Raw genomic sequence first — 58,598 nt, 5'->3', positions numbered from 1 at the left:
ATTGACACTCAGAGATGCCACATACAGATTGTGTTTTTCTAGCTGTGTGTGCGTTTTAAGCCTGTTTTTGTCAGGGATCGTTTTTCTTCTCTACCATGTTGACACAAGTGTACACACAGCGACAACTGCGGGAGGTGAAAGGGGTTGTTTTCATCATACATCATGCCATCACCTAAATGTGAAAAGAAGACGCACACAGACACACACAGGGGGTTTGTGCAGCTATTCTTCTTAAGTTAACCATAACCAGTTCATTCCACAATTCAAATCTTAGTCCTAAACTTAACACAGATACGCAGAGATGAGCTTCTGCCTCATTAGGGCCAGGTTTTGATCACCATGAGGACTATACTACGGTGGCCCTGAGGTGCAAAACACAAACGCAAATCACAAAACACAACACAAATCAAAAAACACAAACGCAAATCAAAAACACAAAAACATTAACTCTAAACGGAAACACAAATCACACAACACAAAAGCAGAAAACACAAAAACATTAACTCACAACGCAAACACAAAAGCAGAAAACACAAAAACATTAACTCACAACACAAACACAAATGCAGAAAACACGAAAACATTAACTCACAACACAAACACAAATCACACAACTCAAACACAAAAGCAGAAAACACAAAAACATTAACTCCATCCATTTACGTGTTGTCTCCTTTTTTGTTTGCGTTTTTTGATGTGGTTTGCGTTGTGAGATAATGTGTTAAATGCTTTTGTGTTTGTGTTTTCTGCTTGGGACCGGATTCGAACTGGAGCTTTCTGTAGAGTGCACTTCTAACATGGAACGGCAGCTCTACTAAGTGAGCTAAAGTGAGCCTTTGTTTTTGTGTTTTCTGCCTTTGTGTTTGCGTTGTGAGTTTATGTTTTCGTGTTTTCTGCTTTTGTGTTTGCGTTGTGAGTTAATGTTTTCTGCTTTTGTGTTTGTGTTGTGTGATTTGTGTTTCCGTTTTGAGTTAATGTTTTCGTGTTTTCTGCTTTTGTGTTTGCGTTGTGAGTTAATGTTTTCTGCTTTTGTGTTTGTGTTGTGTGATTTGTGTTTCCATTTTGAGTTAATGTTTTTGTGTTTTTGATTTGCGTTTGTGTTTTTTGATTTGCGTTTGTGTTTTTTGATTTGCATTTGTGTTTTTGATTTGTGTTGTGTTTTGGGATTTGCGTTTGTGTTTTGCACCTCAGGACCACCGTACTATACTGGTCCTGACAAGATCAGTGTTTATGCCAAACAAGGTCCTAAATATGTTACAAATAAAGGCCCACACACACAGACACACACACACACTTATCCCCTGCAACATTTAAGGAGAGGAGGTGAGAGAGTTCACATTCCAGGTAGATAACACGGTCTGTGTCCTTGACTGAAATTCAAAGCCAATGGTTTCATTTTTTCCCAGTGTCTGAGTTTTAATGGGTTTAAAAAAAAAAAAAGAAAAAAAAAAGAGCCTCCTTTTCGATTCCAAGTTGTATCCCTATACCAACTCCCTGATCATTCAACATGTTTCTACTTGTGTCTGGTTTATGTCATAGGTCAAATCCAAAAATATACGAGCAACAGGAAGGTGGTGGGGCCCATGCAGGTGGCAGAAGTACAGACAAAGCTTTACCCTCACACTCAGTAGATTCTACCTCTAGTGCTAAGAAGCATGTCATCTGCAGCTCCAGAAACAATAACGATCTCGCACAGGCACTTCCATTACCCCACCCACCCACATACACACACACACACGCAACAGCCACACAAAAGCCCAAGGAAAAGAGGGAGGAGAAAAAAAGATGACCCTTGATAAGGCACAACCGCTGTGAAGCTTTCAAAGGCCCTTTCCATTTGTTCAGCTGCCTAAAGGAAAAGTACCAGACTCTGACTTTGCCACCAACCCCACATCTCAGCAAATTAGAGCAACTCAATTTGTGAAAACAAGCGGCGCATGACAATCCATACAGACAAATCGCTGTTTGTCCAAACCCTCTCATTAAGGGATTCACATTCTCATCATGAAAAAAAAAAAAGAAGAAGAAGGATTTCCAGGTGCTTTGATCTGAGACATGACCAGCAAAAGTTAGGCAACATTGCATGTGGTTGGAACTGCAAATTCTGTCTCGATCACACCTATATGAGGAGGACGAAAAATATATGGAAATATGCATAGACCACTATGGGGTTATTACTTCCGTATTAGATGTATGTAAAGACTTGTGAGAAAAACTTTACATTTTATTCTAGATTACATCAGAGTAAATAATCTAGACTCTCAGGTGTTTGTGTGACCTTTCCAGCGTTGCTCTTTATGCAAAGGTAACTGGCTACTAGCGATGTTGATGATGAATCATTCATCAGTTAATTGCCTATTTTACGACCCCCAGGTCTACCGTTAGGCCCTGATGTAACACCGTTAAGAATTTAAGTCACCTACCAACATGTCAGTTTCCTTTCGTTTTTATTACTATGGACCTCACATGCTGTGTAACCAGGGGAAAGTGGACATAGTATTCTGGTTTGCTAATTCATTTCCATTTGCAAAACCTCAACGTGCCTCCAAGCTTTCAAAGTTCCGATTCTTGTAGGTGAGCTCACGATCACTTGTATGTATTATGATTTAAACCAGCAGAGGGTGCACCTCAAACAAAACACTAACGTAATTTGCAAAAGACGACAAAGAAAACAAATGTAATGTGAGATAATTACAGTACCATTATTTTTCTAAAGCATCCAGCATTGAAACAGAGGACAGAAACAGAGCATTACTTAGCATTTCCACATGCTTTAGTTATTATGATTTGCTGATTTACGTGAATGTTACAACTTATACACTTATACAAATATTAATTGCTAAAAAATTTACTGTATTAAGCCATTCAACTAAATGAGTTGAATTGTAACTAGTGACAAGTTCATGTTCACAATATCACCCATGCACAGAATTTCCCAAAATCACAGCAAACCACCATCAACTTGTACACATTCCTTTCCATTCTTATCCTCTGCCCTTCCTCGTATTTCTACAACACAACACTCCGGTGACTCTCTGTGTGCCAACTGAACGTTTGATGGACAGGAAATAGCTGTATTGTGACAGCTTATCTAGGAGCCAGTGTGGCCTTGGAAACACTTAGTCACACAAAGGATTTGACGCATGTCTGCGTCCCCTCCCCGACGAGCACGTTTCATGTACGCCACTGGATATTTAAACTGACACTGAAAAAAAAAAAAGACCAACTTCCTCCACTGTCTCCAGGAGGGTGTGATGAATATGATTAGCTATAAGCCAAGTTTGTCACATGTAGACAAACTTAGCTGCTGGTTATTTTTGTGGCTTTACTTTTTATAGCATATTAAGTTAGATGCCAGATGGCGTGTAACCATTTCAGACTATAAATATCAGTATCAGGTTTGTATGGTCAATTTACAGATGGGTCCAACAGTTTACAGATTTAGTTGGTTTAGCTGCATGACTGATAATGGTGTGTTATCACATGGGTAAACACATTTATTAGAAGTTTTCAAACTACAATATTAAATACTTACAAAAAATTTACCGCAACAGAAGACAAGTGAACTTCTGTGTTATGTTAAGTGAGAAATGTTGACGAATCACATATTTTTACCTTTAGAATGAAAAGGTTGCAGGTTATCTTACTTGCACACACACACACACACAAACATTACAAGTCACTCACTCTGCCGCGGAGAACCCTTTGCACAAATATTAATTAGTAAAAGAACTCAACTGAGACAGAGGCAGCTTATTATGTCCTTCATAATAATTTGTAAGGACATTACTCACGCAGTATTTAACGTATTAAGCTTATTGAAGTTCATGTTTAAGCCAAATATTAAAACTTTCACTGAGTGTTTTTATGTTCTAGTTAAGGGATAATATTGTTTTAATTTCACTTGTTTATTTTTTTATAGGGACTTGCAAATGCTAAGCTCAAGATATCTTAAAACAGTATAAAGTCAATGCTAATGATAGACACAATGCAGTTACATTTTAAAAGCATCAGATAAGGTTAAACATCTATACCTAGGACACTACTACAGAGGCAAACCCCATTAAATGTATGCATTTGTAAGTGTATTCACAACATTGAATCCACGCGTCTATAGAATTTATCAGAAACAATACAAAAAAACTTAATCTATCTAATTGATAAGATTAATGTGACACCATGATTTAGATTTAGAATTTCTCACACCAGATGGCCTGTAAACATATTGACCAGTATGTCCAAGCTGTGCAGCAACTGACAAACCGCACGTGTGCCCTGTTTTCTACAAACTTTTTTCTTGGGACACGTGTGCATCGCTGCATTGATCCCTCCAACCGTGGCGACCGTTGGCTTGTTTGGGTTTGTTGTAGCCAAAGCCCCAGCGGCAGGAGGGGAGCAGGGGGCTCCTTTCATGAGCATGTGAATGTCAACAGCAGTCTCAGACACGGGAAAGAGAAAAAAAAACCTGCCCAAAGACCCATTAGCGAGCAGGGTCGAGAAAAATAAATGGCCGAAAAACACATTGCATAATAGGTTTGCGTAACAAGTCTCAAAAATTAATAGATTGAGCAGAGAAGCGAAATAATTGGGAAATCATGTTGAGGCCTTGCAGTATTGTGCTGTCGCCCAGACATGAGGGGCACACAGGAGGGGTCAGAGGATGCACCAACAGGAACACTACCCACTGTGACTTCATATTGTTCCAAACGAAACCAAATCGAGAATAAATTATTACGATTGCTGAAAACATACACTACCTTTCAAAAGTTTGGGGTCACCTATACAATTTTTTGTGTGTTTTACATTAAAAGTCACACCTTTATTCATCAAAAAGAGTCTCAAAATTATTAGAAAATATAGTCAAGACATTGACAAGATTAGAAATAATGATTTTTATTCCAAATAATAACTTTGCCCCTTTTTGTCAAAGAACCAGCAAAAACTGTTAGCTGTGCTAACATCATTGCACATGGGTTTTCAAGGGATTTCTAATCATCCGATACCCTTCTAACACGATTAGCAAACACGATGTACCATTAGAACACTGGAAATAGGCCTCTATACACCTATGTACATATTCCATTAAAAAACCAGACATTTGCAGCTAGAATAGTCATTCAACAGAAGAAGTGCTTTTCCTTCAGCCCATCATAAATTAGATACAAGATGTCTGTGTTGTAGTGTATGTAAACACTACTTATCCAAACTCAACTTACTTCTTAGAGATAAGAGAGAACCTGCTTGTTTCCTAGCCTTGATTTTTACAGCTTCACACCGTAATGACCTTTCTGAACTCTGAGAGACAAATGATTATCACCAATAATAATCATTATTATTGGTGCGCAGCGCACGTTGACTCACGTGCAAAACATAGGATTAATTATTACTTGTGACTGGTGCTGGCTGCTGCATTTGGTGTCTTTTGTGCAACTTAGGTAATGCTAATGTATGTTCAAAATTAAATACAAGCATAAACTCTAATAAACTCAACCTAATCTCTCTAACCCACTGGAAACTTAATTTTCTTACTCTGATTGACAGTGGGCTGCTTCAGTTGTTCCATGCAAGTCTGTGCTTGTGAACCAATGTTGTGCTTCTCGATTGTTATATTGATGACTGCGTTCTCACGTCGCTTGTGTTGAGTTTTTCCGTGACTCTGTGGCACTTCCATGTTAAAATTCAGCAAATTCACTTTGGCGTGTTCAGTTTTGTACATCAGCATATCAGGAATTCCTAATTACATGTCAACATGAAGCACATTTAAGGGTGAAAGGTAGGTGAACACAGCTGGATTAGAGCTGCAACTAAAAAGTATTTTCATAATCGATAAATGTGTCGATTATTTTCTCAATGAATCGATTAATCGTTTGGTGCATACGATGTCAGAAAACGTTAAAAATTATGATCAGTGTTTGTCAAACCTGGAAATAATGATGTCTTGTTTTGTCCATAAACCAAAATTATTCAGTTTAAATGATTTCTTTGTTATATGGAGCAATAAAATATTCACATTTCAGCTGAAACAATCAGAAATTTTGTTTGAATAATGAAAAATGCTTCAAATCGATTAATGGATTTTCAAAACAGTTGACAAACAATCGAGTAATTGTTTCAGCTCTAATATTTTTACTTGGACTGAAACAAATAATCTGCATATAATAATTTCAATCAGGAACAAACTGGTCAAACAAAAAAAATGCTCCCTATTTATGCCACCATGCTCTGTCATAAAAATTAATTCACAGTCCAAAACTGGAAACTTATTAATGAATGATTGATACACGGAACATTCTCGTGTATGATTTCTTGTTATCAAAGGCTTCACCCTAATTTTGTTCTTAGAACAGTATTTGTTAGACATGAGGCTATTCTTAGACGATTGTTGCTTTCATGGTCTCAACAACATCCATCTGGATAAACATGCATTTCTAAAAGGTGAAGGGTCTTTGTCAGGGTCTGTGGTCTTAGATGAAGACGCTGTTTTTGTCCATCAAACCACAGCATAAACACAGATGTGGTTGTTGTCCATGCAGAAAACAGTGGGTGACAACGCCATGCTTGTCTATCATCTGCAAATTTGAGCTTCAGACAGAGACTTTCTTCTTCATATGCAGCCAAGTTATCCCACTAATCATTCTAACTCAAGTAGACTTTTGACATTTCTGTTAACAGTTACATAATGGGAGCTTTTGTTGGACTGGTTTGCTCAACAGGAGGTATCCACAGTAACAGGTATGTTCCCATCTGAAGTTTATGTAAGCTCTATTTGTCTATTACGCTCAAGTTCAAGCTGTTGATTTCAACAGTGTTTGAACAGAGAGGACGGGAAGGCTGACCCTGGTTCACTTGCCTGTCACAGTTCAAAATGTACAGGGATTCAAAAATAATAGTAAGAACAACCCTGGGGTTCAGTTCATTAGATTATCTCTTCTTTGGGAACAGTTATGTGGGCAGATCGAGTATAACATCCACAAGGTAATGAGTTTGTAAAAGTGCATGTTTACTTAAAGTAACAATCATTTGGTTTTCGTAGTTTAAAATAAGTGGTGAGCAAAGAAGCCCTCTATTTGTAACCATCTGCAGTCTAATCCGTGGATGACGGTAAGGGCCAATTCCAATTCCTATCTTAACCCTCAATCTTAACCCTCAAGCTCAACCCTTAATCTTAACTGGCCTTAAAACCAAGTGTTGAGGGTTATTTTGTCACTTACAAATGGGACACCACTTAAATGCAGATACGTCTTCAGACTGTGGGGGGCAGAATAACCCGAAAGCTGTGTCCAGTCTGTCAACTCCAAAAAAGAAGAAGAACACATTTACGTCAGGATTATTTATTTATTATTTTATTTCAGTCAAGTTATTAGGTTGTCAGTTAGTTATAAGATGATACTCATACAAATACCACAACCCACGGAAAAATATAAATACTTAATTTGTATCGCACTCGCTTCGCTGCTTTCGTCGCCATCTTTCTCATGTGAAAACACCCTTGCTCCCAAGGGTGGTCTTGGAAAATCTCAATATTGAGGGCGATACAGCCCTTAAACTCGCCCCTCAACTTAATTTTTCTGAGAATCGGGACAGCATTTGCACTAGCGGGAGCGCACATTTTTGAGATTGAGGGTTAAAATTGAGGGTTAAGCAAGGAATTGGAATACACCCTAAATCTCACAGACTGGACCTTTAACTAGGACAGTCAGAACACGATCACAGTACTCTCTTCAGTTCAATTTCTAATTTTCCATCAACCTCCAAGACACACTGGGAAATTCACTGATGAGTTTGCTCAAGAACACGCACAATTATGCAGAGGGACTCTGTGATCGACTTGACATTTTGGCCTCTTGCGACATGGGAAAGGGCCCACACACACACACGCACACACACACGAGGCCACACTCCAGATCTGGTTATCTCTGAAGGTGTGGACATTTCTTCTGTTAAGGTTAAAGACTTGCCTCTTTCTGATGATTTGTGTGTTCTTTGACAAACAGATCATTCTAAATGTTCAATTCTGTGTGCATCTGTGTCTGTTGAGAAAAGGTACATGAATAATTATACTAGTGTTCCCCTGGATAATTTTAACTGGAAAATCTCAAATGTCATATTGTACCGACTAAAACTAAGACAAACAGAGAGACAAAGTACCCGGGAGAAATACCTTGATGGAAAAGGTCTTGAAAACAACGCAGGAAAACAGAATGTACTTCAAAATGACACTATGACAACAAAGTATTTTATTAATAAGAACATAAATACTCACCGTTTGTCATAGTTGAAAAGCTTACAAACCCTCCTGGCTATAGTCCCCCAGGGGTCAATTCCTGGACACCTTCTGTTTAGCCTATAACATACTGGCTTTGGGTCAATTCTGCATAAATCTAATGTTAACTATCATAGTTATGCAGATGACTCCCATATACCAGGCACTGTCCCCAGATGACTATACAGTCCAATGGTGTCATAATTCTATTATTTTTGCATATTATTCAATTTGTGTAATTTTTAACTGCGACACATTGAGTTGCCTCTGTGTATGAAATGTGCCATTCAAATAAATCTGCCTTGGCTTCAAAAGACAGCCAACCATCCAACCAGCACATATGACATTTACTATGACGCATGCTTAGTCCTTCTAGCTCATTCTGCATTTCACATTCCTCCTGCACTAATGTAAATCAGTATTAGAACACAACTAATACAACACTGGAGACAAGAGCAATGTACCTCCAGAAAAAGTCCTTGCACGTCAACCAAAGCACAGACTGTTCACAGCAACAGGATATTATGGTAGATTTGAGTTTACATAACACAGGTATCGAACTCGTGGACTGCGGGCCACATCCGGCCCACCACGCAATTATATTCGGCCCACAAGTTAATGTCTTTGTCCACTGACTCACTCTCAACTTCACCCTAACCTAATTACATATCTTTACAAATTTAGTCCTCCTTGCTAAATTTGAACAATGATTTTCATAACGTTGCTGAGCTTTAAGACTGTAACCGCAGTCCAATATGAAATTGATAACTGATAACTTAATGTCCTCAAAATGAGGGTCATATGACTAGAATCTCCTTTGTTGTTTTTCTTGTAGGTCAAATTAAATTTCAGTCACTAAAGTGAGTCGACTGATTCCACTATCTTTATTGAAAGAGGTTAACAGGCCAAAAGGAAGCAGATTACAGTCATGCACGTGAGGTCTTCTCAGGTTACTGCTTTACTGCCTCTAGGTCATTTCACTGCAAAGATAAACATTAAAATAACTTAATGACAGTAATACTATAACTATACAACTTTTTGTCCTATAAAGAGTTTTCTTTAGCAAATACGTTTTAAAATATACAAATAGCATTTTGGCACCACGGGAGGAGAGGGAGAGGTATGCAGCACCTGCGGTGGAATTAAACCCAGGTCACTTTGCCCCTTGGCACTAAACCTTTATAATAGAAATGTGTTAAGCTGTTCCTTTAAATTTATTGGCATGACATCAGCAGATCTCGCCTCAGCCTTCGTGCGCCATATCTGCAATTAAAACCAATGAAGCTCTCCAACACATTGTGTGGTGTCACTATGTCAATCCAAGCTTCAAATCTCTCCCCTCTCGCCAACTCCAGCAGTGAAATGAGCGTTCTATTTCAGCTAAGTAGGTCACCCAGCGCTCTGAGCTAGGTTTCCAGAAAGTTCGGACGTGCATCTCAGCCTGCCAATGGTCAGTCTCAGATGGTGCAAGAAGGCTCCTGACTCAGCAGATGCCATGTCATGATTGTCCACAATACATAGTATATAACAGATAGTAACCACACTGCTACTCTCATTCATGGACGGTTCATTTCAGAATAATATAAACTGCAGGATTAGGGAAGAGTCCGGTTTACTGAAGCACCTTCTGGTGACCTAAAATGGTCCCAAGAGCTAATAAATGTACCTGTGGATGGAAACTAAACCCAGTTACCCTGTGTTAGAAGTGTTTAATTATTGTCAGCTGAAGGAAACTCGCTCTCATGTGAGATGCTTTACTGCATATCTTGTTCTCAGAACACGAGACAAGTCATGCAACGTCAAAACACAAATTTCCGCTACTTGCACCATAGACACCATAGCTGGAACATGGTCATTTTTTTCCACAACGCACCCTAAAATATTGAAACACAACAGCAGATAATTAGTTAAAAAGTCACATGCAAAAAGCAGGTATGTAGAAAATTGACCGTTCATTACAAATGGATGTTGTCTTCCACCACTAGGGGGTGTCTTTGCTGTTTGTAAAATATGTGTTTGAATTGAAGTCTATGGGGAAATAAGGCCATTTCCCACTTATTTAGAGGAAAATAAAGTCAGAAAATGGTGCACATATACTCATGTGACACCAGAGTGACTGACAGCTGGTAGCGTCCAATAGGAGCATTATTTAGGTGATGCCTCTGAACTTCTAAATGCACAACATCAACATGGCACTGGCCAAATCACAATTCTGGAGGGTTCTGAACAAGAGTTTGGATTCTTATTGGAGACGCCATGACTTGTTGCCACTTGACGAAGCCAAGCCTCAAAGTTTTACCGTACATGAGAGCATCCTTTACTTCCTATTGAGTCAGTCCACCCTTCTATTAAGAGCAACGATCCTTGATGATTGGTTGCAAAAGTCAGTGCATTCCTGAACAAAATTCTCTGAAACTGTAATGATGTCGTTCTTTTTAAACGATCCTCACACAACAGATTAGAAAATAGGCATGTTAATTTCAAACTCTGTGACTTATTCACAATAGACTTCTGATCCATTTCGTCATTTTTGTGCATTATTGTTGTGATATTTGTTTAGGACGATACAGTTCATTCATGGAGTTCTTTTAGTTCACTCACAAACGTGACCTTTACGTAGGAATTTGACTTAAAGGGACCCTGCGTAGTATTTATGGGTTTATGACCCAAAATCCACTTTTGTATACATATTGTGCTCCTGCATTGTCTAGTCGCTGTATAATATTTTGTTTCATTTTCGTAGTGTTTCAAAAAGTCATGTAAAATAACATGGTCGCGGTTCGCTGTTGCATAGCCACTGTTAGCAGCGGGACGCCATGTTTCTACGGGAGCCTGTATAGACAAACCCGAGAGAACAAATCGAGCACCGAGACGAGGCTGAGAGCGGATCTTTTTACGCGTTTAGAATAGAGAACCACACGTATTTTACAGCTGATAAAGAAACACCAGTACCTGACCTTACGCCCGCACCACGGAGAAAGGCCACGAGGACGACATTTGACCGGCTGAGGATACAACCCCAGCCTCTGAGCAGGGTAAAACAGTACATAAGGCAGTACATTTATTTTACAGGTGTCACAGCAGTCACTAATGTCAGCAGGGGTTGGAAAACAATTCAACTTTTTTTATTAGTATTATTTGTTCAGTAAAATGACTTTTCAGCACAATAATAAAATTCACATGAAGATAGAGCAGGTTTTTTTTTCCCCGAGATTGTGATAACTAATTAGGGCCTTGTGAGGATGATTAGAACACTAAAGGGACAGGAATGGTTCTTCATGGGACCACCAGTGCTTGCCATTAGTTACCCAGACTGTGGCGAGCCACCATGGTCTAATTTGACCTGCTAGTTTCATAATAATCCAGAAAACGTTGGGGTTTTTCCACATATAACTTTATAAAATATACAAGTTTTAATATAACTTCCTGTGACCTAATAAATAGCCCCACACTGAAAATATAAGGTGTCCAAATGTGACTGTATGTGATGATCATCACAAGACATACCTTTCATCCAGTGCATGTTGGGATGGGCTTCAGCTTCCCATGGCCCTGCACAAAGTGAATGAATAGATGACAGTTAGACTGTACACCGAGTACTCTGTGAGCTGTGTTCCTCAACTGTCAATCATCTAAGTGTACCTCCTTAAAGGGAAATGATGTCTGTGTTGAGAGTTGAAAACTTTTGCAGATGTTGTTGAGCAAACACTGGCTTCCTTTTTCCACCCTGAGAACAGTAGGAGGAAGCAGAGGACATTAGATACAAAGCATGAGTCCATTGCATTTTCGTAAGTTGCGTGTTAAACTGGGCCGTACATGTCTGGAAGAAGAAAAGTGGATTTGTTCAATGGGCTGTTTTAATGATAGTTAATTTAGAGTTCCAATCGTTAGATGGAAAAACAAACATTGTCGTTCAACATGGGGATTGTTTTTCGGTCTGCAGCGATTGCGTGGAGAAAAAAAAATGGCACATGAGCAACACACAAACCACCTTCAGTCTCAACATGGTAGCTCATAAATCATAAACATGCATTTCTTCATTCTTCACCACCATAGGCAAACACTAGTACAGTCACAATGTCCACTGCAGCACCACACCCTGCACTGCTCACTACCACACAACAATCACACACCACACAAACAGTTTAGTCTATGGTGGTAGCAGGCTGTGCACTCTGGATAATATGCAAGAGGCCTGATCAAATTTAGAAAATAAATTCTACCCATTTATAAAATAAAAAAAATTTCCGAGTACACATTTCCAAATATATTAGAATATATCTGTACATACATCGCATATTTACACTTTTAAGACGTATCTCTTTCCTCCAATTACATTTCTAATGCAGCTCACCTATGCAAGGTCACCCTTCATTCTCTTTCACTGAGGTTGACCCCCTGATGTGTTTTCCTGTCCTAAACATGCAGAACACAACAGTAATGTGTATGAATTATAATTTAATTTTTAAAAAATTCTACAGCTTCACTACATTACAGCAGAAGTTAATGTTTGTTTCCATCGAAAACAAAGATCGCAATAACTCATGTTGCTATAACAACATTCATATGACTAAGTGACTTATATTAGCATCCAGATATCTTCTGCTTTTTTTTCATTTTGTGCATGTTCCTGTATATCTTGACAACTCAGGCAGTGTCTATGGAAAATATTTGACCTAAGCACAGCAAAAAGAGACATTGTAAACAGAATATAAGAACAAAGGATAGCTACCTACTTCTGGCAATGCTAGTGTCAGCAACACAGCTAACGTTTATAATGTCCAAGTGTTTGGCTCCTTTACTTTATGTTCAATTAAATGAGCTTATACATCACATTACATCACATATAACAAGACAAACTTACACATTTCCCACTACTTGTTTCATACAGCTGGGTTGTTCTGTCAGTTAGCAATGGCTTCAGCATGAAGTTAATTAACGTTAACAAGCATCAGCTGTTTACTTCCTGCAGGTCTGTGGGCGGGTCAAGTGGCCGATTGGCTGGATAGGCGTTCACTCAAACTATCATAACCAATAGATTTTAATGTGGGTGGGAGGGTAACCGGGAAGTTTTGGCAAAATCCTCCAGCTCTCTTCTTAGAGTGCATCCTTCACAGTAGGGTCCTACAGAGACTTCATAGCATTCTGAGAATGCATAAATAGAACAGGCTAGCAAGTGTGTGCCCCACTGAAATATAAGCATTCTGGTTGATTTCGTACATGTTTATGCTAACTAGCGACATCAGCTAACAAACTCAATTCAACTGAAGTTAACGTTTTTTTTAGTACAAATTATTAATGTCAACTGACGTGTGGTAGCCCATAGCCAAGCGGAAAGGGGACTTGGCTTGGGACTGAAGGGTTGTCGGTTTGACTCCCTGCTAGCAACATCCGTTGCTTGATGTAAAAATCTCTTATGAGGATCATCTGCTGTCATGACCACTTGAAAGGGAGAAGCTGAAAGAAAGTGTTTTATTTGAATGTCATATATTTATATACAGTTACTAGCTTTGTGGTAACTTTGCTGTCACTTACCTGGCAAAGCATGTATAATTAATGTGGGTGCTTCTGTTGGGCTGAGGATAAGTGCTCTGTATAAAGCAGAATTTGAAGGATCAAACTCAAATCACGTTTGGGCCACTGAGCATCAAGTGTGGTCAGTATAGCAGTCAAAATAAACAATATAAATAAAAAAATCTAAAATAATTTGGAATAAAGCAATTATTCAGTAGCGGTGGGCAATATGATCTTAAAATTCTCTATATTCGATTATGAAATTGCAATAAAAACATTAGTAGTCATAAAATAAGATATAAAGTCAAAATAAAAGTCCCTATATGTGTTTATATGAAACCATATGTAGTTCACAATAAAAATGTAACTACATCATAACTTGGTGGGCCACATGAAACTGATGGGAGGGAAGAATGTGGCTTTGACATTGGCTTGACCCGACTGGTTTAAACAGTCCTGTTCTAGGAAGTATTGTGAACGATATGACTAAGCGGTGACAGTAATTTCACCCCAATTTCTTTAATGTTGCGAGATTTCTATTTCTATTATTGAGACTCAGGAGAAGAGATACAGAGACACTTCCTGTTTTTATTTAAACCCTAAAAGAAGTGAAACAGAGTTCATAATGTAACTTGGTGTCAGTCCAGATACTGATAAGGATTGTGTTCATTCAATTATGTAGCTTATTGGAAGGGGTGTTTATTCATTCACATTCTTACTTTTTGTTTCTATGCTGAGAAAATATGTGAAAAGACAGGTAGATTTATATGTTCTCTGAGTTTAACCAGAGAACTTCAGAATTTACATATTTTGTTTGTCTGCAGTAGAAGAACTAGAAGAAACAGCAGGTGTCGCAGCAAATCAAAGAAAGATCCATCCACTTGTTTCTTTGATGAACTTCTTAGTTTTTACTGTGATTATTGCACAATTTGTACATCTTATACCATCATGCATTTCACATATGTGACAAAATGTTATACTATACTTAAATACTTAATTACAAATTAAATGAACCTGTCAGTGCCCCAAATAATGTGCAACATTTCCATACTATGTTTGACTTAATGTACCAGTTGTTTTTCGTTTTTTCACTTAGTTTCTGTTACCTGATGAATTATTTGGTTAGTTAAATATAAAAAAAAAAAAAAAGAAGTAGTAAATGAGTGCATTACTCTCTGATTGGTAGGTTAAAATTATGAGGAAAATATCGGGGGGATTATTGGGGTATAGGTTTGAACCCCAACACCTTCTAGCTGTGATACTATAGTAGTCACCTTCTCCTTGGATAATATCATAACATTAATCAACTTCACAGACGTGTGTATTTCATGAACACTATACTCACATTTATAACTGTTCTAGTACCTGTTACATAAACAAAAATGGCGTCAACCTGATTTGCAATGAAGTTCATGATCACCAAATTACTTTCCAGCCCTCATTCTATAAAGGTCCATAAGTGGGGGTAACTGGTGGAAACTGACTATACTACCCATTTTGTATTTGTATAAATCAAAATAAAAATTGCCTTTCACATGCACTTTTGGTACAATTTTGGTAGTTAGCAGCCAAAATGGAGAAATCCACCAGAGCTTTTTACATTTTGTGTTTAGGAACTTATGGTGCAATAAAGAACGACACCCTGTCTGGTATGGGAAGTGCACCGTGGTTCTATTAACTGTTGCAAAAGATATGACTAAAAGGTGTCACCCTGATGTGTCACTTCTCATGAAATGAGACAGAGGCCAAAGAGGCAAACAATCCAGCATATGCATGTAGTGTACAGTGTTATTGTTATACCATATATGTTCTCTGAGTTTAACCAGAGAATCTCCTAGTTTACACATTTTGTTTGTCTGCAGTAAATACAAGACCTAGGTTTTGCCCCAAATAATGTGCAATATTTCCATAATATGTTTAACTTTATGTTGTTTTCAGTTTGAGTTTTTCCATTTAGTTTCTATTACCTGACCAGTGGTTAATGAAGGCCACCGTAGTTCCATGAAATGCTTGGTAAAGGGAAGAGTGAGCGGAGGGAGCTGTTACATTCTTGAGTCTCACCATTTAATGTCACTCCGTCTTACATACTGGACCTTTTAAAGCACATCCTAATACGCTCAGATGTTTTCACTCCCACTTTCCCTTCACACCATAATTGCAGTGAATTGGGGGTGTGGAGTGACCGTCCAGGATGTAAACAAAGAACCTCAGTCAGTAAACACACAATCACTAAACAAACATCTCACATGATCTAAGATACAATGTGCAAGGGCCACACACTTCAGCCAATATAAATATGCATTTATAGGAGGTGCAACACTTAAACAGTAACCACAGCATGTCAGTGTAACATTTGAAACTGTAGTGCGTAACTTTTAAAGATAAATATCGGTTACATTTGGACCGCTCTCAAATGAGTTCACACAATGCTGATCAGCCATTTCCACACAACTCTCTCTGTGTTTCTCAGAGTCGGGATGTTTAGATTTTGTGTTGCTCGGCAACATTCCGGCACTGCACACGGAGTGTTCTTTTTTTTTTTTCCGACAGTTGGACAACACTTGGATTATGACTGAAAACACAAAGACGTGCCCAGCTAAAGTTCTTAGAAAATGTGGTTGTTCTGCAGTGTGATGGGATAAACACTTCCTGCCCCTGCCAGCATCTGCGATGCCACTGTATACACACATACTCAGTCAGGTCTGATAGTATTGCTTCACAGAGCCTGTTTTCGGATATTATTACAGATGGTGCAGACATCTCTACACCCTAGGACTGGTTATTGGGGGACCACTTGTTATTTATGTGTTTTGGGGCCCCAGAAGTGCCATTGAACCTTGATGGTTGTCATCTGCGATAGGCTGGGGGATCGGTCAAGGGTGTTCCCTGCCTTTCACGCTTTGTAAGCTGGGATTGGCACCAGCAGCCCCGTCCTGTGGAGGATAAAGCGGAGGACATTGACTGAATGAATGACTATGGCTATCATTGAAAATGTACCCAGTGGGATCCCTTTTCCTTGGGGGCCCCAAGCATTTTCCTGGTATGCCTGTCATGTTGGTGCTCCTCTGGGTGCAGGAGATGCTTCTTAAAGAACAGACACTCAGGAACAAGTACGGGCGCCACTCTTAAAGGAATGCTTCACCGATTGTGTTACGTGCCCACCAGTGGCACTTGGTCCTGTTAGCATAACTGTTAGCAAAGATGGCGGACACTGTTTACATTCTGGGAATGCAGTCCCGTCCCCCTATGGGTGGGTCTCAAAAGTGCGGAATTATCAGTTTCAAGCCTCGGACCAAGTGACCAAGTGGGCACATAACAAAAAAAACAATGAAGATATTTCTTGACTCAGGGAAAACTGAGGTTGGGAAGCACACTTTTTCAAAAATACTACCGCTATTCTAGTAATACAGAGCTAAATGCAAATCGGTGAAGTATTCCTTTAACGTACACAACTCTTCTTCCCAACACGCCTCACTTCAAGACGATTGCGCTCGCTCGTTTTACTCATGGAAAGAGGACCAGCCTGTTTCCCACTTCCACAGATAACCGGGATTAAAATCTTCTGAGTCAAAATCAACATTTCGGATGTTCCCAACTTCCATTTCGAGAACAAATTACGTCAATTTCACAGCTGTCTTTAAATATCTTGTAGACTTCAACAATGTGAATTGAGGATATCTGTATAAGTCAGTGTTTTTAAACAAGTGTGCCGTGGCACACTAGTGTGCCGTGAGAGATCGTCAGGTGTGCCGTGGGAAATTATCCAATTTCACCTAATTGGTCTAAAAACATTTTTTTTGAAAACAAATAATTAATTATCTGCAAATAATATGGATAAAAATATTCAAGACACTTTGATAAGAATGACTCAATTGATAATATAGGCTACAGAGTATAATTTTTTAAACATTTTTGTTTGGTGGTGTGCCCAGAGGTGGAAAAAGTACAAAATTATTGTACTCAAGTAAAAGTACCAATACTTTGATGAAATATTACTCAAGTAGAAGTAAAAGTAGTCATCTGAAAATGTACTGAAGTAGAAGTAAAAAGTAGTTCATTTGAAATGTACTTTAAGTAAAAGTTACTTAGTTACTGCGTGGGGTGTGAGGGTAGTAGAAATATGAGGGATCAGAAATCCAAAACCACTTAGGAGCTCACGCGCCCTGCGCGACACAGGATACTACATCACTTTTGGTGCTCGCCCTCTATGTTCACGCGCCAGTGCTGTTGATAATCACATCATCATTCGTCTGGTTATGGTGTATAATACAAAAAATATTAAAATATTATTTTTGTCTTCATTGTGCTAAATTTGTATTTTTACTCAGTAACGGATAGGATTTATAAAGTAACCAAGTACAATCCTGATTTTAAATTGTACTTAAAAAATACAAAATACACAAAAAAAGGATTCAATACAGTAACTTGACTGAATTTATTTAGTTACTTTCCACCTCTGGGTGTGCCTCAGGATTTTTTCAATGAAAAAAAAAGTACCTTGGCTCAAAAAAGGTTGAAAAACACTGGTCTAAACTATGACTAATAATAATAATAATTCCAGTTGAAATGATGAGTTACCTTGGATTGACTCAGACTAGTGCAAGGAAGCAGTTGGTGGGTGGGGGCGTACTTCTTTTTAAGTGTCTTTTCACTTGTAAAAGGCGGGGGGTGATCTTCAGACAGAAGGAGTACCCCCCCCCCTCCCCCCCCCAGCAGAGCGCGGCGGTGTAACACGACGCTCCTCGGGCTGCCATCATCATCACATGGCAGATGGAAAATTCCACTCCAGTCTCCATGCGTGTTAAATGGGAAGGGTCTCCAACTCCTGTTTTCATTGCTGCGCCTCCTCCCCAGCCTGCGAGCAACTGTGTGTGTGCCACGCTCGAGTAATAGGTAACTTATGCATCCATTCTTTTATTATTATTATCATCATCATCATTTGTTTTTTATTAGTATTATTAGTAGCAGTGGTGCTGATGGTCTTTAATGATCATTATTGCACAGTTTGCATCCGTGCATGTGTTGCTGGTTCATTTTGACCATCATAGTTGACATGATGCGGGAGCGCGGAGTTAAAAATCCAGATTATGTTGCTGCAGTCTGAGAAAATGATGCTAGGGGAAGTGGGGAAAAAAAGATTTAAACGGAACGAATTTTATTGTGTTTTCTTCGCTCTATGTAGAGAAAACGTGCGAAGTGAAGCTGCGGAGCAACAGTCGCTGACTGTGATGAGCTTCCTGTCGAGTGCACAGGGCGTCACTAGAACTAGATGTTTTTGTTTTTTACTATTATTTCTCCAACAAAATGAGGGGTTTTGTCTTCATTTATCTCACGTGTGAGACTCGGATAATGTGCACTCACCAGTTGATCACACGCACTGAAAGTCTCTGTTGTGTGTCCTGCCTGCTGCCCCACGTTTTTTTGCTCTTTTTGCGTTCCGTTTTTTTTTTTCCCCTCGTTCACTTCAAGAAAACACAAAGGACTGTTATTGTTTGCAGTTTGCATCCTCTGTCCTTCACTGTGTTTGCACTCGGCTCGGAAATGATAGAAACACGGCAGAAATGGTTGTATGTGAAGTGCTGAGTGGAGGAAAAGAAAAAACTGCGATCAATTATTAATATAAAAACTGAGTTATGTAAGTGGACATGCTGCGCGTGGCCTGCAGGGTTCATTGAGGACTAATAAATGTGTTGTGACTTGTAATCACAAGGACAGATTGTTGTCATGCGTTTATAGAAAATGTTCTTGATAATTAGCCTGTGGCACTACAGTCAGACTGGATTAATCACATTCACACATTCATCTAAAGTCCATCTCACATGTTGTCACTCTCCTCGTCACATTTGTTGTAAAGGGTTTTTGTGATCGCTCTTTCAAGACAGAGCCAATGGTAGTGAATCATGCAAGGCAACAATTGGAAGCGTCTCAGACATGTGTCATTGTCACTTTCTGTACAAACGCGGTGTCCAAGCATCAGAAAAACCAAGTGACAAACAGCAGAGTCCTGCTGTTCTCTCCACTGAAGACAGACTAGATTCAGACGAGAATATTTCAGCATGTTTGAGTAGTGAGTTCAGCTTCTTGCCATCGTCCAACCCAATGCTAAAAAAAAACCCTGGTTGCCACACAGTAAATGTACACTTAACCTAGTCTTAACTCGTCCATCTTACTTACATAAGCGTGGCAATTTAAGCTCCCTATGTCTTTGTTGTGTGTTACAGTGATTGTGACACACGTAAACACTGCACAAAAAGAAGTGTGCATGAATTGAAATGAGAAGGTTAGTGAAAGTAAGTGCCAGTTATTTTAAAGGGCTGCAAGTTAAGCTTATTTTCTGGGTCTCTGTTTAATTTTTTAATTATTTTCTCATCTATCTGATTACTTTCTTTGTCAATACAGTGTTTCACAAATCTATAAACCTTTAAATACTGACATTTGAGGAGCAAAGTTACCCCAACACATTTACATTTAATTGCTTAAAGTGATAAGTCGATTATCAAAAAAGTGATAAGTAGCGATTCACTAGTCAACAAGATTTTTTAATCGATTATAATGAATTTATTGGGTTTACCTCTACAGCCTCAGAAAGCTATGATAGTTCTCAAAGGGGACATATTATGCAAAATCTACTTTCTAATCATTTAAATCCTTATATTTGGGACTCTGGAGGTCCTGTCAGTCAGCAAAGTGTGAAAAAAGATGACCCACTCATGTTTTTGTGGTTCTCCTCAGTCTAAGTACAGGAGAAAAAACAAGCAATGTTGACTTCGCACTCGCTGGCACGTCACAATGCGTTAAATTCCTGGAATTGTTGTCTCTAGAGCTCCGCTTTGTCAGTAAAACACACAAGAGTGCTGGCAAAGGCAACGATATCCGAAAACAGTAAGTCCGCAAAAAGTTCTATTCTTGGCTCCACAGTGCAGCATAGAGTTCTACACAAACTTCCAGCCTCAGAGGATTTATCTGTCCAGTGGATACATGTTATATATGACGGCAATGTGCCTGCTAGAGCCTGCAAATGATCACTTTTCCAAATGCTAACTGTTGTTAGCTCCCAGTAGCCTCTGTGGCTGATTTCATTTCCTGTCCCTTAAGTTTAATTAAACTTTTTTTTAAGGTGGACCTAAAGAGATACTACTAAACCGAGCATTCTAAACAGGGGTGTTTTGGCAGGGTGATTGAACTGCTTTGGTGCTTCATCCTTATGGTATTTTGACCAAAGCATGTCACAGACATGTTCATTAGGACACCAGGGAACTAAGTTAACTTGGAGAAATAGGTTATAATATGTCCCTTTTAAATTGGTGACGTGCCCCTTCAGCATACGTACACTGTATTTTCTGATATAGCTCTCATCATGGTGATTCTTCTGGAACTTTATTGGACTACTGGTGGTGTTTGGCAGGGTGAGGCTTGGTCATGGATCCTTGGCCCCTCATTGGCTGTTAGATCTAAAATGACACATATAGGTCAGATGGCCGCAGCAGTTGGGGGTTGAAGCGCTGCTGCTGCTGCCGCAGCCGCTGCTGGCTGATGTAACTTGGACCTCGATTGAGTCTAAATGAGCCACAACCTTTACACCAAGTTAGTCTCAAAGGAGAGGGTGTCACTGACACAAAGACACAGCGTGCGTGGCAGTTTTCCAAATATACTCAATACACTGAATGGAAATCTGAGATGGCGGCACACACCATACATTGTAAAGAGCGCAGCCTATTTTTATCTGCGGGACTGCAGTTATGTAATCATTCATTCAGAATCTTGAAAGGTGGAGTGAAGCAATGTGATATATATATATAACTTTTAAAGCTATTGTTAATTTTTCAGCAGAAAAACGCCATCCAAATTGACATTGTTCCCCTGTAAGCATTTCCCCATTTCCTTAGAAGAATGTGTCACACCATGTCCAAATCAACGAAGAGAACATCATTCCTTGTTAAGACACAACACAATATTAGGAAACGTACTCTTGTGTCTTTACGATGACGACCAATCAGGAGCAAAGTTGCCTCCTGTAACTCGTAATCCTCTTAAGTTGTGAGTCTTTTAACTTTCTCTGTAAAAGCAGAGGTGTGATAGTCACAGAACTACACGGAGCATGTCAGTACTTGTCAGTAATAGTCAGTACTGTACATGTCTGAATGACAACTTTACAGGTGCATTAGTTAGTGTTTTTTGTGCACGTAAAAGGTCTACATGACTGCTTCTGGCTTCTTCATCCTCATGTTGAACCTTGGGAGCGAAAGGTGGCTTCTCCCACCATGCCATCGGACTCCAGGTAAAATAAGTACGATCCGTGCCACCTATGGTCCATGGGTGTGTGACTTCCTACACATGCTGGAAGCTGTTGGCCAATCACAGCTTTGGACTTTATTCATTATTTCTCTGAGAGGATTAAATAAAGTATCTACTTTGGGTAAACTTATATGTTTTCTGATATTTGAACATGTAAGTAGTGACCTAAATTAAAAGTATAAACCTTAACATGTGCATGATATGTCCCCTTGAGACAGGGGGCAGCTACTACACCCATTGTAAAACCTCAGGCTTTCGTCGTTGAACTTGTGTTTAGTCTACAGCATTGGTTCTCAAAGTGTGGCCCGGGGGCCAATGGCGGCCCGCAGAAACATTTCTGGCGGCCCGCAAAGAATTACAGTTGATAGTTTTAATCCAGGAGGTACTAAGCTTGTTATATGTTTATTGGACATTACTGGATACAGACCAATAAGTGTAAACAAAAATTCTGGGTATTTACCTGGTTTCTATATGGTGTATTATTGGGTTATAAGCTGGTAATAAGCAGGTAGCTACAGCCCCCAAATACAAGCTATTTACCCAGTAAATATATGGTAACAGAAATGTGTTACTTGGTATTAACCTGTAATTAGAAGGTAAGAACAATGGCCAAAATACTGGGGAATTACCCAGTAAATTATAAAAAAGTGTTATAAAGCATTATTATATTAATGCTTAAATTACTTTATATTAACGCTTATATTACTTAACGCTGAACTGTAGAACTGCGATCTGGTCATTAAAATTATTACAAATGGGATTTCTTTCTGGGTTTTTTTCAGTTTTTTTTCCTTTGGCGGCCCTCGGTCCAATGTTGGGTCCCTAAATTGGCCCTCAGGTATCAAAACTTTGAGAACCCCTGGTCTACAGTAAGTCACCGGATGCAGACTATGGCTATAAGCCTTCCATTTACTACATATTTTGTATGACATTCTGCGTTTCTTCCACTCTGTCAACAATACCCTTAAACTCCCCACTTCAGAATTGGAAAACACAATAAAAGCCTGAGAACTACTAATAACCCACACGTGAAAAAACACAGAGTTTTTGGAACACACAGTAAGAGTCTTTCGGTGAATGTATATTCTTTGAATCTGAGCCAGGAATACAATAGATGACATCAGATAACCACATAATTTAAATCTAAAGATTAGGCAAAGGGAGATTGTCATTAGTCTCTTGTTGTCACTCTTCCAGTGTGATGTAATGTCACAGAACTGAGCAGCAGCCAAATGCACCACGACAACGTGTCTCTGAACAATCAGCAGATTCATTATGAATTCATTATTATGTCATTACGTGTTGAAAGACATAATTCTTCTTGAATGTGCTGCCCTGGATTCAACATGCTGAGGTCTGGCAGATGAATGGCTCAGGCGAGCTTTGACGAATGAGGACAGGTCTCGATGACAGTCATCTGATGTCTTAAAATAAAGACGCTCTTTGTAGAGGAGCGCTTTGTGTAAGACTTTTTGTTCCTCACAAATGAGCTTGAAAATGTGCAATTTTCCTGCACGGAGCGTTCGCCACGGTCCTTCATTGTTGGCCAGAGTTCAAGTTGAGGCAAATCAGCAAACATGATATCAGCAAATAAGTCTGGTAATGTGGTGTCCTCCTCCTGAATGAGCAGTCTGTTCCGTGTCTGGGGCGGCCAGTGACATTTTTGTACAGGTGACATAACAACCTGAGATATTTGGACAAACGTATGCTCTCGTGCCCTCAAATTACACTGAGTGGATGCTTCTGTAATGTCACGCGGTGGAAAATAGCACAGACTGAACATTCTTAGTCTCAAAGGTCCGGTGTGGTCAACCAGAATCTGACTTTAACTCAATCAGTCATGGTAAAAATAACACAAAATATATCTTGTTCGGCCAGTAGACAAGCAGTACAGTTAAGCTGAGCTATGGTTGTACTTATTGGAATTATAGATCATTATAAATTCATTTATTATTAAATGACAGCCCTACCATGAACTACACTTTTTGTGCCATTTCAGTTGGACTAACACAAGAATAAGTGTTTTTCCTAATGTTATGTAAAAGTACTGACTGTTCTTCTCAAGGTCAAACCCTTGTTCCAAAGCAAGATACCTGCATCACCATTTGCACACATGTACTCGGAGATCGATGTCAACTGATAAGAGGAAAACGAGCGAGCGAGAGGCCGCAGAGACGCTTCACAAACAAGGTTGTGACACACCGCTGTTGTGCTCGAAAGGTCAACGCAATGTTTGCCGAAGCTCATCTCGCCTCTTCTGCCTCGTGACGACGCAGCACTTTTGTCAATATGTGTTTTTTTTTTTTTGTGTGAGTGATTTGTTCACGATCAGTCAGAGTTTTCCACTTAACTGTTGCATTGTCACCGTCCCATCAATTCAAGTTCATTTGTCGGGCTATTTCCCGTCACAAAGACTTTCCAGCATACAAATATGAGTTTCAGTTTTCCAGTTTTTACTTCTTGTATTGTGCTTATTGACTTATCGGCAGAGGTGGAAAAAGTACTAAAATATTGTACTCAAGTAAAAGTACCAATACTTTGATGAAATATTACTCAAGTAGAAGTAAAAGTAGTCATCTGAAAATGTACTCAAGTAGAAGTAAAAAGTAGTTCATTTGAAATGTACTTTAAGTAAAAGTTACTTAGTTACTTTGCGTGGGGTGTGAGGGCAGTAGAAATATGACAAGGGGTCAGAAATCCAAAACTATTTTGGAGGTCACGCGCCCGGCGCGACACAGGAAATTACATCACTTTTGGCACACGCCCTCTATGTTCACGCGCCAGTGCTGGTGATAATCACATCATCATTCGTCTGGTTCTGCTGTATATTTTCCCCCTGTAGGTCTTCATTGTGCTGAATTTGTATTTTTACTCAGTAACGGATAGGATTTATAAAGTAACTATAAAAGTACAATACTTGAGTCAATACGTACTCAAGTAAAAATACAAAATCCTGATTTTAAATTGTACTTAAAAAATACAAAATACACCAAAAATGTATTCAATACATTAACTTGAGTAAATGTATTTCGTTACTTTCCACCTCTGCTTATCGGTCATTGTCTGCATCTATTTTAATTAAAAAATAAAGCCCTTTATAAAAGAAAAAAAGAGGTGACTGTCAGTTAATGGTTTGAACAGATTGAATTCTGCAGTAGTTTCTTCAGAAGGTGAGAGACTACAGAAACATGAGACAAAGGGAAAGTCCAGCATAGTGGGCTCTCGAGGGAGAACTCCTTTCTTATTATTTCTGCTAATGTATCACATAACCACACATTTTAGCTGTCTATACTCAGCCTGAAGGCATGTGCTGGCCCAGAGCCACATTTATGGTTGTATGAGGCAAAGAAAACAGCACTTTGTTGCGCCCCGTTCCCACTGCTCAGAAATCCACATTAATTCCAGGTTGAAAACAAGTTTGTTTGTTTTTTTACCAATGGGATTTTTTTTTTAAATCTGTCTTCACTCTGAAATTACTCTGCTTTGGCTTCGGTCGGCATCAGTGGAAATGTACATACTAATTTCTTCTTCAGCCGCTGTGTTTTTGCAGTATTGTTGCTGTACTTTGTCTGGTGCAAAGCTACGTGTTAAACGGGTCGATTCAATGAGAGACTCCCAAGTGAAAGATGAAAAACAGTAACCACCAACAACCAGTATACATGATAAAAAGCAATATATTTAGCAGAGAATGAACTTAGTAAACACACATAGAAAAGCCTTAAAATGAGCAAATGTGTTGTTCTGAAGCACAGTCATCAGTAGCTGTGAGGAGATAAATCACGATCTGTCTGAAAAAACTTCCAGACAAACCATGTGTGCACACTTGTAGCCAAGTGTTCACCTGGGGAATATAAAATATGCAGCTCAATATGAAGTTTATATTCGTTTATAGCTAGAACATAAAATCGTGTTTGCTTCAGGATTAATTTGGCGTTATTAAACGACATCTTCTTTGATCCAGGTGTCGATTCTGAACCACATCCGTCCTGACACATCCGTCTGCTTCCAACATGAAAAAAACAAGACTGCAGATTGACAGGAGGAAAACTGAAGGAGTGTGTGTGTGTGTGTGTGTGTGTGTGTGTGTGTGTGTGTGTGTGTGTGTGTGTGTGTGTGTGTGTGTGTGTGTGTGTGTGTGTGTGTTTGTGTGTGTGTGTGGGAAGAGGTTGTCTCCATGTGCCACATTCAGAATGATGAATTCCTCCTACGTGGATGCACTGAGAGAGCCTGGCTCATTTGAAAGAAGGCGGACTCTTAGTTGTGCACAGATGTCCGTCTCTCACAGCTCCATGTGATGTGGTTGCATTCTTGTTACGGCCATGCACAGTAAAACTTCGCTGACTTCAGGCAGCAGCTGTAAATCTGTGCTTGCATCACCCTGAACATACACAGTGAGTATTGTAACCTTGTGCGGTTGAGTTTTACTACTCGCTGTGGTTTGTCATTGAGATGATAATGGCATGGTGATAATTTAGGGTTAGGAGAGTAATGGGCGCAGTGGCAGGGTGTTTTTGTCTTGCGCACAAGGGGGCGGGGCCAAGAAGTGCTTAACCCATCAACCTGCTAAGGTTTTATAGTAGGAGGAGTAGGATTCACCTCTGAAACTTTGTTTACACTTCAAGTAATTTGTATTTAAAGGAAGCTCAGATAGGAATCTTGATCCCATTTTGACTTGCACAAAGTCACAAAGCAGTAGAAAAAAAAAGAAAGGTGTGGAGGTGGAGAACTCTGACACATGTTGACACCTGGCTTTGTGGCATGTGAACAGGTCTCACCTCCCTCAAGGCTATAGTGTTGAGTGCTGAGTGTGACATAGGTTACCTGGCAACCTCAATGACAGAAAGACTCCTCCCTGCCATGAAGTAGTACAGTTTGGTTGCATTTTGAGAGCCAGGCTTTCTGATTTCTTTGACTTAAAGGGACACTGTGTAGTATTTATGGGTTAAAATAACCCAAAATCCACTTTTTTATACATATTATGTGCTCTGTGTCTAGTCGCTGTATAATATTTTTTGTTTCATTTTCGTAGTGTTTCAAAAAGTCATGTAAAATAACATGGTCGCGGGCCGCGGTTGCATAGCCACTGTTAGCAGCGAGACGCCATGTTTCTACCGGAGCCTGTAAGGACAAACGCGAGAGAACAAAACAAGCGTCTCTTTACTTGTAGCGGAAGTCCCGCCTCCACTCTCGCCGTTTCGTCTGCTATGGCCGCGATAGCTCGCCCTCTCCCTCGCCTCATGAACCTCATCTGCTGACACGGAGAAAGACAACGAGGAAGACATTTGACCGGCTGCGGACACCGTAGCGCTCAGGGAAGGGAGGGGGTGAGCAGAGGAGCAGTTTTGTGTTGTAAATTTCAGCCTCTCCTCTAGATGGCACTATAAACTACTTACTTCACCTTTAAGGCCGCAGTATACTCCTGCGTAAAGTGCTCTACGTAGGTTACGGAGACCCCTCTACGTCGCCGGAGAGGCTGTGGAGACTCTCTCTGTCGCCTCCGGGTGCACGAAATATTGTGTACATCGATAGTCTGCCGTTACAATTGATTTGCCTCGGGTGCAATGAGTGTTTCTAAAGTCTCGGCAACTAGAAGAACTGAATGAAATTTCTTGAAAACGTCTCCAGACGTCTCCATCACACCGGCTGAGTTGGAAAATAGGTCTTATGTCCAAAATTCCGAACTATCCGTTTAATACACAAACCACATGTTTAGACTCTAAATGGCTAATTTCTCACCTCAAATGATCTTAAAACTGTGTCCCGGGGACACAGAAAAATATTTATTTCAGGCAAGAAACGGCCACTGTTTCAATGTTATTTTTGTAACAACAACAGTCTTTCTGTGTAGCGACCCCTACTGATCGGGCAGGAAATAGCAGTGCATACCCGGCACCACGACGGAGAACTATGAAGGCTCGAGGGGTCTCCGTGGTTACGCAGTCGGATAACGCATTACACAGTGGTAGAAGTATAATGTGGCCTTTATGTTAATTGGCCATTAGCCAGAGAGATAGAAGAGTGTCAGTATTTCCAAGAAAAAAAAACATTCTATGAACTGGGAAAGTCCAAATGCGATAAGAATCCAATGGGATTACTTTTGAATCAATCGACTGACCTCCATAACCTTTCAGCCCAAACTGCTTCGGTAGAGCTGAACTGTGGCTTCCAGTGTGGTCGCAATTTGAAGCCGTCGAGACATGCGTGTCAGCAGGAAACAAGCATTCCAGCAGAACTTTCACTGACTTCCAAAACACCGATACAGGAACATGAGATACAAATACTAAATAGATTCTAGGACGAATAAGCCTTTTCGTCAAAAAGAGGAACTTTGCGTCAACTGGACAGTGTTTTTCGAGATGAACGTTTGACGCACAAGCAAAAGCAAGAGTTCAACAGGTTTCTAAAAATATTATAGGCTAAGTGTTACATTATATATTTGACAGCAGTCACCTACGTGTAAATGAGTCCACAGAACAGATAGACGATAGATGCAGGCGACAGAAATATCTGTTGCCCACTGACCTGTGAAATTCTTCAAGAGGCCAAACCTTTCCAGAGTCCATGTTAAAGCCCTGAGGTCATTTGACGGAAAGTAGTCCTTTATTTAATATTTGTCTCATGTCGGGCTGCAATTGCTTTGTCATGATTATGCATTTATTAGTTATTTCACACAAAATACTCAAAACAGGGAAGACTGACGCTCCTATAATTCTCTGCACTTTAGCGAACATAACTATTCACTTAACTTGGTTGAATACTTGATTGTAATTGGTCGACAGCAACATTCTGCAGTCTGTTGTTTCTGTATAACGAATAACATAAAGTGTAATGGACTGTTGCTCAGGACGAATCACATCTAGTGTTTAGCAAAGCCACAGGTTCTGCTTTTACAGTTACTCCAGGTGCTGCTTATTTATCAATTTAATGTATATACACTACCGTTCAAAAGTTTGGGGTCACATATACAATTTTTTTTGTGTTTTCCATTAAAATGCAAACTTTTATTCATCAAAAGAGTTGCAAAATGAATAGAAAATATAGTCAAGACATTGACAAAATTAGAAATAATGATTTTTATTCAAAATAATAACTTTGCTTTCGTCAAAGAACAAGCAAAACTGTTTTCAGCTGTGCAAACATCATTGAACAAGGGTTTTCAAGGGTTTTCTAATCATCCAATACCTTTCTAATGTGATTAGCACCATGTACCATTAGAACATTGGAAATGGGCCTCTATGCACCTCTGTACATATTCCATTAAAAAACAGACGTTTGCAGCTAGAATAGTCGTTTACCACATTAACAATGTATTGAGTGTATTTATGATTCATTTAATGTTATATTCATTGAAAAAAAAAGTGATTTTCCTTCAAAAATAAGGACAACGGTAGTGTATGTGCTACATAATTACAAGAAAAGCCCAGTAAAGTTAAAGCCACATCGGTCAGTTTAAACGAGGGGACATCGCTCAGCTGATGTCGCTTGGCTGTCACCGAGGTTATTTTAAGAAATTTGCAGATAACAGGCTCCAAATTCCCATCTCTTGTCTCATAAGAGAATGTTTCACCATTGTTGTTTCTCATCAAACAACAGCCGAGGAAAAAATCAACGTCTGACTTCCACCAGCACTCGTGTGCAAAGTGCTCCTGAATGGGAACTTGTTTAACTCACATCTTTAACTCACTTGTTTTTAGGGTGTTATTATGGCCACATTACTTCTGAAACACAGCTGCTGTTCTTTCAAATGAAAGTGTTCTGGATTTGGCCATGGTTTGATGCTAATTAGAGGAGTTTTTATGAGGTGTTGCGCGCTTTCTGCACTGAAGCTGCTTCAAAGATCCACAGCTGTATTGGAGCAAAACAAGCAAATAGTGTTGCCCAACTCTTACTTGAGCAAATCCTTTTTTTTACCAACCCCATCTGTGTCACAACAAAGAAGAAGACACTTTCTCAACACATAGTGACATGTTTTGTAAAAATTAAGCTCAAAAACATTATTGGCAGAAAACACCTGTGCCTGAAGCACATTTTTACGATTTCAACAGCATTACAGGCAGAAACAATGTTCTACTACAGGTCGCTGCTTCCTTTCTAAAGGCACAATAAGAGGGTTTTGGTTTTTGTTAGCATTTATTTAGTCTGACAACGTTGTTTATGGGTTATTTCTTCACAGACAGTATACATCAGATTTCAAGGGTAGCCGAGTCATTGCTCACTTCTAAAGTTAGCTGCTTGTCTCTGACCCCCCAGGCCGACCTTTTGAGTCTGGCATGTTGTCGCATTGGGTCACGATGGTGAGCTTTCTGGTCAGAGGTGATTGGCTGAATATGTGTATGAAGCCCCCCACGTACACTCCCAAGGTGCCATTTAAGGAATAGAGGAACAGCTACAGAGTGGAGGAGTCAAGGAGTTCACTGTTGTGGGAGTTTGGAATCTCACTTCTATCACTGTAGTTACAATAGCGTGAACGTTGAGATTTTCATGTTCAGATACATTGAATTCATACAAATGCTGACCATCTTTGAAGAATAGTCCAAAGGTTTTTTTTGTGTCAAATATTCAAACAATTCCAAATCTTTCTCGTTTTGTTTTGCAGCTGTCCGTACCTCCTCCGTTCTTAGAAAGTTTAAAGACTTTCAGTTATCCAGGCGTCGCGAATTATCTCCCGTTGAGTAAAATGTCGTCATCTTTGACTTTCATTCAGACTGAATCACAAAGTCGATTGAGATAACACTTTATCCTTGACGTGAAAGTGGCCTCGGGCAAAGTGACATCCCGACAACACTGTCTGCCGATCCTCTCATTGGTCAGTCAGCGGCACAACCTCCACCAAAAAAAACCTCTGACTATTATCCACAGTGCAGCTGGGTATCTCTGGGTCTTGCATGTGTGTGCAGCTGCATGAACAAACAATTTGTCTTTGTGTGTGTTTCACAAGAGGTGGTACAGTGACGTACAGAGCCGGTGGCTTTGAGTGTGGGAGATCGTCCGTCTTTCGGTTCGCGAGTTCATTGTAGGTCGATATACGCATGACATGAGCATCTGCTTAAAACTGGGTGGTCATATAGTTGTCATGTGATCACAGGTTGAAGCAACAGTGGGTATATAACAGAGTTGGAGCTTTATAGTGTCCTCAGTCTGACGGTGATGAACATTCTGTCCTAAGATTCTCTCCCTCTTTCTCCCTCTTCTCTCTCTCTCTCTCTCTCTGTCTTTGTCCATTCATTATCACCTATAGGCGCCTCTCTTGTGGGCACCTCAGTTATTTCCCCCTCCATTGGCCTTCTTGCTCTCTTCTGTTGAACTCGACATGTTTATATCTATGTGGTTACAGCCATATTCAAGGGAGGGGCCTATGCAAACTGTCCTCATTGGTCAGCAGAGGACCTCCCTCCTCCGTTTTAAAAGCCTGTATTTTCACCTGAGTGACTAAAGAGCTGCTGCTCCTCACACTTCTACTGTAGTATACATCCTAAATCCTCCCAAAAAGAAAGATCAGGGAACAGAAAAGGGAACTTTCTTGATAATAGTAAGTGACTATACATGCTTTGAATCAAGGTTTTTGCTTCATTGTGCATGGAAATAATCAACCATCTTTCAGACACAGATTTCCAAAGGGAAGTGTCGTCTTACACCAGGAGTTTCTTCTGTAAACTGTAGGTTTTATGGAGCAAATGTCTTTTTTCCCCCCTTTGCTTTCACTTTTCTTGATTTACTGAGGAATGCTGAGCTGTTGCAGGCAAGAGACAACCACATAGAAGTGGCTGATGCAAGACTTTGTTTGGGTGGAGGATATATGAGTTTGCTGGATTGTTTCAGTAGAGTTGGAGACTGAATTAATCTTTTGTTGGATGCAGGATGCTTGTTATTTTTATGTAGTTGCATTATTTAATGTAGAGCTGGAAGTCTTTCTTTCTTAATTTATTGATTTATATATTTCTTTCTTTCATCACTGTGTATTTGCATTCTTGCTTCAGCTGTAAAATATGTGGCAAGATATTTAACCTTTTTTAAAGTTTAAATAGGGACATTTTTAAATGATCTGTGTTACATGCAACATAGAAGAATCTAAAATAAAATGCCTATGTTGCCGCCTTTGTAGTTTGCTCATTGCATTGTTTTACATTGCCATTTCTATTTGAAAACAACAAACTGCGTGTAACCTTGCAAAATTCATCGTAGTAGTAGTTTCTGTGTTCCTGCGAAACACCAGTGGTTGCAATAGTTAGAAAGCGTCTCCTCCCTCGTCTCCGCAGTCACATTGTTTACAGTTGTTGTTTCTTCTTTAGCATCGAGTGTTTTTGCAAATGGCCTCTGAATTCCTCTTTTACAACTGTAAAAGCTTTAAGAAAATGCAAGAAGTGGCCATTCAAACTCTAGTTTGCATGCATTGTGTTAATTGTTGGTGTGAAGTCTGATCTACATCAGAGTCTGTCTTCCTTGCTGCGAGGCACAAAATGCCAAATGAGCGACAATCTTATTAACAACAATGGCATTGTCAATAAAAGACATGTTAATGAAAATGGGTAGGGGTACTTCAGTAGTACTTCAGTAGTACTTCCGTAGTACCCGTATCCGTCTTTCTTATCGAAACCATGTCAGAGTCGGCACTGCAAAGTCACCTGACGAGTTTGAGGGTCTGTTCTGCAACTTGTCAGACAGTTATGCAATAAACAGACAGCCGTTTCTTGCATTTATAGAAATACTAGTGCAGTGCCCACGTCTCGGGCTTCAAGTGACTCAGCATCACGTGCGTGGCACGCTGCTTTAGGTACACTCTCTCCATTTGCACGACTGGCATAGCAATATTCGGACAAACGGACAGGAACTATACTTTAATGACAGTTCACAGACCAGCGGGTCACATCATTTCTAGGACGGAACTCATGCAGCATCGCTCACCAGCTGAGCATCCTGCACTTCAACTGACTCACACGCACAGACAGACGTTCCTTGAATTAATAGAATGATAAAGTTCAGACAGGTTAATCCTCTCGGCAGTGAGATGCGAGGCAACAGTCTGCCGGTCTCTCTCGCCGTGCAGCAAGAGTGTGACACTGAGAGATTAGATGTACTGGAGTGTGTGATGTAGTTGTTAACGGTAATGCAGCCACTAAATCTGTGTTGGCTCTGGGATATTGCACTTGAAAAAAACAGCAGCCTATCAATGACAGAACCCCTATTTAAAAGGAAAGCTTGATCCTGCGGGTCAAACCGCATAAACCAGGGTCAGGCTGGGGGGGGGGGGTTTAACACCTCTGACATTACATGCAGTGTGTACTTTGGTACATAGTGGTTTGTCTACTGTAAACACTTGGGATGCAAAGATCCTGCTGTGCAGCAGTTTCCTAAACAAGACAGTGTCTTAAATCATTCCCACTGGTCTATAGACCTGTTTAATCCTTAGTTTAAATGTTTTTTTTAACCAGCGGGGTTGTGTTCATTTGGTATTTACTTCCAGATAAAATGACTCGTGTTTTTTATCGGCATTGACTCTAATTGACATTATTCAGAAGCAAAAGACCTGAGTGTATGAGAGAGATTTATCTGCAAAAATTGTTTATATATGAATGAGTACAATAAATGTATACATCTATTTATGCAATAGGACATTGCACTCTGTAAACATGTGCTTTTAGTCTGGAAGTACATAACTTCAGACAAAACATTTTATTTTGGAAATTGTAACTATGTAACTATTGTGCTTTCTAGCATGTTATGGTGTTCTTTAACACAGTGTTTTTCAACTAGTGTGCCGTGAGAGATCGTCAGGTGTGCCGTGGGAAATTATCCAATTTCACCTAATTGGTCTAAAAACATTTTTTGAAAACAAATAATTAATTATCTGCAAAAAATATGGATATAAATATTCAAGACACTTTGATAAGAATGACTAAATTGTTAATATAGGCTACAGAGTATCATTTTTGGTGTGCCTCGTGATTTTTTCAATGAAAAAAATGCACCTTGGCTCAAAAAAGGTTGAAAAACACTGCTTTAACACAATGCGCTTAAATTTGCGTTTGTCCTGGACAAATTCTCGTCTTGCGTCTCCGCTGACGTCCTTGTATTTGTGCGCGCGTCTGTTAGCATATCGGTTTTTCCTTGTTCCTCTTATTAGCTTTAGAAGCTACCTACGTGGTCAATGCTCGTGACTCGCCTGAATTGGATTTAGCAGCGTTTCTTTTGAATTTCGTAACTTTCTACACAGTAGAAACAGTTTGTCTCAAGCGGCTGTTTAGACTGGTCCCACACACATAATGTTCCCCCACCGGAATATTGTCATGGAGAATGTTCCGACCTCTCCGGAAAGAAAAACAAAATTACAGTCAAATCAAGCTGCTGTGCGGTTTTGTTTTGTTTGTTTTTGCTATGGTTAGTTGTTTGTCAGGTTTGAGATTTTTCCTTCCAAGCATGTATGTCCAACAGTCCCTAAATATAAACTAGTTCGGCCTTAAATATTCCACTCCATGTCCTCTGCCGGCCCTGTCCTGCTTACATAAGTTGACGATTATGTAACTTCTATATAATGCGTTTCTTTTACTGTTGGAGGAGGCTGTGGTCGAGCGGCCTCATGAATGTGTCTTTAACTCGCTTTTAGGGTTTGTTGACTAAACACCAGCCATTCATCTGTTTGCGTCAGCATCGGCTTGTCACATCCTTGAGAAGACATCAGGTTCATGTTAGCCATAATGAGGCTTTTTTTTTGTCATTCATGTGTTTTTTCTCAGTTGTAATATACAAAATTAATATCGTAAACCAAAGGCGGTATAAAATGGAAAAAATAGGAGTAACATACATGACTTCTGCTTTGTTAGTGTTGGTTAAGCTGATTTCAGGGCAGTATGACTTGCATCATGTCACTACTCTGGTCCTCGAGGTAACATAACAAATACCCTCACACTTCCAGGAAATGAGATGGACTGGTTTACAGTGGAGAGGGGCCCTGTTCTTCATCAAGGCCGAAAGGGTCCATTGTGGACACTGAGACCAGAGAATAGATTATTCTGCAGTCGCAAATTGCTTTTCTCATTTTTTTTTCTGCTTTCGACTAGAATCTGAGGTCATACCATGATTATCTGTGTACACTTTTGACATCTTTTGAATCATAATAAAGAATCTGCCTTTGTGCATGAAAAGTGCTTTTCAAGACGTGATGGGTGCAGTTTGAACTTTGCATCACTGACTCTTTCCATGTTTTGTCTGTTTGTTTGTAGTTATTTTCTTACAGACATCAAGGTCTACCAGAAGTTGAAGAGGGAAACGTATCGCCGCCTTGCCGACATCTTAGCCCGGGAAATTGTGAAAACGGAATTTCCCTGTCTTGCATTGTCCTGTGCACAGCTATGCCAGGGGTTATGGATATGGAGCTGAGAAAGGTCTGCACGGAGGCCGATGACGAGAGCAACGACAGCCTGGACGACCGCTACATCGAGGCAGATAAGGCCACCATAAGCAGGTCAGCAGGTCACTTTTCCAAATGAGTTGACTCGAAACGGCTTCATGTGACACTGGAACTCTGGTTTGTCAGCACGTTCGGCACATTTCTGTTCATTCTGCCCTTGAAAGAATGTGGACCTACTAATACTTTTCTGTATATATTACAAGTGCCTTCTTTTCAAGCAACTGCTGACACTGATTCTTTCTTGGTCCTCATAGCCAGTTCACTGACGACATCGATGATGGAGAAAGCCAGAAGTTCTTGACAAACGGGATGATGAGGAAGAAGAAATATGAAGATTATCATGACGAATATGTGAGGAAATTCACAGATCATCATAACACTGATGTCATCAGTTTGTCCGTGTTTTCCTACCATTGAGTATGAGGATGTTCTGTTTCTAGGAAAATATGGTACTGCTGACATTTAATGTCCAGATGGAAAAAAGAATTTCAAGCCAATTTTTCTCCTCTCTCTCTCTCTCTCTCTCTTCTGCCTGAGCAGCATCCAGGTCATACCTCCTTCGGGATGTCTGTCTTCAACTTGAGTAATGCCATCATGGGCAGCGGCATCCTGGGCTTGTCTTACGCCATGTCCAACACTGGCATCGTCCTCTTTTCGTAAGTTGTAATCAAAGCAGATGGAAGAAACAGTCAATGCTTTTTTTGTGAAGTTTACTGGAAGCTGAATGACAAGGCAGGATATTTTTTAACACTGAGTAAATTAGGGGATAATGGTGCATTCAGTCATAAAATGCCCCCATCAAGTCAAAACATAAGGGCATTAAAATTAGTTATGTTTCACAAATGCACTTGACACAGTTGGATCAGCTATTTGATAAAATAAATACTGATAAGAAGTCAATGCAGCATTCATTTTCTTTCTACATTTCAAGGTGAACGCACTTAAATACAAGGACGTTGGAAGGACTGCCTAACTCAGGGAATCAGGCACATAAATGCAGCTTTGTTTAAAAAACATTCCATGTTGCACGGTGTAATTTAAAATTAGTCACTGTGAGGTTTACGTTTATTCTTGGAGGCAATCAGAACATGAACTTTTGTACCCTCTGCCCCTCGGTTCCTCTGCTCAGTGCAGGACCAACGCTGTCCCGTGCACACGCATTTAATTTTCAGTGTGCATATGGATGACTTCCAACATCTGACACCCCTCTGTCATCTTACACCTCTGTGCACCATCCAAGCCCTTTGCTGGGTGGCCTCTCTCATGAGCGGCCGAAGCTGCAGGCCTGCATCTTAAACGTAGGAGGTTGTCATGTCGTTGAAACGCAGTCTAGATGGATCAGGACAACATAAGGTTTTTCAACCACACAGCGTTCACCGAGATAGACGACCCTGGTTCACCACCAAAACAACTAAATGACAAACACATCTGAGCAGGTGCTGGCTGACTGAGTGATAGCTTTCCACTTGTCCTCTAGTCAGGATGGCCGAGTGGTCTAAGGCGCTACGTTTAGGCCGTAGTCTCCTCTGGAGGCGTGGGTTCAAATCCCACTTCTGACAAAAGTTTTTTTTCCTTTTGAATTATATATTTTTTTGGTGTTTTTTAATTGTTTCTCACACAAATCCTTTTAACTTCTTTCTGCCATAGATTAGAACAACTCGGTGTCCTTCTGTACATCACTTTAAAGTGGAACTAGACCGGAAGTTCCAATTAACGCTGTTTTTTAGTGTGTATCTGCGTCATTACCTTGTTTATAAAGCCCTGAAGTTTCTAAACAAACAGTTCGGCCACTGCTGAGAACGCTGTGTTTATTGTAATCTCGGGCTCAGCGAGATCTCTGAAAATCGTTATAGTTACTTAAACAGTGGTTCTCCGGAACAGCAGATCCTCCTGCTCCGGGCACTAGTCCGGGCACATCCGGTTGCGTTCATTGAACCGCAGAAGAAGAATAACGTCCGTTGTGGAGGTGTCTCACGAGCGACAGTGTCTTCTGACTCTGGGTCTGACTCCGGGTCAAAGTCATAAAAGGGGCGGGGAGTCGTGAAGAAGCTATTTTTAAACAATGTTAAAACAATGTTTTGATAATGAGTAGCAGTGCATCCACCGTTCCAGAAGGGGGAGCTGCGCTTCTGAGAGCTGGTGTGCTGAATGTCACTTCCGGGTACTGGCCAATCACAACACAGTCTGTCTTCTAAGGCGAGATTTATGTCTGAAATAGCGTGGCTGACAAGCGCTTCAAAAAGGAAAGATTTATATCAGCTCGTTTCCAGCTGTTTTTGACCATAACAACAAGTTAATGTATGTAAATAGACCTCCATAACTAACATATATGTGCAACAGGACCACTAATGTGACCTTTAACACTAACATATCCATTTGAACTGGGAGTGAATGCTGATTTAACACATTCCCACCAGTTACATCTGGATGTAAATGGGCTTTTTGACCAGTGAGAGCTGATGTTTTATAAAACTTTGCTTTACATCTCTTTGCAGAATCCTCCTCATCGCCGTCGCCATTCTCTCCCTGTATTCTGTACACCTTCTTCTTGTGACGTCAAAAGAAGGAGGTTGGTATTTCACTATTTCAGTTTTCTATATGACTGATGTAGAAAGTTACTGCTGGTTTCTTTAACCTGGGGGTCAGGACCCCCCCCCTCCCCTAAAGTGGTCCAGGATTATTTTGAAACACAAAATTGAATACCACTGGTGGTGGTTTGTAAAATCTCTTATTTCCCCTGAAGGGTCAAATGGAACACTAAACTCTAAAACACAACTGGCCAAAAACGTTTTATTGTACTGGTTCAGCCACAGGGATATGTTTTCTGAAAAATAGCTACTGTTAGTGAAATACTCGTCTCACAGTGAAACCTTCATCATTAATGCATTATTTCTACTTGTCTGTTCTGGCAGGATCCCTCATCTATGAAAAGTTGGGGGAGAGAGCATTCGGCTGGCCTGGGAAAATGGCTGCTTTTATATCCATCACCATGCAAAACATTGGAGGTAGTAACTTATTTTGTGTGTCTATTGTACAGATGAAAACACCAACAACAACAAAATTGGGATTAGGATTTTGAAGAAACAAATTTGACAGATTCATATACGTGTCTGTATATATAGCAAAAACCACCCACATTTACCCCTGTTGTCTTTCTGCAGCAATGTCCAGCTACCTCTTTATCGTCAAGTATGAGCTTCCTGAGGTGATCCGAGCCTTCTTGGGTTTACAGGAAATCTCCGGGTGAGTGTGTTTCTCTGTGTGTGTGCTGTATAGTACACATATGTTATATCATCTGCCCTGATTTTAACCAGTGTGTGATGTTTGCAGTGAATGGTACATGAACGGAAACTACCTGGTGGTGTTTGTGTCAATTGGAATCATTCTGCCCCTGTCTCTCCTGAAGAATCTTGGTAAGTAAGACTAGAGCAGAAGTTCTCTTTAAATGAATGTGAAGCGTTCAAAATTCAATTCTGTTGTACTCCCACTATCCCACACATTTCTTTATATTTACATGACACTAGTGTTAAAGGTCCCATATTATGCAAAATCAACTTTTTAATCATTTAATTTGGGACTCTGGAGGTCCTTTCAGTCGGCAAAACGTGAAAAAAGTTTTTTGTTCATGGTTTTGTGGTCCTCCTCAGTCTAAGTACAGGAGATAAAACACGCAATGTTGACTTCGGCACTCACTGGGACGTCACAATGAGCTTCCTGGAACTGTTGTCTCGCAGAGCTCCGCTTTGTCCGTAAAACACACAATAGTGCTGGCAAGGGCAGCGGTATGCGAAAACCAGAAGTCCGCAAATTCAGCACAGAGTTCTACACAAACTTCCAGCCTCAGAGGATTTATCTGTCCAGTGGATACATGTTATACGTGTGCCCGCTAGAGCCTGCAAATGATCACTTTTCCAAATGCTAACTGCTGTTAGCTCCCAGTAGCCTCTGTGGCTGATGTCATTTCCTGTCCCTTAAATTTCGTTTTACTTTTCTTTTTTTCTTTTTTTTTAAAGAGATACTACTAAAGAGAGCGTTCTGAACAGGGCTGTTTTGGCAGGGTGATTGAACTGCTGTGGTGCTTCATCCTTATGGTATTTTGACCAAAGCATGTCACAGACAGTTCATTAGGGCACTAGTTTAACTTAGAGAAATAGGGTATGATATGGGACCTTTGAGTCAAACGAACTGAGAAGAAGCCCCACTTCATGCTTTGTCAGTGAATAGAACTCAATATTTTGGCATGCTAACAACGTGCTGCCGTCTAAAGTGCTTCTCGTGTGTTATGTAATAGGTCAAACATAATACTGAGAAGTTAAAAGGGGAGCATATCGCCACCTAGTGAAGCAGAGGCGGACACACTTCAGTTGGTCTATAGTTTCCCTGGGAGAAGAACAGTAGTCAGTTGACAATTGACCACAGACACAAATTACCTTTTTAGCGAACTCTGGTATAGACCAGGTTCTGTACATGGTCCCTGTCAACTAGTCAACTAGCACAGGTCACTTCAAATGCACATGGAAAAGTACAGACTGACTCCTAATAAGGTCTAATGTTCACTTGATGAAGCCTGAAGCCAAAAGGTCTCGGTGCGTCCGTGATCGAGCAGCTGCCTGAAACCAGCTCCACGCATGCGTCGGTAACATAACACGAGTCGGGCCCTGAGTCAGCTCGGTCAACTTAGAGTTCCAGTAATGTAACTCTGCAGTTTAGCACGTGGTCAGCTCAGAAACCAAGTAACACACTAAATATACGTGTGTTTTGACTGGCTCATTCTGACAGGCAACATATGGAGATTCAAGGGCCCAGATGATGTAATTCAGATAATGGGCGCTGACTGAGCTAATACTGAGTTTGATAAGCCACAACTGCATTGGTGATTTTTTAAGCTAACAAGTAGGTTTGCAACTCAATCCATTCATTATTTTCTCGATTAGTAGTTGTTGAATGTTGATAACTTTTCCCAAACCTCAAAATGAAACTTGTTCTAAAACGACTAAATGCTTTATTTTCATATATATGGAGAAACCATAAACATTTAAGAGAAGTTGATGTAGTGATGTAGTAATTTAGTGAATGTTGTTGCAGACCTGCTCACAAACACTTTCGTTTCCTTTTATTCTGATATCTGAGCTTATTTTTAAAGGTCAGTTTTGTTGACATCTGAGAATTAAAATAGACGGCTACACAGATAGAACACAGCGACAAACAGCAATACTAAAGTACAATCACTAAAGGCCACAGATGTCATTCTCTCGATTCTCTCTCTCTCCTCTATAGGTTACCTGGGCTACACCAGTGGCTTCTCCCTCACCTGCATGGTCTTCTTCCTGGGTGTGGTAAGTTCAGCCTCCCCCAACAGTGTGACATTATGAACTGGTCAACGTGTTTACGTTCAAAACCCAGTGCCACTGGTACTCACCACCCATTTTAAAGCCTGATTTATGCAACTGTAGTAACTCGGTGACAAAATCTGTCCACACACAGACGCTCAAATCTATTACCACAAAGTGCTTTCGTTTCAATAGCATTTTTCCAGCTGGATTTTTTTTCACATCGCATATAGAGGACCGTTTCCACAAAAACGGTTTGTGATTCGCTCTATCTCCCCGACTGGGTTTTTTCCACTCTCTTCTCTGAAGCAGTAAACTTCCACTGCAGGGAGAGAGAGACAGAGCGAGAGGGATCCTCTGACACATTCTCTGTGCCAGGAAAAACCAGCAGTGTCTGCTTAAAGGATGGGGTCCCTCTCACTCTCGCTCTTCACCATTCAACAGAAAGTATTTTTACACTGCTCAGTGCCCATGATTTGATTTATTTGTAGCTGCCAACACTGATCAACACACAGTTCTTCTCTATCCGTCAAAATCTTAATCTAGCCTACAGACAAGCACACTGACACATTTCTGTACAGTCAGACTGGATTAAATACATCAGTTAGTCCTTGTTTCCACCAAAGCAGTACATAACAGTTCAGTTTGTGAACGCAATTATTTGCATTTCGATTTTTAAAGAGTTGTAAAGGGTGTCAGTGCGGTTTGGAACAGTATCATCTGTTCTGGTTTGCATTAGTGATGTGTCGTCCATGAACGAGCCGGCTCTAAGAGGCGAGTCTTCCGCCGTGGGACTTTATTTCGATGGGCACACCATGCGGCCAAGGCCATGCGAGGACAGTCTAGGATCATACCATTATGTAAAAGAAGGAAGGGACCCTTCGAAGACAGCCAGTGTGGTGGTACAGGCCAGCTTCATACAGAGCGACAGAGAGCTCATCAGTGAAATATTGAGAAATGAGCGAAAACCGAAAAAGAAGCAGCATCTGGCTGCATTTCAAAGATATGGGAGACTGCAAAGCACAGTGCAGGGTTAGGTTGGTTGGTTAGGTGAGGTGTATTTTTTTGTAATGAAAAAAATGCATAAAAATGAGACTTTTATGAAAACACTGATTTAAAAAACGCTCTGAGTGAGACTAAGGGCCAATTCCAATTCCTTTTTTTGTCACTTAGAAATGGGACACCCCTTAAATGCATATACGTCTTCAGACTGCGGGGGGCAGAATAACGTGAAAGCTGTGTATTTTTTGGAGTCTGTCAACTCCAAAAAAGAAGAAGAAGAAGAACACATTTACGTCACGATTATTTATTTATTATTTTATTTCAGTCAAGTTATTAGGTTGTCAGTTAGTTATAAGATGATACTCATACAAATACCACAACCACAGACATATTCAGCTGACAGTTACCACACACCACGGCTTATTGATAAGTAAACGATAGCAAACGATCGCGTGTCTCGCTTCGCTGCTTTCGACGCCATCTTTCTTATGTGGATACACGCAATGCATTCTGGGTAGCCCTTGCTCCCAAGGGTGGTGTCGGAAAATCTCAATATTGAGGGCGATACAGCCCTTAAACTTGCCCCTCAACTTAATTTTTCTGAGAATCGGGACAGCACTTGCACTAGAGGGAGTGCACAATTTTGAGATTGAGGATTAAGATTGAGGGTTAAGCAAGGAATTGGATTTCACCCTTAGTGATGATGAGCCATTTAGTAGCTCTTCTAAGGGAGCCGGGCCAAAAGAGCTATATCTTTGAAAAGAGCTGGACTTCCGATCACAAGTTTGCGTGTGTGATGGCTGGACAGTGATAGCTGTGTCAGCTACTGTTTATAAGCGTGTACAGTACATTAAAACTTGTGGTTTTCCATTCTACTGCATAACTTCACTACACTCTTAGAAATAAGGGTTCCAAATCGGTTGAGGTTCTACCTGGAACTTCTGAAAAGCAGCAAAAGTTGCTAAGAACCATTTTGATCCAGAGAACCCTTTAAAACCCCCAGGTAGAACCTTTTTAAAAAGGTTCTACCTGGAGCCAAAAAGGGTTCTCCTATGAGGACAAGCCGAAGAACCTTATATCGTTCTATTAAGCACTTTAATTTTTAAGAATGTAGGGCACCTGGAACCCTTAGTGTTACCAAGAACACTTTTAAACCCTTTATTCCGTAAAGAGGTTTTAAAGGGTTCTCTGGATCAAAATGGTTCTTACTGGAACCATTAGTGTTATGTTCGGGAAAGGGTTTTTCAGAAGCAAATGGTTCCAGGTAAAACCTCAGCCCTTGTAGAAGAACACTTTTGGAACCCTTATTTCTAAGAGTGTAGAAAATGGGTTTCATGTTGTGCAATGATGAGCTGAACTGAACTGAACTGTGCTGTACTGCCTGGTAGAAATGCCCTTAACTGCTCTTCAGCTTATTGTTTTGGTGCTTTGATTCACTCTCACTGCTCTTATAAACCTCATTTGACCTTAACTCCGTGTCATTATTTTCCAGATTATCTACAAAAAGACGCAGGTGCCCTGTCCTCTTCCTTTCCTGAGCCACCACTCGTCCAACCTCAGCATGAACTCCTCGGACATGTCGGGGATGTACGCCATAAACCATTCCATGGAGTTCTCCCGCGCCGATGTTTCCCCGTCGGTGCCGGGCAGCCACGACGCTCACCACTCCACCGGTGTCCACTTCGAGCCTCACCCCGATGACGACGACAAGTGCACGCCCAAATATTTCATCTTCAACTCACAGGTACAGTGGGGTCAGCGGCAGGGTGTGCAACCTTTGACTGAACCCAAACATGCAACATTGTGTCCAAACATAACCTTGTTTAAAGGTGAAGAGGTTGTTTTAAAGGTGTGTCATTCACACGCAGACATTAATGTTCCCCCATTCAGTTTAACGCCAGAAGACTTCAACGCTATATTAATCAATTGTCAATTTGTCATCAAGGGGCTTGAACAGAGGAATGTACAAGTTACCCAAAGGAAACAAAAGCACCAAGCATTAGTGGAGACATGTTTGTTTAAGGTTGGGTATTCTAGGGTGTGTGTAATGGTCTTTATCATAAATCATGACATGCTGAGGCTTTTTTGTTGACACAAGAGCCATACACAGCTGTGGCAGAACGTTCTTTTTTTAAGCTGAATTGAATATTTTTAAGTATATATTTACAGCGACTGTGTACGAGGGCACTGCTAAAGCCGTATGTTTTACATTATTCTTTTCTTTTATTTAAAATCTTGTCAATCTGCTTTTGTTCTCCCTGTGTGTGTGTGTGTGGGGGGGGGGGGGGGGGGGGGTTCTCTGGGTTCTCCAGTTTCTTCCCACAGTCCAAACACATGCAAATTGGACATAAGCTGTAGAACAGGGATGGAACAGATTTATATTGAAAAAACTGGCCTTTCGTTATTTAGGGCGCTTTCACACCTACAGTTCGATTGCTTTGGTCTGCACCAGTCAGAAAAATGTGGGAATGTAGTAGACGTGGGTACAGTTTGCTTTCACATATTCATATTTCTAAAGGAACCAAAATAGACCGAGAAGATCATCGGCACCGGAACCAGACTAACCCCTGATTTCCACCGCGCTTCCAATGCGCCCGGTTGGGATTGACGCTGGGCAGAGGACGGCGCAAAACCGCGGCCCTGATGTTCCGTGTCGCTGATGTGCCCGGTGGAAATTCGGGGTAGTCCCGTATCTCGTGTCATGCCCATAATGCATTAAACTATACCGTTTCGTTCCATTTGGTTTGGTTGTTTTCACACCAGAGGAACCGTACCAAAGTAGGGCGGATAAAGCCGCCGGTTGATCTGGTGCGCACCAAAGTACCAAGATTATATGTGTGTGGTGTGAAAGCACCCTAAGACACCTTAATACATTTTTATTTTTGATGAATTGCACTGTGGTGGAAATTTCCCCACTGCGGGACAAATAAAGGACTATCTTATCTTTTCTACCTGCATGTTTTTATTTGTGTCTTTAATGTGTTCGTCCATTTCTCTGCTATCTCCCCACAGACAGCGTACACTGTCCCAATCCTGGCCTTTGCCTTCGTCTGCCATCCTGAAGTCCTGCCCATCTACAGTGAGCTGAAAGAGTAAGTGTGCTGTCCCTTTCAGAAACAAACTAAGTCTATCACACATAAACTCATTATCAAGCTTTGCAGATTGTCTTTAGTGTAGCAGGGTTTTGGACAAATACCTAAACATACCTATACAACAAAACATAACTGTGAACAGGGACTCTAAATCCTTAATGATTAGGCATAATGGAATGTAGTAATCACAATTCAAAACTAAGAATTCATCCAATTCATGTGTGAAACTCCTACACAAAGTCATGTTCCTACAATAGCACAGAGCAGACAAACCAAGACAAAACGAGGCACAACAAATTTACCCTCAACTCCAAACCTTCTAAAAGTGAGTAAGTGTGAATGTGTCTTTTCGTTTTCCAGTCGCAGCAGGAAAAGGATGCAGAACGTTTCCAACCTGTCCATCATGGCGATGCTCGTCATGTACATGCTGTCAGCGCTGTTTGGCTACCTCACATTTTATGGTAAGAAACGATGCTTGATGTGTAGATTAAAAGTGTTACATCTGACATGATGTCAGGCCAAAGATGACGAACGGACAGTCAATCTTTGTTTTTTTTCTTGAAAAATTCATTCTTATTTGAGCGTTAATTAAAGGCTAACCTTGTCAGCTTGAATGTGTTGATGTTAGGGCCGTAACGATACATAAACTCACGATTCGATTCGTATCACAATTTTTGACCCACAGTTCAGTTTTTTTATTTAAAAAACATTTTATTTAAACAACATTTACTTATATAGCAACTTAATGTAACATTTAATAACAAATATTTTGGAACACTGTGAACAGATTTGAACATAAATAAATAAATAAATAAATAACCAAAGATTTCTCTCTTTTTTGTAACAAAATAATACTGTTGAAAAATACAAAGTAAATGATCAATCAGACTGGGATTTGTCCCCAAAGCATGCTGGGAAGTGTAGTTCTTCATGAGAAGCAGTTTTGTTCTGGTGGAAATAACTTGTTTAGATAAACAGCAAAGGTAAGACAACATTTCTCCTTGAATTTTTTGAAAGTCAGTTGTTGTTTTGCTCTTATTTTGGGGCTGGATCTGTGAATCTTGTTCGTAGAGTGATAAAAATGGTACCGTTAGAATCTGTGAATTCTCCGCTGTTTACATAATGACGCTGACGCTCCGGTGCCGCTTTTCAATGTGTGCGTTGTAACAGGTTTTTTCTGCTCCTGTGGGTTTGAGTTTTAATTAATCACAATTAACGCAATAATTTGACACCCCTAATAAAAATAAGTTTGGTAGGACTAACAGCTCATATCATGTGGCTGACTGGAAAAATAACTGGGAGTTAGAAAGGGCGTTTCGCGATTCTGTTTCTCACACCACGACACAGGTTTGTGGCTCTGAGTATCGCAATTTCGATTTCGATACGCATATCGTTACAGCCCTAGTTGATGTCACCATTATGAAGGAGTGACGTGACTCTTTTATTCCATTCATGTAACCAGTGTTGTGTTTTTTCCTCCCCCCCGTCACAGGTAGCGTAGAAGCAGAGTTGCTCCACACCTTCACCAAGGTGTATAAGTTCGACACCCTGTTGCTGATGGTGCGTTTGGCGGTCCTCACTGCCGTCACTCTGACCGTGCCCATCGTGCTTTTCCCCGTAAGTACCAGCGCAAACACGCCGCCTTCCTCTGTCGTCTGTCTCGCTGAGCGCTGGCGTAGCCTTATTGACGTCAGAGCGCACAAACACGTTTCTCAGATAAACTCACAAACATACTCCACCCTTGTAATTTCAATGATCTTGACACCAAACACTGCAGCCTCTCTGGGGTTCTTTATGCAGAGTCAGTGTCATTTTCTGGATGAGGCTGGTTTGTTTCCTGGCAGGTGAAAAAGAACATACTATTCAGTTTGGCACTTCTCTCTTGTGTCGTCATTTGAAATCCCAAAACACACAGGCTGAGTGTGAACATGGCCACACCCCTTCATTTCACCAACACACACACATGAACACATAATAATGTGTCTGGTCAGTGTTCACTGGCTTTTTTCACAAGATGGAGCCAAAGTCTCTGTCAGTCTTGCGCTCGATGACCAGCCACCAAAACTATTTTGTCTCAGTCACACAACACTCTCTTCTCACTTCCCTGACCTTATATGGTCATGGTCTAATTTTAGCGTTGGCCCTAATCTGACACAAGGAGAAGAAAGATGGCTGCTGGCCTGAGCAACTTTCACACACTCAGAGAGAGAGAAGCAGCTGCTTATTCTTGTCTTTTTTTTGTGGTTGTAGTGACACAAGTGTGCCACCAGATGACAGCAGTTGTGTTGCTGTTGAGACTGAGGTGTGGTTACAGGCAGTGTCCACTGGATGGCAGCAGATTCAATGCGATTTTCAGTCTCAGGGAAATGACAGAATGATGCAGCAGTGACCAAAACACAGCTGGACATCACACACACATGCATTTATACATAAATGGAAATAAGTGTTCACCCCTTTAATTATGTTTGAACTCTCATACAGGAGCTGTCTCATAGTCATATAGTCATGCTCTTCCATGATGTTCCTCATTCTATAATTAACACAGAGAGCGATCAGAAGACTCAGAGTAAGAGACGCTGCTGCTTTTTCTGTCGCAGGAAATGTGACCGAGGTTCCCCCGTCTCTCTGCAGTGGAAGTTTACCACCTCGCAGAGGGAGAACCCACACCCTAACCGCCACCTTCAGGGGGATTAAAGGACAGAACCATTGAGACAGAGGGGGTGCATTTTATTGACAGCAGAGGAAAGCAGGAACGCCAACCTCTCACAGTCCTCCCTAAATGTGGGTGATGTGGGTGAACTTTATTTAATCACGTCGGCAGCCACATCACCTAAATTTAGTCAGCGCGCACTGGTGGTTGTCTTTCATATGACACAGATTATACAACGAAGATGACAAACTGGTGATTTGTGATTATGTCTAGTCAGGAGAACGGCAAACATGTAGTTACTGCGCTGAATATTTGTGCGTGTGTGTGTGACTTTGAATAACGCTCACAATAAAGACAGCGTGTTATTATAGTGGAAACAGACGCAGGCTGCTGTGTAATTGAACACAAGCCTGAAAGGTGATGCAGCAAAAAAAAAGAGCAGCAGTGAGGTGGAGCACAATGAAAAGATCAGTAACACCCTTGTGCTAATACTCGCTTGTTCACTCTGAGGTTGTTTTAAAAACTGGTTTTCCTTTGTGTATACCTGCATGGAAAAGGCACAATGTGAGTCACATCCTGTTTTTACGCTCGCGAAGACGAGGACCTGCTGAGAGACGGTGGCAGTGGGAATGAAACGGCCGTGGTTTTCTGGGAATGTTTCATTTGACTGACCGGTGCTCAATCTCGCCATAATTTAACCGTAGATTGAAGAACTTGGAGACGTGTCAGACTTTGGATGAAAAGAATTACTTAGTCCCACAGTCGCTCTGCCAAGTTTCCATTTGACATTTAAGAATCGTCCCTCAGATAGATCTGACCTTCATCTTGAAGGGAAATGCCGTTGACCTTCGTGGAGAAGATTAACAATAGCTTTGTCTGTGGCTGTCCTTGGCTCAGGTGGCGAAGTACTTCATGGGAGAGGAGAGAATGTGTGCGTGTGGGTGTTTGAAAATACAAGTGTAGGTGTGGACCTGTGTGTGTGTGTGTGTGTGTGTGTGTGTGTGTGTAGGTTGTGCAGTCACGTGAAGGATGGCTGTAAAGGGAGGCCAGATTAGGCTTTAGCAGGATCCAGTTCATAATGAAAGGGCTTTGTGAGGAGTCAAACATGCCCCAGTTCTCAGGCTCACTGCTGGATTCATGAATCCATGGTAGAGGTCTGAAGATGAGCGTAATAACAGCTCCAGCGTCACCTTGAAATGCCGCCATCATGTAGTTCTGCATGTCATTATTAGCATGTAATACTATAAGCTTAGATGTGTCCTTTAATCACCTTTAACCTTTTGCATTGATAATTCAAAAATGATCACATTTCAACCAGCTTTATTACAACCACTGAGACAAAAAGTGGCTCATATTTAATGTCCATTATTACCATTATATCACATGTAATTACACTGTTAAAATGTTTTTTTAACACTTACATGAAGAACAAGTAAATAGATAAACTATTTTTAGTCAATGTTTAAAATGAAAAACAAGAATATTTAATAATGTCTGAAATCACAATATATATATATACAAAATGTCCAACTTACTTTCAGCCACTCTGTAGACAGGTTTTTTTTTTCCTATTTCTGTGTTGTCTTAAACCTGTAAATTGAAACTTCCATTGGTTTCATGGGTGTCTAAATAAAGCTGCGTACGACCTTTGACATTTTGCTCGCACATACTAACCTCTATCAAGTGTAATATATGCCAATGTTTGATAAAGCACTTGTAAAGCTTCTGAACAAACCTCATCATTTATTTATTTTAATTTTTTTTAAACTGCCACCATCTGTGTGCCTCAGCTGTGGAATTGTGGAACTGAAATGCTGCAGACGCTTGTTGACATGCTAGTGAAGCTCATTTAAAGCTATGGTTCATTGCTTGTGTTGTTAAAAACACGCCGACACTGTTTCCTGCTCATATTAATACCCATGAAAAGGGACTTTTACAATATGCCTGTCTCTCGCTCTGTATCTGCTGTAATTCAAATGTGTGGCTGCTGCTTCCACTCCGGTCCTGTGTACTTGCACTTTGACGTGTGCAGAAATCTTGACTCTAAGAAAACACAACCCTTGTTTTCAGTCAAACCGGTTTAAAGCGAAAAAGGTGTTTTTGCTTTTATCTGTTTCTGGTTTGGGCCAACTGTGCAGGAGCAGCTCTGGTCTTAGAACCTGGCCGATTCCAGATTTGTCTGCCTACAACTCGTCTGTCCACATACCCCCGTGTGTTATGTGTCTAAAAATGTGCAAACATCGCACACTGAACTCCAAAGCCTTTGCGCCAGTTAGCAGCCACGTGCTGAATAGTTTGAAGCCTTGGAAAGAAATACCACGCCTAAGTCTGAGTTTTAGTCGTAATTATGCAACTGGTGCATAGAGAGAGAGAGAAGGTGGACTTGTGGAGTTACAGAAGAAAAGATCATTATTACTGTATCTGTCAAAGAAGACGTTTCTTTGGGTGTCGATGTTAAAGGGCAGGCGTCACCGCGGTGCCTCCTCCTGTCGTGGAGGAGGTTGCTTGGCTCAATCTGACAGTGCAGAAAACCCAGTTAATGTGATTTTTTTTTTGGGTGCACCCACTAACTGACTGTATATGAATCTTGTTTCAACTTGAAAGGCAGACAAAGCAGAAGGCATGTGGAGCTCTCAGTGCAGAAAGCAGAAGATGTACAGCTCGTCTTGTCCTTTCCAGGCTCATTAAATAATGACATAACTTCTGCACACACTGTTTAAGAGAGTCTGCCACGGCTCTAATTAAATGTGTTGTCATGGCGACTGATCTACCTTAATTTAGTACTAGTAACTAAAAAGAGGAAGGAAGACAGGCTTGTAGGAGGTAAAGGCGACTTATACAATAGCAGCTTTTTTTTGTAAAGACACACCTCCCACTTACTGGCAAGTCCATCCTCCTCTCACAGGCGGCTGATGCAATCCCATGGTTCCATTGCACTGTGGGAGATAATCCCATGCCTTTGTCAATGGGTGCCATAAGCACCGCCCCCTTTAACCTTCCCCCTACGTCCTGTGAGCTCCCTGTGCCTCAGGTTTCACCTGATACTGCCAACCTTTCACCCACTAGTGGCTCCAACAGGCCGTCTGTGGCCCAGCAGCACCAGGCATCTGAGCTGTGATCTCCAGGTTCTCCCAAGTTACCCCCCCCCTCTCACACACACACAAACACACACACTAACTTCACAGGATTGACACATTTCAGTCAAGGCCAAGTGTGGGAATCCATCTCAGGCACAGGCCAGCTGACACTCTGCAGACTAGACTGCTGTTCATGTCATGTCTTAAACATAGACAGACGGCATGTGCAGAAAACACTGTCATATACCATAAAGGTCCAGTGTGTATCATTTAGGAGGGAAATTAAATACCCATAAGGAGGTTTGTTTCCGCAAATAATCACTTTAAAATAATTATTTTAAAAAATATTGGTTTTTGTAGCTTTATAACAGGAGTTCTCAAAGTGTTTATACCTGAGGGCCAATTTAGGAACCCAACATTAGACTGAGGGCCGCCAAAGAAAAAAAAAAGATGGAAAAAACAGAAAGAAATCCCATTTGATTGCAGTTCTACAGTTTAGCGTTAAGTAATATAAGCGTTAATATAAAGTAATTTAAGTGTTAATATAATTTAAGCCTTAATATAATAACGCTTTATAATTTACTGGGTAATTACCCAGTATTTTGGCCATTGTTCTTACCTTCTAATTACAGGTTAATACCAAGTAACACATTTCTGTTACCATATATTTACTGGGTAAATAGCCAGTAATTGGGGGCTGTAGCTACCTGCTTATTACCAGCTTATAACCCAATAATACACTAAAATTCACCATATAGAAACCAGGTAAATACCCAGTATTTTTGTTTACACTTATTGGTCTGTATCCAGTAATGTCCAATAAACATTTAACAAGCTTAGTAGCTCCTGGATTAAAACTATCAACTGTAATTTATTGCGGGCCGCCAGAAATGTTTCTGCGGGCCGCCATTGGCCCCCGGGCCGCACTTTGAGAATCAATGCCTTAGAATAAGCACCTTAGGTAAGGGCTTTGCTTTATGGAGGCCACTATCTTGCACCACCATGTTTCTGCAGCAGCTCGGCCCGCTCGAACCTTGATGCATAAATTAAAAAGAAGGAGAAAATGGCAGAGTTGTGAAGAGTGTTTACATCCTTTCTGGTAGAAGTAGTTCCGTTACATGCTTGGCTTCTCTGACAAAACTTTAAACGTCAATACGCGTGTATTCCGCAGATCCGCTCCTCCATCACGACTCTGTTGTTCAGCGGTCGGGAGTTCAGCTGGACTCGCCACCTGCTCATCGCCCTGGTGATTCTGGCCTTCAACAACCTGCTGGTGATCTTCGTCCCGACGATCAGAGACATCTTCGGCTTCATCGGTGAGTCCCAGCTTACAAAACGGTTGCAGTCGAGGCCCGATTTGCACCTTCATTTCAAGAGTGTCCTTGATATTAAATAAACACTGGAGGTTGTGTCCGCTGTGTGTGTAACCACTTGCAAACACAAACTCACAATACACACACACAGTGACAGAACGTTCTGATATTTAATAAGCTCCCCTGGAGAAGGTTATAGATACAGTATGTTAAAATGGCTTGAAACAAGGGCCAAATATATCAGTTAAGGAGTTTTTATTGTCAGAAAACTGTAACAGTGACTTAAACTTGGCTTCAGTAGCTAATTATACTAGAAAAGTATTTTTTCAAATGTGGAATTTTACCTCAATGCAACATAAACAAGCCAATCAGAGATGGCAGACTTCACCCCATTCACGCAACAAGCCTCTGGCGGCCTCTATTGTTCATATTGGCAAGTGTAAGTATGGAAACACAAACAGACGCACGGAGCCTCTAAAAACAATACTTCACTCCCACGCTGATGTAAAGTACAATTTTCAGGTGACAGTTCAACACTTTAGTTTTGTTTACTCTGGGTGAAAATGTATAAATGTGAACGTTCTTGTTCTCTGTGTGTGGAATGCTGCTCTCTGATTGGCTGAATCAACCTTTCCCTCTGCTCTCTGTTGCAGGTTCTTCGGCGGCCACCATGCTCATCTTCATCCTACCTGCTGCCTTTTACCTCCGCCTGGTCAAATCAATCCCATTACGCTCCCCACAGAAGATCGGGGTAAGAGTGCACACACACACACACACGCACACACACACACACACACACACACACACACACACACACCTACAGCTTTCTCACTGTATCACTTTCCACCCTCAGCAGCCTCCTGCTGTGCGTCAGCACACATTCAATCCCTCTCCGTCTTGTCTCCACTTTGCAGGCAGCCATCTTCCTGGTCGTGGGAATCATATTCATGATTGGCAGCTTGTCGCTCATCGTCCTCGACTGGATTCACAACCCACCAGGCTCCAGCGGCGGTCATTAAGGTCCTCTTCTTCTTCTTCTACCCCCACCCACCCCACACCACCTCCACAGATTCACGCTAAAAGCGACGTCCCCGCTGAGTTCTTCCACTTCCACGTTTTTCCCTTTTTCCGCCTCATCAAACATCAATCATGAAACCTCAATATAAAGACATGATGTGCTGCACTAAGTTAAGGCATCTTAAGTTTTCCCTCCCCCACAGAGAGAAAAATCACTGGAGGCAACTTCTTTAGCTCATTTGATGTATTTTTTGTTTCTAGTTTTTTTTTTTGCTGAAAAGTTCTGGATGTGAATCAAGAGAATCTAATCCCAGCGGGGGGGGGGGGGGGGGGCACTGACTTGTTTAATGTGTCAGTAACCAGTTTGAAATCATCATCATCATCATGACCACCACCATCATCATATTGTTTCCAGCGATGAAGAAACAGGATAAATATGAACTGTGAACGTCAGTCCCTCACAGAGTGTTCTGTGCACTTGACGAGGAGAAACAAGGAGCACTTAGCATTAGCGTTACACTTCACTGTGTGTGTGTGTGTGTGTATGTAGAGCTAACACGCACGCACGTGCACGGACGTACAAACGTATGGAATCAGCTGTTAATCAAGCGTGAGACGTGTATCTCAAAGCAACAGTCAATCATCCCCATCTTTTCATTGCTGTTATGCTACATGCTAACAGCCGTTAGCTTCTGCCAAAGTCTCCATGGACACTTGAGTCAATTGGCCCCCCCGGTTTTTTTTCCACACTCTCAAGGATCTGTAGTGTGAGCCGTTTTGGTTTTATATCCAGGTCGACTGTCACAGAAGGATGTGAACACGCAGAAGTATGAATGTACATGAATACGTTTTATCTACTGAAGAAAGGAAGGAGGGGAAAAAAGGTGTTGTACATAATATCTTACTTGACCTCAGCTCCTTGCCTTTCAGGTTGTATGAAGTCAAAACCTCCTTTTGAACCCACATGGAATAATATATATATACATACGTATATATACAGGGCCGTTTCTAGCTGTTTGGGGCCCCTATGCGAGATACTATTTGGTGGCCCCTATTTTTTTCAAACTCGAGGTAGAGATTCCTAACTTTTTCATATATTCTGTGATGATGCAGCAGGTAACAAGGTAGCATAACAAAACAGTTTTAACCCACGATTCAAAAACAGTAAAAAATAAAAAACGAACCCTGGTGGCTGCAGGGCCCAATGCAGCTGCATAGTCCGCATATAGCAAGAAACAGCTCAGTATATATACACGTAAATATATATGTATATATACATATACACAAGGCACTTAATAGTGTTCTACCACGTAGTATACTGTAAGGGTGTAAAAAAACAAAATGCGCAGTTTAGAAAATAACAAAAAAAAATAATTAATTACATTCAAACCAGCAGGGCTAACTGGAAGATTATTTTGTAGTTTAAATTATGTGAATTCTAGAACTGAACATTTCCACGTGCCATACAATTACTCTTTACAATAATGCCTAACACTAAGCTGCATTGAGTAAACCGGGCCTTAATTTAATGTTTTCTAAAAATAAAAATGTGCCTATATACTAAAACTTTGATATTTTTGGGGAAGGTTATTCTTAGTTTTTCCTCCTCGAGAAAGGAATAAAAACACTGTTTTGTCTTCTCTCTTCACTAATAACCCAATAAACTTACATTTTAGTTGAAATAAATAAATAGATAATTTCATGGTTTAAACTATTTTATTCTAAATGTAGAGCCTCACATGACGGTGAATAAGCTTTTCCCCTAAAATGTCAAAGTATAGTTATAATAATATCACACGCGTCATAATAGCGGCGTTTGAAACCTATTATAGGTTTCAAAAGGGTGCCTGACGGTAAACCAAGCTCCAAAACTATCTTCTAATTTCAGACTCCGATGATAAACGTTATTATAAACCCTTCACGAGGGAAAAGTCTCAGCTTTGTTGTTCCGCGGGAAAACTGAGAAGCATCTTTTTTTGAGCACTTGAAGCAGAGCACACAGGTCACTTTTTTCTGTCTCGTTCACGTGAACACAGTTCAGTTGTTGAGCTCATTCGACTTAATATCAGGTAGTTACATCACGTCAGTATTCACTTTTGTCATTTTTACACAGTTAAACATCTTACGAGTGATGTTTTTTTTGAATCAGAAGAAAGTCAAGATAGGACGATTTTCTTTTAGTTAGGCTTTTCTGGACTGTTCAATATTATCGGCTTCTACTAGAGCCTTAAGTGGAGTCATGGACGATCAGTTATCAGTCCACCTGACGCCCTCATTTGACCTTTTCTGCGGTTTCCGTTGCGTGTCTCGAACACACCCAGCCAAAGTGGACAACCTTTATAGATCCTTTTGTGGATCTATGTACATTAAACAGATAGATATTTCAAATGAAATAGTGTATTATGTGCATGTTTTTGGATTATAAACATGGTCTTTTTGGACAATTGTAAATGCTCTGTAAATATTCTTTATATTATGGTACACTTTAGACTCATCGTGTGTGAGCGGGTTGTCAGGGATTCTGCCTTACAAGTATTCTGCAATCCAGTGTTTGTTTTAGTATAATACAGTTGAAATATATATATATGAAACTTGTGTTAGTCTTTTGTCTTGCTGTATTACTAGTTTCTCCCCCCTTTATTTGAAGCTGTTGAAACTTCTTTTTATCCTTTTTTTTATGTTCTCTGCATGGATTCATCGCCTGCTTCATAACGGTTTATTTCTTGGTTTTCTAACAAACAAGGCAACTGGTTTCTCGGTGCAAGGCACATTAGGAAGGTTCTAACAGAACCTCAGTCATTTGAATTTAAGGTACACTCTTAGAAATAAGGGTTCTAAAAGGGTCCTTCTACAAGAGCTGAGGTTCTACCTGGAACCATTTGCTTTCCTTGAAGAAGGGTTTTTCAAGGGTTCTTAGTAACACTAAAGCATTGGTTCTCAAAGTGCGGCCCGGGGGCCAATGGCAGCCCGCAGAAACATTTCTGGCGGCCTGCAGTGAATTACAGTTGATAGTTTTAATCCAGGAGCTACTAAGCTTGTTAAATGTTTATTGGACATTAATGGATACAGACCAATAAGTGTAAACAAAAATACTGGGTATTTATCTAGTTTCCATATGATGAATTTTAGTGTATTATTGGGTTATAAGCTGGTAATAAGCAGGTAGCTACAGCCCCCAATTACTAGCTATTTACCCAGTAAATATATGGTAACACAAATGTGTTACTACCTGTAATTAGAAGGTAAGAACAATGGCCAAAGTACTGGGTAATTAATTACCCAGTAAATTATAAAGCGTTATTATATTAATGCTTAAATTACATTATATTATATAAATGGGATTTATTTATTTTCTTTTTTTCTTTGGCGGCCCTCAGTTCAAAGTTGCGTTCCTAAATTGGGCCTCAGGTATCAAAACTTTGAGAACCCCTGCACTAAAGGTTCCAGTAAGAACCATTTTGATCCAGGGAACCCTTTCCTGAATAAAGGGTTTTAAAAGGGTTCTTGGTGGAACCTTCCAAAAGGGTTCCAGGTAGAACCTTCTCCTATGAGGACAAGCTGAAGAACCTTATATGGTTCTACTTAGCACTTTTATTTCTAAGGGAGTATTTATCAAATAGCCTATAGTTGTGCTCCCATGTAGCCATGCACCGATGTGCAGAAGAATCTTTCCTGTTTGCCACTTCTGAAACTCTTCAAGAACACTTTCTTACGCCCAAGTATTTCACACCACGCTGTTATCGTTGTCTATTTATAGCATTTTATCTTACGATGTTACTTGAACTGAAGCTTTCCACAGTCTGATCAATTCTGCAAGCTTTGGTACTCGGCTGTAAATGTTCAATCAAATCTTGTGTGCTTTTTTTTTTTTTCTTTTTCCTTTAACAATTTTTACGAATGTTTGCTAATAAGCATTTTTTGTTGTTGTTGTTGTTGTCAGTGGTGTTTCTGATCACTGGTAAATCAGTAGAAGATTGGAGAGATTTGGGTTTCATCTTTTTTTTTTAAGCTCATTTAGAACGAGAATACTGCCAACGCTACACCTCCAGCCCTTTTAGTATCTCAGGTATTCACTCTGGATGTATTTTTGCATCATTGTTTTATGGATAATCTCAAATCTCTTCACAATCTTCTGCATGATTGAGCCAAGATGTACAAGGTTGTCTGTATATTAGCGCTGGCCTAGAAGAGAATCATCTTGCCGATTATTTGTAAATGCAGATCAGTTCCAACTAATAACAACTTGTACAAAACCACCAGCCTTATTTTTTTTTTTGACTCAAGAAATGCTTTCTGCTGTTTGCAGCGTGCCTGCTTCCTGTGGATCAGGCTGGACATTCATTCACATTTGTAATTTTACCCAAATGAAGGGGGTGTTTTGTCTCTTTTCTTCTTCTTCTTCTTTTTTTTTTTTTTTATCAGTGATGCTGTTTTATTATGATGACCAATAAAATGTGAAATGAAAATGTTGTTTTCGTACTTATTTCAGCCTGTGGTTCTGGTTCCACCTGAAGCTTTTCACTGTCCCTCAAAGATTCCTACAGTCTGATAGCTTTGATAGGATTGATAGTTATTTTGTATTCTGTCACTTGGAGATGTTTGTGGGTCGTATGTTTACCTATTTCAAAGAGAAACAAATGCTAATATTGTGCACCTTTTGGATTTCAATGGATGACAAACATGATTATTGACCAGGAGGTATATGTTTTTGCCAGAGTTTGTTTGTCTGTTAGCAACATAACTCGAAAACTCGCGGACAGATTTGGATGAAATTTTCAGGAAATGTCCGTAATGGGACCAGGACCAATTTTGGCCGTGATCCGTAGACACTATCACTATTTTTATCGCTATTTTGTGGGGGGGCTGAGCTGCCTTGGCAGAGGTCTGCACTCTCTGAGTGCTTCTAGTTCTTTATTTAAAATAGTTACAGCTAATACTGTGCACTTTTATTTAAACACACTTTGAGGTGTACAAAGGACAGGTAGTACCATAAAATAATAATATTCCTAGTTCTATTAGGATATTTCAATGCACTTTTTGTAAATGTGTCCTCACCTGCTGCTTACTGGCTGCAGGAAATGTCTGGCCCAGCAATATTTCTTGCTGTGAAACACTCATGCACTCATGCTAGTATTCAGGAACTATTCTGTGGTGCCCTTTGAATCAAGGTAAAAACACGTTTATACATCGGAAAATCTTAAATTCAATTTAAAGAAAAGTCCTCTATGTATGTGCTGAGCTAAATGATGATTTATATCTGTGTTCGTTTCAACTAATCATATACTGTATATTATAAAAAATGAAATATGTATCAAATTCATCTTGAATATATGGATTGAATTTGATGAAGCAATAGCTCCCAATGTTATATCTATAATCAGCAGTGTTTGGCCGTTTCTCTGTGAAGTTTATTAACTTCTTAAGCATCTCAAATAATTCTCATGCCTTGATATGTGGATGTGATTTCAGTGCAAATGTACTCATGTAAGTTATATATCACATACACTACCGTTCAAAAGTTTGGGCTCACTTAGAAATGTCCTTATTTTTTAAGGAAAAGCACTTTTTTTCAATGAATATAACATTAAATGAATCATAAATACACTCTATACATTGTTAATTTGGTTAATGGCTATTCTA

At 40.4% G+C, this 58,598-nt stretch overlaps 1 protein-coding gene across 1 annotated transcript; it reads left to right on the top strand.

Annotated features, from left to right (window-relative positions):
• Window positions 1-18,585: 18,585 nt before the first annotated feature.
• On the top strand, window positions 18,586-53,267 carry slc38a4 (solute carrier family 38 member 4). The gene is made up of 16 exons (XM_083907306.1): window positions 18,586-18,670; window positions 35,290-35,531; window positions 35,732-35,828; window positions 36,018-36,133; window positions 37,973-38,046; window positions 38,390-38,482; window positions 38,639-38,720; window positions 38,808-38,890; window positions 40,755-40,813; window positions 43,302-43,553; window positions 44,822-44,901; window positions 45,262-45,362; window positions 46,394-46,518; window positions 51,800-51,944; window positions 52,595-52,692; window positions 52,856-53,267. Exons 2-16 carry the CDS (start codon window positions 35,419-35,421, stop codon window positions 52,958-52,960), a joined length of 1,623 nt encoding a protein of 540 aa, XP_083763432.1. The 5' UTR covers window positions 18,586-18,670; window positions 35,290-35,418; the 3' UTR covers window positions 52,961-53,267.
• Window positions 53,268-58,598: the final 5,331 nt, after the last annotated feature.

This window comes from Microchirus variegatus (assembly GCF_963457635.1).
Source record: "Microchirus variegatus genome assembly, chromosome: 20".
In the NCBI taxonomy this organism is placed as follows: domain Eukaryota; kingdom Metazoa; phylum Chordata; class Actinopteri; order Pleuronectiformes; family Soleidae; genus Microchirus; species Microchirus variegatus.
The sequence above is the reverse complement of the archived record's forward strand: the minus strand, read 5'-3'. Positions and strand labels throughout refer to the sequence as shown.

Bases quoted from the DNA above. Each gene is read 5' to 3' on its own strand.
- slc38a4 (XM_083907306.1), top strand. From the start codon at position 35,419: ATGCCAGGGGTTATGGATATGGAGCTGAGAAAGGTCTGCACGGAGGCC. The intron at 38,047-38,389 runs GTTGGTATTTCA...CTGTTCTGGCAG, and splicing joins TGTGACGTCAAAAGAAGGAG to GATCCCTCATCTATGAAAAG. The intron at 38,483-38,638 runs GTAGTAACTTAT...GTCTTTCTGCAG, and splicing joins CACCATGCAAAACATTGGAG to CAATGTCCAGCTACCTCTTT.